The 72,089-nt window shown below is 42.8% G+C and overlaps 1 protein-coding gene and 8 gene segments (V, D, J or C); 8 read left to right on the forward strand and 1 right to left on the reverse strand.

Moving 5' to 3' along the window:
- The first annotated feature begins 2,475 nt into the window (after positions 1–2,475).
- On the forward strand, positions 2,476–5,240 carry LOC133657006 (T cell receptor alpha variable 38-1-like). The segment is given in 4 exon segments: positions 2,476–2,521; positions 2,589–2,703; positions 4,725–4,792; positions 4,891–5,240. Coding segments are annotated over 4 exon segments (579 nt in total).
- Positions 5,241–11,155: 5,915 nt separating this feature from the next.
- Positions 11,156–12,385, forward strand: LOC133657007 (T cell receptor alpha variable 38-1-like). The segment is given in 2 exon segments: positions 11,156–11,297; positions 11,365–12,385. Coding segments are annotated over 2 exon segments (480 nt in total).
- Positions 12,386–20,832: 8,447 nt separating this feature from the next.
- On the forward strand, positions 20,833–21,347 carry LOC133656903 (T cell receptor alpha variable 38-1-like). The segment is given in 2 exon segments: positions 20,833–20,895; positions 20,963–21,347. Coding segments are annotated over 2 exon segments (435 nt in total).
- A 3,163-nt stretch (positions 21,348–24,510) lies between these two features.
- Positions 24,511–25,148, forward strand: LOC133657008 (T cell receptor alpha variable 38-1-like). The segment is given in 2 exon segments: positions 24,511–24,556; positions 24,624–25,148. Coding segments are annotated over 2 exon segments (423 nt in total).
- A 233-nt stretch (positions 25,149–25,381) lies between these two features.
- Positions 25,382–31,646, reverse strand: LOC133657543 (zinc finger MYM-type protein 5-like). Of its 2 annotated transcripts, XM_062059001.1 has the most exons (6): positions 31,364–31,646; positions 31,045–31,128; positions 30,815–30,907; positions 30,564–30,670; positions 29,504–29,575; positions 25,382–25,715 (listed from the first exon to the last, which is right to left on the reverse strand). In XM_062059001.1, the coding sequence occupies exons 1-6, from the start codon at positions 31,446–31,448 to the stop codon at positions 25,650–25,652; spliced, it is 507 nt and encodes a 168-aa protein (XP_061914985.1). In that variant the 5' UTR covers positions 31,449–31,646; the 3' UTR covers positions 25,382–25,649. The 2 variants fall into 2 exon arrangements, with proteins under 2 accessions (XP_061914985.1, XP_061914984.1); XM_062059000.1 differs by lacking the exons at positions 25,382–25,715; positions 29,504–29,575 and having other exon boundaries at positions 30,117–30,670.
- LOC133657822 (T cell receptor alpha variable 38-1-like) lies at positions 27,885–28,434 on the forward strand. The segment is given in 2 exon segments: positions 27,885–27,930; positions 27,997–28,434. Coding segments are annotated over 2 exon segments (396 nt in total).
- Positions 31,647–32,170: 524 nt separating the features above from the next.
- On the forward strand, positions 32,171–32,660 carry LOC133657010 (T cell receptor delta variable 1-like). The segment is given in 2 exon segments: positions 32,171–32,216; positions 32,284–32,660. Coding segments are annotated over 2 exon segments (423 nt in total).
- Positions 32,661–33,605: 945 nt separating this feature from the next.
- LOC133657011 (T cell receptor delta variable 1-like) lies at positions 33,606–35,074 on the forward strand. The segment is given in 3 exon segments: positions 33,606–33,708; positions 34,538–34,657; positions 34,725–35,074. Coding segments are annotated over 3 exon segments (573 nt in total).
- Positions 35,075–63,519: 28,445 nt separating this feature from the next.
- Positions 63,520–65,139, forward strand: LOC133657012 (T cell receptor alpha variable 20-like). The segment is given in 3 exon segments: positions 63,520–63,565; positions 63,632–63,977; positions 64,959–65,139. Coding segments are annotated over 3 exon segments (573 nt in total).
- The last annotated feature ends 6,950 nt before the right edge of the window (positions 65,140–72,089 follow it).

Below are 72,089 nucleotides of genomic sequence, written 5' to 3' on the forward strand. Positions count from 1 at the left end.
TTAGCTGCCTGAAAGCGGGTGATTACACTGTAGAAATAGCCTGGATGTCTTCTAGCACATACACTGCAATGGCTCTATCAATGTTGTCCTGGCTAGCAGTCCCTCCGTTAAAATCCTTAAGTGGAGCTGAAGTGGCATCGGAGTCTGTGTCTCTCTTTGCTAACTTCGTCGAAGCATGTTGCTTATGTAGCTGTTTCAGCAGATTTGAATTCCTGTTTTGGGCAGTATTCCCGGGCGCGGTCACTGCTGCTGCTCACTGCTCCCCTCACCTCCCAGGGGGTGAACAAGGGTGATGGGTCAAATGCAGAGAATAATTTCGCCACACCTAGTGTGTGTGTGACAATCATTGGCACTTTAACTTTAAGTAGATGGGATCTTTGATCCAAGACACAACTTACATTTAACTAAAATGTTATTTTCTTTGTGCTCGACAAAAGAAAAGTATTGAGAATGTCTACATGTCAAAAAACTCGACTTCTGGCTTCGCCATGATGTTTTGTTAGTTGTTATGAGAGTAGCGTATGTGTGTGTATGTGTGTGTGTGTGTGGCCCTTTAAGACATGACAGCATGTGAATTGAGTGACGTCAGTGAGTGAGTGAGCGAGAGAAGTGAGCGAGCGGCAACAGTGAGTGCATGCAGGTGATCTAGCTTGGTTCATGACTGCGTGCAAGACACCAATAAAGTCACACAGTTGCAACAAACCGCCGGCCTCATCATTAACCCTTGAGTCCGGAGCTGTAAAGACCCACTGCTGGGTAAAGTGAAGGTTGTTAGCCCCGAAGTACATAGGCCCTGGAGGAACGTCTCCCCTGCGCTCCTCAACTACGGTATGGGAGCCACCCCCCACCAACACAAAGCACGCCTTTTCTTTTCCTTACGACACCGCAGCGCTGCAATAAAACACACTCAGATCTTCTGTTTCTAGCCGATACTACATAAAAAAATAACGTAAAATAGCGCAATAACGCATCATGCAGTAACGGTAACAGAGTTACTTAATATAAAAAATAACGCATTAGATTACTAGTTACCGCCGAAACTAACGGTGTTACAGTAACTTTGTAACGCGTTAGTCCCAACACTGATCACACGTGGGACGGTTCAATAAGTAAGAATTGTTTCAGTTAAACTGTGAAATTTACAAAAGATAAATGATAAATAAAGAATCTTTTCGAGCAAAAACGCTATGGACGCTTAATCCTGGTTTACGGCATTCAAAACAGGAAGTACATTTTCAACCTGCAATACCTGCAGTGAGCAAACTTGTCCAACAGATGGAACCATAGCACAATTATAATTTCAGCTGACTATTTTCCAGGTGAGAGGCAGGATTTATTATCTACAATAAACTTACAGGGAGCAGTGAAGCCAGCAAACAGCAGACCACTCGATGATGTAAACATAGGGACACAAGGAAGTGATCACAGGGCTGCTATTAATAGTTTGTCTGCTTTAGCACTCATAATAACAATATCACTAATACTTTGTTATTATTCAAGCCACAAATAGTAACTTGAGTATTGTTGACGCTTTTCAAATGGTTGTTTATCCAATTTTATGGGCGGAATAATGGAGCTCCTATTGGCTCCGCTGTAAGCTGACTTTCATTTACATTTATTTTATATTTGGACTGCATTTAAAAAAAAACATCTGTCGTCAGGTCTTTCATAATGATTGTGCACAAAATAAAATAATTTTAAAAAAGCAGTTTCCCTTTAAGACATAATCGCACATAGTATCTAACAATGTCAAACATGTTGATTAATGGTCGAGTTAAATTAGGTGTTGTCTTTGTGTTGTAGTGTAACCATTACTCACACCCACGATACTTTTTTTTAAATAGAGCTCGAGCTGCTTTTTCACTCTTTTTTGGTGGTGACATTTTGCTACCTGGAAGGGAATGACAAAACATTTTAGCTAGTGTTGACGTAACTTAATCCTTTTAATCTTTTTCCACAAAAAAACAAGTGGAGTTTGCAAAATGTCATTGCACATTTGTAAGATGACAATAAAATTATTCTGATTAGGAACACTGTTCGACGAAGTTAGCAATTAAATTATGTACGGGTGACCATGCCAGGATTAAGATGACTAAACTCAAAAGACATGGTTTCTAAATATGAAAATAGACAAACGGCAAGACATTATAAACATGTAATATTCATGGCAATGTTCCCAACAGTTTGTTCCAGACCGTCTGCTTAGTGTCGCCCTCACAACCTGCTCTCTTTTGTTTCTCTCCCCCTGCTGTGTGTCAGTCACATGATGATGTGTTGCGCTTTCAAAACCATGTTCCGCAGTATATTTTTTGGGTTGGACAAATGTGTCTTTCTCCAATAATGAAATATTGAAGGGGCACTTCCCCCCCGGTGCTACGCCTACGTATGTGATGTTGTGAAGTGCCTCCCTCTTTGGGATTAGGCCCCGCCTCCTCAGCCACCAAGTCAATGTGCACAGAGCCCAGGAGTGCAAACATGAAGCGTGCATTCGTGTGTGTGCTGATGGCTGCCTGGAGCCTTGGTAAGGTCATTTGAGGTGAGCATGTCAGGTTATAAGATGTTTGACCACATTTGTTGTCCTCTAACAGGATGTGGCAGCCAGACGGTGCACCAGCCAGCAGAGAATGTGTACGCCATGAAAGGCGACTCAGTGACGCTGGACTGCAGCTATGAAAACTCTGGAGGCAACGACTACATCTTCTGGTACAAACAGGACGGGAAGGCGGCACCAAAGTTCTCATAGTCAAAAGTGCATAAGTTGGATTGTTTTGTCCCTGCAAACAAACGAACGTCCTCCGGAGGACTCACAAAAAGCAATCTCTCTCGAGTCCCGGTCTCCTGCCATTTTTATCTGTCTCTTCGTGCGTCACTCTTGTGGTCTTCGACATGTTTGTTTTTGCAACATCCTTGGATCCCTTAATCATACTTAGACAATCAAAACATTCTGTAGACAGGTTGGCACGACTTAATATTCACTTTTGTCCCACACCCGGTTCATTCAATGGCACAGAATAGAAGAGAAATTAAAAGAGCGTACATTCTTGACAGACATGAAATAGAGGTCAAAGGTCAGAAATTCTACTATACAGGAAAGCAAGGAAACAGCAGACCACTCGATGATGTAAACATAGGGACACAAGGAAGTGATCACAGTGCCGCTATAAATAGTTTGTCTGCTTTAGCACTCATAAAAACAATATCACTAATACTTGGTTAATATTCAAGTCACAAAATGTACCTTGAGTATTGTTGGCGCTTTTTGAATGGTTATTTATCAGATTTTTTAGTCGGAATAATGGAGCTGCCATTGGCTTCGCTGTGAGCTGACTTTTATTTACGTTTATTTTATATTGGGACTGCATTAAAAAAAATCGATCCGTCGTCATGAATTTCATAATGATTGTTAACGATAGGCAAAATCCCCAAAAAATGCACTTCCCCTTTAAGACATAATTGCACATAGTATCTAACAATGTCATACATGTTGATTAATGAGCGAGTAAAGTTAGGTGTTGTCGTTGTGTTGTAGTGTAACCGTTACTCACACTCAGGTTACTCTTTTTTAAATAGAGCTCGTGCTGCTGTTTCACTCTTTTGTGGTGGTGACATTTTGCTACCTGGAAGGGGATGACAAAACATTTTAGCTAGTGTTGACGTAACTAAATCCTTTTCATCTTTTTCCACAAGAAACGAGTGGAGTTTGCAAAATGTCATTGCACATTTGTATGATGACAATGAAAATTATTTTAAATAGGAACACTGTTAGACAAGGTTAGAAGTTAAATTATGTACAAGTGAACATGCAAGGATTAATATGACTAAACTCAAAAGACATGGTTTCTAATTATGAATATAATATTAACAATTGGCAAAACATTATAAATATGCAAAATTCATGGCAATGTTCCCAACAGATCGTTCCAGACCGTCTGCTTAGAGTCGCCCTCACAGCCTGCTCTCTTTCGTTTCTCTCCCCCTGCTGTGATGTAAGGGGCCTGTCAAGTCACTTGACGATGTCTTGCACTTTCAAAACAAAAGCATGTATACCTCCGCGGTATATTTTTTGGGAGGGACAAATGCATCTTTCTCAAACAATGAAATATTGAAGGGGCACATTTCCCCAAGTACTACACCTATGTACACAGAAATATTTTGTAAATGTTTATTTACATACCTTAATTGTTTCCAAACGGTGTCTGTAACACGGCAGTAAACGGCTGATCAAACACAACAGAAGTCATCGTCATGGACCCACCAGCTGTGGAACCTAGGTCTCCATCAGCTAAAAAGACTCAATCCGTTCACAGTGACGTTTTAGTGAATTTATTGAGGAATTTGTGAAACGAGTGACCATGCTAGGATTAAGATGACTAAACTCAAAGGACATGGTTTCTAAATATGAAAATAAACAAACGGCAAGACATTATAAACATGTAATAATCATGGCAATGTTCCAACAGTTCGTTCCAGACCGTCTGCTTAGTGTCGCCCTCACAGCCTGCTCTCTTTTGGTTCTCTCTCACTGCTGTGAGGTAAGGGGCCTGTCAGTCACATGATGATGTGTTGCGCTTTCAAAACAAAATCATGTATACCTCCGTGTTATATTTTTTGGGTGGGACAAATGCGTCTTTCTAAAATAATGAAATATTGAAGAGGCACGTTTCCCCCAGTACTACACCTATGTATGTGATGTGTTTGTGAAGTGCCTCCCTCTTTGGGATTAGGCCCCGCCTCCTCAGCCACCAAGTCAACGTGCACAGAGCCCAGGAGTGCAAACATGAAGCGTGCATTGGTGTGTGTGCTGATGGCTGCCTGGAGCCTTGGTAAGGTCATTTGAGGTGAGCATGTCAGGTTATATGATGTTTGACCACATTTGTTGTCCTCTGACAGGATGTGGCAGCCAGACGGTGCACCAGCCAGCAGAGAATGTGTACGCCATGAAAGGCGACTCAGTTACGCTGGACTGCAGCTATGAAAATTCTGGAGGCAACGACTACATCTTCTGGTACAAACAGGACGGGCAGGCAGCACCAAAGTTCATCCTGAGCCTCTCAATATTTGGTCAGGGCAAGACTGAGAGCAGCTTTGAAAAGAGGTTGAGCTGCAGCATCAATGACACCACCAAGCGAGCTCCTCTGAAGATTCAAGACGTGCAGCTGAGCGACTCTGCTGTCTTCTACTGCGCCATCCAGCCCACAATGACTGACAGCTCTGCTGCACCCGCACAAAAACCTCTGTAGGCTCCTCATCCCACTGTGGCTGTTTGAGATCTGGTTCTGAGGACGTTTTCACAGCTTTTGTCGTTGACAGGACATCACAGGGGTGGCAAACTGGAGATGTTTTTCAATATGTCCCAGCAGCACACAAACGCAACGCAACTGTTAACCAATCAAATGTTTCCCTGCATCGCTCAACATCTTCACTTCCTGGTTTACATCAACAGAGATTCTGTGATGATCTGTCACATTCACTTCTTGTTATGTTTCCTTAGTTTGTGTTTATTTCCTGTCAGCACTCTTATTTTAGTTCCACTTCCTGCATGTCTCCCGCAGCGCTCGTTTCCCTCACCTGTCCCTGATTGGCAGCCTGGCTGTCAGGGTTGACCCTGACAGTTGGGTTGCGTTTGTCTTAGTTTCCTATCAGTGCTTTTATTTTGTCTTCATTTCCTGCTTGTATCCCTGAGTGCTTTTTCCCCTCAGCTGTGGCTGATTGGCACCGGGCCACACCTGGTGTCAATCAGCCAGATGCTATTTGAACCTGCCCTCTCCCACCCACCCCTGTCGTCTGTGGGCCTATCTGGGGACGTCTGGGATCCGTCCCTTGAAGGGGGGGTGGGGGGGGGGCATGAGTAGCTGCGCAGCTGAGGAGACACAGCTACTCCTCACACAGGTGGGTCTGCAACAGACGGCGCCATCATTTCCGGTGGGTCTGCAACAGACGGCGCCATCATCTCCGGTGGGTCTGAAACAGACGGCGCCACCCTCTCCAGTGGGTCTGAAACAGATGGCGCCACCCTCTCCGGTGGGTCTGAAGCAGACGGCGCCACCCTCTCCGGTGGGTCTGAAGCAGACTGCGGCGTCACCATCGTCTCCGGTGGGCCAGCAGAGGGCGCCGCCACCATGCACTCCGGTGGGCCAGCAGAGGGCGCCGCTACCATGCACTCCGGTGGGCCAGCAGAGGGCGCCACCACCATCGTCTCCGGTGGGTCCTCCCACGTTGCCGGTCGAGCCGCCTCGCCAATTGCGGCGGCGTTCAACTCGCCGTCGCCACCTAACTCTTCCCTGCTGGTTGCGGGGACACTTGGCCTGGTGGCCCACCTCCTTGTCCTCCCTCCACCCTCCCGTGACTTTGGACTGTTTTTTTTTGGGGGGGGGGATTTTCTAATACGTCTGGTATCCGTTATGAGAAGGGGGGCTACTGTCAGGGTTGCCCCTGACAATTTGGCTGCGTTTGTCTTAGTTTCCTATCAGTGCTTTTATTTTGTCTTCATTTCCTGCTTGTATCCCTGAGTGCTTTTTCCCCTCAGCTGTGGCTGATTGGCACCGGGCCACACCTGGTGTCAATCAGCCAGATGCTATTTGAACCTGCCTTCCCCTCCAGTCAGGGCTGGATTATTGTCATTCCTACTTGTCGATGTCAGTGTAGCTGTAAGTGGTAGCGGTAAGCTATATATTGTAGATGTTTGTAGCTTGCTGTCTTTTTGTTCCTCGTCTTCCAGTTCCTGTTTCCCTGGCATCCTGTTTCCTGTTTCCAGTTTGTCCTCCTAGTTCCTGGTTTGAGTTTTTTGCTTTATATTGAACATTAAATCATGTTTTCCTGGACAAAGCCTGCCGCCATCTCTGCATCTTGGGGTTCGTCAACAACACATTGTGACACTGGCACACCTTGTTGCAGTTGCCTCGCCCTCAAGTCAGGGCTCGATGATTGTTTCCTATTTCCTGTTTCCTGTGTCAATTTTCCCTGCATGTGCACCTACCAGTTGCACTATTTCCTTTTTGACATTAAAGTCATGTTTTCCTGCGCAACACCTGCCATCTCTGCATCTTGGGGTTCAAGACAAACAGACCCTGACAGAATCATCGGGCCAAATATGAACCCCCAGAGATTTAGTGGGCTGTCTGGAAGCAAAAAACGGCTGCTCGGGAGAAAGCCGTTGAGGAGAAGTGTACCCGCTTGGTTTCTATGATGGATAAGCTCTGCGGCTTGAGTGCTGCACAGACTGGTTCTTTGGCTCCCTCCCACTCGTCCCTGTCTTCTGTTCCAGGGGGGCGGCCAGAATCGTCAGGACCCGAGACCCCCCCCCCCCCCCCCCCATGTTTGCGTTGTTTTCGGCTATACAAACTGTTTAAACCGCAAAAAGGATTAAAGTTTCTTCAGAGTTTCTCGAGAGGTAATTAAAAATAAAAAAAGACTGCAAGATTTTATAAAATGACGATGAAAAAAGTAGCATGCACTCCAGTCCAACGGAGCAAAGTCGAAGTATGCAGGAGTTTGCAGTGACCACTTCATTAAAGGTTTGTTTGATACACTTTTAAAGTTTGTGTTTCCCATTTAAGTATTATCTTGAAATTACTTGTATTTTTTAAAACACATATTGCTACAAGTGTTTCGAAAAGCACACTGAGAATCATCATTTAGGGAGAAGTTGTGATGGACAAGATTCAAGACCTACCAAAAGCTGTGTGCATTCTCTTTGGACTGCATCTCAACTACCCAACGTCCATGAAGTAAAAATGTCCAGTTCATCCAACAGGTACTTTTGGAGCTGGGCCATGGTGAACTGAAACCAAAATGACAATTTTCCGGGCTATCGAGTGCACCAGGATATAAGCAGCACCCACAAAATTTTAGGAGAAAAATATATTTTTTACATATATCGGACTGTGAGCCGCAGATATATACGTTATGAATTGACTTATTTACACAGAAATATTTTGTAAATGTTTATTTACATACCTTAATTGTTTCCAAACAGTATTTGTAACACGGCAGTAAACGGCTGATCAAACACAACAGAAGTCATCGTCATGGACCCTCTAGCTGCGGAACCTAGCTCTCCATCAGCTAAAAAGACTCAATCAGTCCACAGTGACGTTTTAGTGAATTTATTGAGGAATGATAAAACACAACAATGTCATTGCACATTTGTATGATGCCAATGAAAATTATTCTGATTAGGAACACTGTTCGAAGTTAGCAATTAAATTATGGACGCGTGACCATGGCAGGATTAAGATGACTGAACTCAAAGGACATGGTTTCTAAATATGAAAATAGACAAACGGCAAGACATTATAAACATGCAATATTCATGGCAACGTTCCCAACAGTTTGTTCCAGACCGTCTGCTTAGTTTCGCCCTCACAGCCTGCTCTCTTTTGGTTTTCTCCCCCTGCTGTGAGGTAAGGGGCCTGTCAGTCACATGACGATGTGTTGCGCTTTCAAAACAAAATCATGTATACCTCCGCGGTATATTTTTTGGGGACAAATGCATCTTTCTCCAATAATGAAGTATTGAAGAGGCATGTTTCCCCCAGTACTACACCTATGTATGTGATGTGTTTGTGAAGTGCCTAATATAATGACAATAAAGTCCATTCTATTCTATTCTACTCTGTTCTGTTCTGTTAAGGCGGCCGCCTTAACAACAAAACACTGCGGGAAACCCTGCCTATGTATGTGATGTGTTTGTGAAGTGCCTCCCTCTTTGGAATTAGCCTCCGCCTCCTCAGCCACCAAGTCAGAGTGCACGCAGCCCAGGAGTGCAAACATGAAGCATGCATTGGTGTGTGTGCTGATGGCTGCCTGGAGCCTTGGTAAGGTCATTTGAGGTGAGCATGTCAGGTTATATGATGTTTGACCACATTTGTTGTCCTCTGAAAGGATGTGGCAGCCAGACGGTGCACCAACCAGCAGAGAATGTGAACGCCATGAAAGGCGATTCAGTTACGCTGCACTGCAGTTATGAAAATTCTGGAGGCGACGACAACATCTTCTGGTACAAACAGGACGGGCAGGCGGCACCAAAGTTCATCCTGAGCCTCTCCATGAGGAGTCAGGGCAAGACTGAGATCAGCTTTGAAAAGAGGTTCAGCTGCAGCATCAATGACACCGCCAAGCGAGCTCCACTGAAGATCCAAGACGTGCAGCTGAGCGACTCTGCTGTCTTCTACTGCGCCATCCAGCCCACAATGACTGACATCTCTACTGCACCCGCACAAAAACCTCTGTCGGCTCCTTATCCCACTGTGGCTGTTTGAGAGCTGGTTCTGAGGATGTTTTCACAGCTTTTGTCGTTGTCAGGACATCACAGGGGATGTCCTGGAGCTGTTTTTTGCTTCTCACCAGACTCCAAAAGTTTGCTGGGCTTAACCGTTAATTTGTACATCAGTCCCTCAAAGATTTCGCGATGTTGCCAATTCACGCAAATTCAACCAGTATGCGTGCCCTTTAACTTTGTCCAATCCCCCCAGTTTTGCCACACAATTTGGCCAATCATTACATTACGATAGCACATATAAATAAGCATAAAACCACTTCTACAGACATCACACGTGGGACGGTTCAATAAGTAAGAATTGTTTCAGTTAAACTGTGAAATTTACAAAAGATAAATGATAAATAAAGAATCTTTTCGAGCAAAAACGCTATAGACGCTTAATCCTGGTTTACGGCATTCAAAACAGGAAGTACATTTTCAACCTGCAATACCTGCAGTGAGCAAACTTGTCCAACAGATGGAACCATAGCACAATTATAATTTCAGCTGACTATTTTCCAGGTGATAGGCAGGATTTATGATCTACAATAAACTTACAGGGAGCAGGGAAGCCAGCAAACAGCAGACCACTCGATGATGTAAACATAGGGACACAAGGAAGTGATCACAGGGCTGCTATAAATAGTTTGTCTGCTTTAGCACTCATAATAACAATATCACTAATACTTTGTTATTATTCAAGCCACAAATAGTAACTTGAGTATTGTTGACGCTTTTCAAATGGTTATTTATCCAATTTTATGGGCGGAATAATAGAGCTCCTATTGGCTCCGCTGTAAGCTGACTTTCATTTACATTTATTTTATATTTGGACTGCATTTAAAAAAAAACATCTGTCGTCAGGTCTTTCATAATGATTGTGCACAAAATAAAATAATTTTAAAAAAGCAGTTTCCCTTTAAGACATAATCGCACATAGTATCTAACAATGTCAAACATGTTGATTAATGGTCGATTAAATTAGGTGTTGTCTTTGTGTTGTAGTGTAACCGTTACTCACACCCACGATACTTTTTTTTAAATAGAGCTCGAGCTGCTTTTTCACTCTTTTTTGGTGGTGACATTTTGCTACCTGGAAGGGAATGACAAAACATTTTAGCTAGTGTTGACGTAACTTAATCCTTTTAATCTTTTTCCACAAAAAAACAAGTGGAGTTTGAAAAATGTCATTGCACATTTGTAAGATGACAATAAAATTATTCTGATTAGGAACACTGTTCGACAAAGTTACGAGAGCAGATATATACGTTATGAATTGACTTATTTACACAGAAATATTTTGTAAATGTTTATTTAGATACCTTAATTGTTTCCAAACAGTATTTGTAACACGGCAGTAAACGGCTGATCAAACACAACAGAAGTCATCGTCATGGACCCTCTAGCTGCGGAACCTAGCTCTCCATCAGCTAAAAAGACTCAATCAGTCCACAGTGACGTTTTAGTGAATTTATTGAGGAATGATAAAACACAACATGTCATTGCACATTTGTATGATGCCAATGAAAATTATTCTGTTTAGGAACACTGTTCGAAGTTAGCAATTAAATTATGGACGCGTGACCATGCCAGGATTAAGATGACTAAACTCAAAAGACATGGTTTCTAAATATGAAAATAGGCAAACAGCGAAACATTATAAACATGCAATATTCATGGCAATGTTCCCAACAGATCATTCCAGACCGTCTGCTTAGTGTCGCCCTCACATCCTGCTCTCCTTTGTTTCTCTCCCCCTGCTGTGCGGTAAGGAGCCTGTCAGTCACATGATGATGTGTTGCGCTTTCAAAACCATGTTCCGCAGTATATTTTTTGGGTTGGACTTTCTCCAATAATGAAATATTGAAGGGGCACTTCCCCCCCGGTGCTACACCTATGTATGTGATGTGTTGTGAAGTGCCTTCCTCTGGTGGATTAGGCCCCGCCTCCTCAGCCACCAAGTCAGCGGGCACGCAGCCCAGGAGTGCAAACATGAAGCGTGTATTGGTGTGTGTGCTGATGGCTGCCTGGAGCCTTGGTAAGGTCATTTGAGGTGAGCATGTCAGGTTATATGATGTTTGACCACATTTGTTGTCCTCTGACAGGATGTGGCAGCCAGACGGTGCACCAGCCAGCAGAGAATGTGTACGCCATGAAAGGCGACTCAGCGACGCTGGACTGCAGCTATGAAAACTCTGGAGGCAACGACTACATCTTCTGGTACAAACAGGACGGGAAGGCGGCACCAAAGTTCATCCTGAGCCTCTTAATATTCGGTCAGGGCAAGACTGAGAGCAGCATTGAAAAGAGGTTCAGCTGCAGCATCAATGACACCACCAAGCGAGGTCTTCTGAAGATCCAAGACGTGCAGCTGAATGACTCTGCTGTCTTCTACTGCGCCATTCGGCCCACATTGACTGACATCTTTGCTGCACCCGCATAAAAACCTCTGTAGGCTCCTCATCCCACTGTGGCTGTTTGAGAGCTGGTTCTGAGGAGGTTTTCACAGCTTTTGTCGTTGTCAGGACATCACAGGCATGGCAAACTGGAGATGATTTTTATTTACATACCTTAATTGTTTCCAAACCATGTTTGTAGCACGGCAGTAAAGGGCTGATCAAACACAACAAAAGTCCTCATAATGGACTGCGGAAGCTAGTTCTCCATCAGCTAAACAGACTAAATCAGTCCACGAAGACGTTTTAGTGAATTTATTGAGGTATTTGTGAAACTGAAACTGCCCCTGAAAAAGAAACGCTCTGGGTGCCAATGATCTGTACATTAGAGTAAATCACCTTCGCAGGTCTGTCTCTGCTATACCTATCATCAGGCCGGGTACATCTTTCTTAAATCTATTATCTACATCTTTCTGTGGCCATTTGTTTGGTTTTAAATGACATCACATTCTGCTAACGTGCCGCTCATCAAATATGCGTGGTGGTCAAGCCAGCGTTTGTTCTCAATGGGTAATAGGCGACATTTAGCCTTTCTCGAAGACAAATGCCCTATTCTTGCGTTTTTTTCGGCTGTACGAACTATTTAAACCGCAAAAAGGATGAACATTTCTTCAGAATTTCTCGAGAGGTAATATAGATAAACAGAAGAGTGCAAGATTTTACAAAATGACGACGAAAAAAGTAGCACCAGTCCAGCCCAAAGGAGCAGAGTCGAAGAATGCAGGAGTTTGCAGTGACCACTTCATTAAAGGTTTGTTTGATACACTTTTAACGTTTGTGTTTCCCATTTAAGTATTATCTTGATATTACTTGTATTTTTTAAAACACATATTGCTACGAGTGTTTCGAAAAGCACCAACTCTGCGAGTCTAACCTTGACATTGGGATCCTCCTGGTTTAACATGAAGGTGCTGTGCCCTCATCCTCAATGCATCTCAGCCCAGCCACACTGAGATTCATCATTTAGGGAGAAGTTGTGATGGACAACATTCAAGACCTGCCAAAAGCAGTGTGCATTCTCTTTGGACTGCATCTCAACTCCCCAACGCCCATGAAGTTAAAATGTCCAGTTCATCCAACAGGTACTTTTGGAGCTGGGCCATGGTGAACTGAAGCCAAAATTACCATTTTCAGGACAATGGAGCAGGGGTGGATATAAGCCACCCCCGCACCGGATTGTGAGCCCCAGATATATACGTTATGAATTGACTTATTTACACAGAAATATTTTGTAAATGTTTATTTACATACCTTTACTGTTTTCAAACAGTGTTTGTAACACGGCAGTAAACGGCTGATCAAATACAACAGAAGTCATCGTCATGGACCCTGTAGCTGCGGAAATTAGCTCTCCATCAGCTAAACAGACTCAATCAGTCCACGGTGGCGTTTTAGTGAATTTGTTGAGGAATTTGTGAAACTGAAACAATGCAAATAGGATGCCATTGTAAGTTAATAACACTAAAACAAACACCTGTAAATGTGTAGGCATACTACTAATGTTAACAACACTTGCGTCATTACATTACGATAGCACGTATGAATAAGCATGAAAACACTTCTACAGACATCACATGTGGGACGGTTCAATAAGTAAGAATTGTTTCAGTCAATCTGTGAAACTTACAAACGTTGCTTGGAGTGATGAAGAATCTTTTTGAGCAAAAACGCTATGGACGCTTAATCCTGGTTTACGGCATCAAAACAGAAAGTACATTTTCAACCTGCAATACCTTCAGAGAGCAAACTTGTCCAAAAGATGGCGCCATAGGACAATTATCCTTTCAGCTATCTACTTTCCAGGTGAGAGGCAGGATTTATGATCTACAATAAACTTACAGGGAGCAGGAAAGCGAGGAAACAGCAGACCACTCGATGATGTAAACATAGGGACACAAGGAAGTGATCACAGCGCCGCTATAGTTTGTCTGCTTTAGCACTCATAAAAACAATATCACTAATACACTAGAGGTTTTTTATTTACATACCTTAATTGTTTCCAAACCATGTTTGTAGTACGGCAGTAAAGGGCTGATCATCATAATGGACCCACTAGCTGCGGAAGCTAGTTCTCCATCAGCTAAACAGACTCAATCAGTCCACGAAGACGTTTTAGTGAATTTATTGAGGAATTTGTGAAACTGAAACCGCCCCTGAAAAAGAAACGCTCTGCGTGCCGATGATCTGTATGTTAAAGTAAATCACTTACGCAGGTCTGTCTCTGCTATGCCTATCTTCAGGTACATCTTCTTTAAACCTATTATTTACATCTTTCTGTGGCCAATTGTTTGGTTTTTAATGACGTCACGTCCAGCTCACGTACCACTCATCAAATATGCGTGGTGGTCCTGCCAGCGTCTGTTCTCAATGGGTAATAGGTGGCATTTAGCCTTTCTCGAAGAACAATGCCCTATGCTTGCCATGGTGAACTGAAACCAAAATGACAATTTTCTGGACTATGGAGCGCACCAGGAAATAAGCCACCCCCACATTTTTTCATATATTGGCCCACACTGGACTATGAGCCGCAGATATACATATATACGTTATGAATTGACTTATTTACACAAAAATATTTTGTAAAGGTTTATTTACATACCTTAATTGTTTCCAAGCAGTAAACGGCTGATCAAACACAACAGAAGTCATCGTCAAGGACCCACTAACTGCGGAAGCTAGCTCTCCATCAGCTAAAAAGACTCAATCAGTCCACGGTGACGTTTTAGTTCATTTATTGAGGAATTTGTGAAACTGAAACAGTGCAAATAGGATGCCATTGTAAGTTAATAACACTAACACAATCACCTGTAAATGTGTAGGCAGACTAGCTAATGCTAACAACGCTAGCTTCATTACATTACGTATGAATAAGCATGAAAACACTTCTACAGACATCACACGTGGGACGGTTCAAAAAGTAAGAAGTGTTTCAGTTCAACTGTGAAACTTACAAATGTCACTTGGAGTGATAAATGAAGAAACATTTCAAGCAAAAATACAATGCACACTTATTCCTGGTTTACAGCATCAAAACAAGAAGTACAATTTTGACACACAATACCTGCTGTGAGCAATTTTGTCCAAAAGATGGCGCCATAGGACAATTATAATTTCAGCTATCTACTTTCCAGGTGAGAGGCAGGATTTATGATCTACAATAAACTTACAGGGAGAAGGGATGCGAGGAAACAGCAGAACACTCGATGATGTAAACATAGGGACACAAGGAAGTGATCAAAGCGCCGCTATGAAATAGATTGTCTGCGTTAGCACTCATAATAACAATATCACTAACACTTGGTTAATATTCAAGTCCTGAGATGTAATTTGAGTATTGAGAATACTCCCATTGACTTTATTGTAAGCGGACTTGTATTGGGCAAACAAGTGCACCTTCCGGTTCCGGTTCGCCGTGAGTAACTGCTCGCTGACTGCTCGCTGTTGCGAAAAAGCTAAATATCGTTCTATCTGTGTGCTTTTAATTGTTTTGCAGCTTTCTTTACTACTTCCCATACGTATTTAGTAGTCCTATTTAACTTGCAAATCACCTGATCTCTGTCTCAACACCCCTGCCTCAGCTAGCTAGCTGCTAAGCTAACGAAGCTAGCGCGGAGAAAGGCGGCGGCGGTCTGAAGGAATCTACTCCCCGCACACCGTGACCACTTCCCTGAAGACAGCAAGAACTTCACTCGGTGACAGATAATACTGTGAGAATGGCTCCCTGCGCCTCGTGCACCATTTTCATGGATAAGCTCGCTCTGCTAGAGGGCCGTGTCCGCCAGTTATAGCAGAGTAATCTCGTAACTTTAGATGTTGCGGACACATCTGCTAGCGTTAGCTGTAGCGAGCTAACTAGCGCAGCTTATAGCAGTCCTAAGCGGCCTATAAGCAACGGTGAACCGGTTGAGACGCATAATAGATTTAGCCCTTTAGCTAGTCCTACACCCCAGTCTACTGGGCACCACACCTTAGTCATAGGGGACTCCATCACCCGAAACATAAAGCTTAGCAAACCAGCCACAATTAAGTGTATTCCCGGGGCTAGAGCACCTGACATTGAAGCTAATTTTAGGGAGCTAACAGGCCTAGTAAACACGTGCGACAGGCTAATCGCACCACTAGTTATGCGAACATAGTTGTACACGTTGGCTCCAATGACACTAGGATGAGACAGTCAGAAATTACAAAGAGAAACATAGCCAGGACTTGTGATCTCGTTAGAAAGATGTCCAGGCATCGAGTAATTGTTTCTGGCCCCCTGCCTGCGAGAGGCAATGATGAGAGATATAGCAGATTAGTCTCGCTTAACAAGTGGCTTCCTAGCTTCTGTAGTTAACAGGGACTAACGTTTATTGATAATTGGCCCTCTTTCTGTGGCAAACCAGGCTTGCTGATGAGAGACGGCCTAACCAGGAAGGCGCCATCATCCTGCCTAGCAACATAGATTTCTGTTTGAGTCACACTTGACTAACTACACTAGAGCAAGCCCGGTCACAGGCAATTACAGAGTCTGCTAGTCCGGGTGAGGAGTCAGTTAAAGGCCTACTGAAACCCACTACTACCGACCACGCAGTCTGATAGTTTATATATCAATGATGAAATCTTAACATTGCAACACATGCCAATACGGCCGGGTTAACTTATAAAGTGCAATTTTAAATTTCCCGCTAAACTTCCGGTTGGAAAACGCCTTTGGAGGATGACGTATGCGCGTGACGTAGCCAGTGAAACAGAGGTATGGCTCCCCATTGAAGCCAATACGAAATAGCTCTGTTTTCATCTCATTATTGCACAGTATTCTGGACATCTGTGTTGGTGAATCTGTTGGAATTTGTTCATTGCATTATGGAGAAAGAAGCTGAGCAAGCAAAGAAGAAAGTTGTCGCTGCGAAGCGGAGTATTTTGCGAGGGAAGTCAGCAACACAACACAGCCGGTGTTTCATTGTTTACATTCCCGAAAGATGCAGTCAAGATCGAAGAACTCGGACAATAGAGACTCTTACCAGGAGGACTTTGATTTGGATACACAGACGCAGACGCGATACCGTGAGTACGCAGCTGCGCTTCCAAACATTTGATCGCTTGCCCGTACGTGCGTGTCACGTACGTAACTTTGGTTAAATATATAAGCTTTATGAACCTTGGGTTAGGTGAACGGTCCTTTGGGCTGAGTGAGTGTGTGTGTTGTGCAGGTGTTTGAATTGTATTTGCGGGTTATATGGACGGGATACCGTCCATATAACCCACTCGAGCTATAACTAGCTCGAGCTAGTAGCTAGGAGCTAGGAGCTAGCATAACAAACACATAGGTGTTTTTATGCGGGATTAATTTGTGGCATATTAAATATAAGCCTGGTTGTGTTGTGGCTAATAGAGTATATATATATGTCTTGTGTTTATTTACTGTTGTAGTCATTCCCAGCTGAATATCAGGTCCCACCCGCGCGCTTCCAAACATTTGATCCCTTGCCCGTACGTGCGTGTCACGTACGTAACTTGGGTTAAATATATAAGCTTTATTAACCTTGGGTTAGGTGAACGGTCCTTTGGGCTGAGTGAGTGTGTGTGTTGTGCAGGTGTTTGAATTGTATTTGCGCGTTATATGGACGGGATCCCGGTCCGAATCGCTCTCACTTCTGGCGGCCATCATTGTAAACAATAGGGAACTTTGCGGAAATGTTCAATTGACTATGTCACGCTACTTCCGGTAGGGGTAAGCCTTTTTTTTTATCAGATACCAAAAGTTGCGATCTTTATCGTCGTTCTATACTAAATCCTTTCAGCAAAAATATGGCAATATCGCGAAATGATCAAGTATGACACATAGAATAGATCGGCTATCCCCGTTTAAATAAAAAAAATTCATTTCAGTAGGCCTTTAAAATAGAACTAGCCAGCGCCAGGCTGGATAATCCCTGCACACATAGCAATTATCTTAGAATAATACGCAACTCACATAATGTTTTTTCTGTAGTGACTGTGTCAGAGGTGGACATGCATTCTACTGAGGTGGCAAATTATGATGCGTTCAGTGTATCACAGCACCAAGCAAATATCAATTCCTAGATATGGTCGAAATCATTTAAAGCGCACTACGCATAATAAGCGCATCATTATTAATATTGCTACTACGGATAATTTCAACAAAAACTCCTCAAAACAGCCCACTACCTATAATATGGGCTTTTTAAACATAAGATCATTGTCTCCCAAAACGTTATTAGTTAATGAGGTCATTAGAGACAACAATCTTAACGTCATTGGTCTCTGGCTCAAACCAGACGATTTTTTTGCGCTGAATGAGGCATCTCCTCCTAACTATACGAATGTGCATATTGCCCGTCCCCTTAAAAGGGGTGGGGGGGGTCGCACTAATATACAATGAAAACTTTAACCCTACCCCTAACCTAAATAATAAATATAAATCGTTTGAGGTGCTTACTATGAGGTCTGTCACACCGCTGCCTTTCTACCTGGCTGTTATCTACTTCCCCCCAGGGCCCTATTCGGTCTTTATCAGTGAATTCTCAGAGTTCGTTGCTGATCTAGTGACGCACGGCGACAATATAATCATAATGGGGGACTTTAATATCCATATGAATACCCCATCGGACCCTCCGTGCGTGGCGCTCCAGACTATAATTGATAGCTGTGGTCTTACACAAATAATAAATGAACCCACGCATCGCAACGGTAATACGATAGATCTAGTGCTTGTCAGGGGTGTCACCACCTCCAAAATTATGGTACTCCCGTATACTAAAGTAATGTTCGATCATTACCTTATAAAATTCGAAGTTCTGACTCATTGTCAACAAGCTAATAATAATAATAACTGCTATAGCAGCCACAACATTAATGCTGCCACAACGATGACTCTTGCTGGCCTACTGCCTTCAGTAATGGCACCATTCCCAAATTATGTGGGCTCTATTGATAACCTCACTAACAACTTTAACGACGCCCTGCGCGAAACCATTGATAGTATAGCACCGCTAAAGCTAAAAAGGGCCCCTAAAAGGCGTACCCCATGGTTTACAGAAGAAACTAGAGCTAATAAATTATGATGTAGAAAGCTGGAACGTAAATACTGCGCGGCTAAACTTGAGGTTTTCCATCAAGCATGGAGTGATAGTTTAATAACTTATAAACGTATGCTTACCTTAGCTAAAGCTAAATATTACTCAAATCTCATCCGCCTCAACAAAAACTATCCTAAATATTTGTTTAGTACAGTAGCATCGCTAACCCAACAAGGGACTCCTCCCAGTAGCTTCACCCAATCGGCAGATGACTTTATGAATTTCTTTAATAAGAAAATTTAACTCATTAGAAAGGAGATTAAAGACAACGCATCCCAGCTACAACTGGGTTCTATTAACACAGATACGACGGATACTGCCGTCCAAAATGGTCTCTCTCTTTTTGATGAAATAACATTAGAGGAATTGTTACGGCGTGTAAATGGGATAAAACAAACAACATGTTTACTTCACCCACTTCCTGGGAAACTTATCAAGGAGCTTTTTGTATTATTAGGTCCATCAGTGTTAAATATTATAAACTTATCACTTTCCTCCGGCACTGTTGCCCTAGCATTCAAAAAAGCGGTTATTCATCCTCTGCTCAAAAGACCTAACCTCGATCCTGACCTCATGGTAAACTACCGGCCGGTGTCCCACCTTCCGTTTATTTCGAAAATCCTCGAAAAAATAGTTGCACAGCAGCTAAATGAACACTTAGTGTCTAACAATCTCTGCGAACCCTTTCAATCCGGTTTAGGGCAAATCACTCTACGGAGACAGCCCTCGCAAAAATGACTAATAATCTATTGCTAACGATGGATTTTGATGCGTCATCTATGTTGCTGCTTCTTTTTTCTTTTTTTGCAAATATTTTTATTGAATTTTACAGTTAAAATCACATTTAACAGTCATACTTTGGTCACGCAAAACCTACATACAATCACACATCCACTCATACCCACTCACATGCACACTTGAGGAGAGAGGTGCACTTAAACTCCAACAATTCAAGGTTTACAGTATAAACATTATTAGAAAAGATACCCAGATATTGTATACATTTATCCATGTTGCTGCTTCTTGATCTTAGCGCTGCTTTCGATACCGTCGATCATAATATTTTATTAGAGCGTATCAAAACACGTATTGGTATGTCAGACTTAGCCTGGTCTTGGTTTAACTCTTATCTTACTGACAGGATGCAGTGCGTCTCCCATAACAATGTGACATCGGACTATGTTTAGGTAACGTGTGGAGTTCCCCAGGGTTCGGTTCTTGGCCCTGCACTCTTTAGTTTTTACATGCTGCCACTAAGCGACATCATATGCAAATACGGTGTTAGCTTTCACTGTTATGCTGATGACACCCAACTCTACATGCCCCTCAATTTGACCAACACGCCGGATTGTAGTCAGCTGGAGGCGTGTCTTAATGAAATTAAACAATGGATGTCCGATAACTTTTTGCAACTAAACGCCAAGAAAACGGAAATGCTGATTATCGGTCCTGCTAGACACCGAAATCTATTTAATAATACCACCTTAACATTTGACAACCAAACAATTACACAAGGCGACTCGGTAAAGAAAAATGTCATTGCACTATTGTATGATGACAATAAAGATTATTCTGATTAGGAACACTGTTTGACGAAGTTAGCAATTAAAATATGTAAAAGTGACCATACCAGGATTAAGATGACTAAACTCAAAGGACATGGTTTCTAAATATCAATATAAACAATTGGCAAGACATTATAAACATGTAATATATATATATGTAATATTAATGGCAATGTTCCCAACAGATCGTTCCAGACCGTCTGCTTAGTGTCGCCCTCACAACCTGCTCTCTTTCGTTTCTCTCCCCCTGCTGTGAGGTAATGGGCCTGTCAGTCACATGACGATGTGTTGCACTTTCAAAACAAAACCAAGTATACCTCCGCAGTATATTTTTTGGGAGGGACAAATGCATCTTTCTCCAATAATGAAATATTGAAGAGGCACGTCCCCCCCGTTACTACACCTATGTATGTGATGTGTTTGTGAAGTGCCTCACTCTTTGGGATCAGCCACCAAGTCAGCGTGTACAAAGGCTATGACTGCAAACATGAAACGTGCATTGGTGTGTGTGCTGATGGCTGCCTGGAGCCTCGGTAAGGTCATTTGAGGTGAGCATGTCAGGTTATATGATGTTTGACCACATTTGTTGTCCTCTGACAGGATGTGGCAGCCAGACGGTGCACCAGCCAGCAGAGAATGTGTACGCCATGAAAGGCGACTCAGTGACGCTGGACTGTAGCTATGAAAACTCTGGAATCAACAACTACATCTACTGGTACAAACAGGACGGGCAGGCGGCACCAAAGTTCATCCTGAGCCGCTTCAGGATCGGTCAGGGCAAGACTGAGAGCAGCTTTGAAAAGAGGTTCAGCTGCAGCATCAATGACACCGCCAAGCGAGCTCCTCTGAAGATCCAAGACGTGCAGCTGAACGACTCTGCAGTCTTCTACTGCGCCATGCAGCCCACAATGACTGACATCTCTGCTGCACCTGCAAAAAATGCTCTGTGGGCTCCTCATTCCATTGTGGCTGTTTGAGAGCTAGTTCTGTGGAGGTTTTCACAGCTTTTGTCCTTGTCAGGACATCACAAGGGTGGCGAACTGGAGATGTTTTTTATTTATGATGATCGGCAACCCCTAACAACTAAATTAAGGGCGTGCCGTGATGGCACTGCATATATTGTTCTCTATTACATGCACAAACAGCATGCCAGCCCAGCCTCATGTTGTATGAAGCTTTAACTTGCACACTAGTGTTGTGTCGTTCGAGAACGATTCGTTCGAAAGAACGAATCTTTTGAGTGAACGTACTGAACCGAATCACTTAATGAACTGATTCGTTCCTTTCTCAGTTCAGTTGAGCTCCGCCGCGACCATGCCGGTATGAGTGGAACTGGCGCATTCTGTGACTCACTGAACCCTCGACGTCGGCGAACAACGCAGCCAATGAGAGGGCGGGGGGAGGGACTGAGCGAACGATTCGTTCACCGCGGATTAACGACATGAATCACTCAGTGAACGACAACGCTCTCGCTCTCTGCTCTGGTTGCCCCAATGCCGCGAGTGATTCTCCCCCTGTCGCGGGGATATGTTTCATGCCATTGGCATCCGTTCTCCATTCATTCTCCAAGCTAACGGCTAATGTTGACTCAAGCCACATGAAAACAAACACATTATCTCAACACATAAAGTTAAAGAAAATCCGTGCAGGCTGAGCAGCAGCGACGCGAGGGGGAGGGGCGGAGGGTAACGTGTAGGGCAGGCTGTTTTGAGAAGATTTAAAATAAAAATAATAACTAATGTATGTACACATACATAGGCTATTATTTACACAGTTATTGTAACAAAAATAAATTTCTCCTTGGGGATCAATTCTGATTCATATTATTATTATTATTATTATCCATTCTACTGCAACTGTTGTTGTTGTTGTTGTTTAGTAGCTATCATCATCATTATAATAATGCTGATTTGCAATTAAACTGTACTGCTGCTGCAGAAGTGATTCGGTACACGTACTGAACTGCGGCCACAGTGTAGCGTTGTCAGTCACTGATTCTAGTGATTCGTACCGTCAAAAGAACTGCAGAAGTGATTCGGTACACGTACTGAACTGCGGCCACCGTGTGGCGTTGTCAGTCACTGATTCTAGTGATTCGTACTGTCAAAAGAACTGCAGATCCCATGAAAACAAGCCACATGAAAACAAAATGAGAGTAGACTAGTAGAGGAGACAGAAAGAAGGGGCGGGGGGTAAAGTGTAAGCAGGCTGTTTTGAGAAGATTTAAAATAAAAATAATAACTAATGTATGTACACATACATAGGCTATTATTTACACAGTTATTGTAACAAAAATAAATTTCTCCTTGGGGATCAATTCTGATTCATATTATTATTATTATCCCTTCTACTGCAACTGTTGTTGTTGTTAGATTAACGCGAGTCCCTACGCAGTGCTCGAATGTCTGCACTGTACTGTCTGTACTACGCACGCCCCCCCCAATTTTTTTTGGGGGGGGGGGTTATTCGGTGAACGAATTTGTTGAACGAATCAATTTAAGGAACTGATTCTAGTGATTCAGTACAGTCAAAAGAACTGCCGATCCCATCACTATTGCACACGTTTTGTCATTTTGTTTTCATGTGGCTTGTTTTCATGGGATCGGCAGTTCTTTTGACAGTACGAATCACTAGAATCAGTGCCATTGCGCCAAAATTTCGGGTGCCTCCCGGTAAAAGTGGGAGGATCGGCAACTATGATGCTGTTGAACGCTATTCATATAAATCTCGCGGGCCGCCCTAACTTTAAACTGTCATATTAAAGTGCGGGCCGGGGCGCGTGTCTGAGACCCCCTGGTTTAAACATAGCACAAAGCAATAAAAAGCTTTGTATACAGTGTTATTTCATTTTAAATTTCAAAAGAGTTTTGAGGCTCCCATTGTTTTCTTTCATTTGTGAAACTCGTCAAAATGGCTCTTTGAGTGATAAAGGTTGCCGACTCTAGACTCTAGGGTTAAGTTAAGAAGGGGTTAAACAAAACAAGCTGTGAAGGTGCGCACGCAGAAACATTGGTGAGGGAGGGGCAGAGACACAGAGCGAGAGAGCTAGTGAGTGGAGACAGACATGAAAACAAGAAATGCCGAAAAGTAAATGCAACTTCACGGATGATTTGCGGAAAAAGTATTTGTGTTTTGGTCCTGGCCGTGACACATGGGAAGCAGAATGCACTGTGGGCAAAGCAGGAACGTGTATATCTGTGGCAAATAAAGATCTACAAGCCCATATCGACACTACAAAGCACAAAACAGCTGTGCAGGGCGAGAGCTCGTTTATGACAACCTTTTTCCAAAACACAACATAGAATGTGAGATATAACAGGATAATGCATACATTTGTCATTTGTTTTCAAAACGCTTACAAAAAAGTGGTACCCCAAAAATTTACTGTGGGACCCCATTTGTATGATTTGATGGGGTCCCTGGGACCCCATTTTGAAAATTCCTAGCGCCAACACTACTGTCAGCATAGGAGAAAAATGCTTTATTTAAATAAATATATTACTTATGAAGCAAGTTCGAGTATCATTGGCAAATTTTCACCAAGTCCCGGCCTTGGCATGCTGCCCGCCTTGGCACGCATTAATGTGTCCTCTTTTTGGGATTTCAGAATATGGTCAGCCTAGCAAAATGTCATTGCACATTTGTATGATGACAATAAAGATTATTCTGATTAGGAACCCAGTTCGACGAAGTTAACAATTAAATTATGTAAAAGTGACCATGCCAGGATGAAGATGACTAAACTCAAAGGATAAGGTTTTTAAATATGAATATAAACAAACGGCAAGACATTATAAATATGCAATATTCATGGCAATGTTCCCAACAAATCGTGCCAGACCGTCTGCTTAGTGTCGCCCTCACAGCCTGCTCTCTTTCGTTTCTCTCCCCCTGCCGTGAGGTAAGGGGCCTGTCAGTCACATGACGATGTGTTGCGCTTTCAAAACAAAACCAAGTATACCTCCGCGGTATATTTTTTGAGAGGGACAAATGCATCTTTCTCCAATAATGAAATATTGAAGAGGCACGTCCCCCCCCCGTTACTACACCTATGTATGTGATGTGTTTGTGAAGTGCCTCCCTCTTTGGGATTAGGCCCCGCCTCCTCAGCCACCAAGTCAGCGTGCACAAAGGCTATGAGTGCAAACATGAAGCGTGCATTGGTGTGTGTGCTGATGGCTGCCTGGAGCCTTGGTAAGGTCATTTGAGGTGAGCATGTCAGGTTATATGATGTTTGACCACATTTGTTGTCCTCTGACAGGATGTGGCAGCCAGACGGTGCACCAGCCAGCAGAGAATGTGTACGCCATGAAAGGTGACTCAGTTACGCTGGACTGCAGCTATGAAAATTCTGGAGGCAACGACTACATCTTCTGGTACAAACAGGACGGGCAGGCGGCACCAAAGTTCATCCTGAGCCGCTTCAAAATCGGTCAGGGCAAGACTGAGAGCAGCTTTGAAAAGAGGTTCAGCTGCAGCATCAATGACACCGCCAAGCGAGCTCCTCTGAAGATCCAAGACGTGCAGCTGAGCGACTCTGCTGTCTTCTACTGCGCCATTCAGCCCACAATGACTGACATCTCTGCTGCACTTGCACAAAAACCTCTGTTGGCTCCTCATTCCACTGTGGCTGTTTGAGAGCTAGTTCTGTGGAGGTTTTCACAGCTTTTGTCCTTGTCAGGACATCACAGGGGTGGCTAACTGGAGATGGCGCCATAGGACAATTATCATTTCAGCTATCTACTTTCCAGGTGAGAGGCAGGATTTATGATCTACAATAAACATACAGGGAGCAGTCAGGGAGCTGACTTTTATTTAGGTTTATTTTATATTTGGACTGCATTAAAAAAAATCCCCCTCTGTCTTCCTTTTTTTTCTTTCTATCAGCCCCTGCACCGGCCCAGCTGCACCAAATGATAATATAAATAAATTTAATAAAGTCAAACACAAATAAGGCCACAACAGAAGCATTCTACACTTCTCTTTTGTAAAGTAAATCTGAACAGCCGATATGGGCATCTACATCAACTATATGATTTGCCTATGAAGCTGGACAGGACAAAAAATAAATAAATAAATAAATAAAAATAAATAAAAATCCATCCGTCATTATGAATTTCATAATGATTGTGAACGATAGGCAAAATTCCCCCAAAAATGCACTTCCCCTTTAAGACATAATTGCACATAGAATCTAACAATTTTATACATGTTGATTGTTGATTAATGAGCGAGTAAAATTAGGTGTTGTCGTTGTGTTGTAGTGTAACCGTTACTCACACTCAGGTTACTCTTTTTTTAAATAGAGCTCGTGCTGCTGTTTCACTCTTTTGTGGTGGTGACATTTTGCTACCTGGAAGGGGATGACAAAACATTTTAGCTAGTGTTGACGTAACTTAATCCTTTTAATCTTTTTCCACAAGAAACGAGTGGAGTTTGCAAAATGTCATTGCACATTTGTATGATGACAATGAAAATTATTCTGATTAGAAACACTGTTAGACAAGGTTAGCAATTAAATTATGTACAAGTGACCATGCAAGGATTAATATGACTAAACTCAAAAGACATGGTTTCTAAATATGAATATACAAACCCCGTTTCCATATGAGTTGGGAAATTGTGTTAGATGTAAATACCGTATAAACGGAATACAATGATTTGCAAATCCTTTTCAACCCATATTCAATTGAATGCACTACAAAGACAAGATATTTGATGTTCAAACTCATAAACTTTATTATTTTTTTGCAAATAATAATTAACTTAGAATTTCATGGCTGCAACACGTGCCAAAGTAGTTGAGAAAGGGCATGTTCACCACTGTGTTACATCACCTTTTCTTTTAACAACACTCAATAAAAGATTGGGAACTGAGGAAACTAATTGTTGAAGTTTTGAAAGTGGAATTCTTTCCCATTCTTGTTTTATGTAGAGCTTCAGTCGTTCAACAGTCCGGGGTCTCCGCTGTTGTATTTTACACTTCATAATGCGCCACACATTTTCGATGGGAGACAGGTCTGGACTACAGGCGAGCCAGGAAACTACCCGCACTCTTTTTTTACGAAGCCACGCTGTTGTAACACGTGCTGAATGTGGCTTGGCTTTGTCTTGCTGAAATAAGCAGGGGCGTCCATGAAAAAGACGGCGCTTGGATGGCAGCATATGTTGTTCTAAAACCTGTATGTACCTTTCAGCATTAATGGTGCCTTCACAGATGTGTAAGTTACCCATGCCTTGGGCACTAATACACCCCCATACCATCACAGATGCTGGCTTTTCAACTTTGCGTTGATAACAGTCTGGATGGTTCGCTTCCCCTTTGGTCCGGATGACACAATGTCGAATATTTCCAAAAACAATTTGAAATGTGGACTCGTCAGACCACAGAACACTTTTTCACTTTGCATGAGTCCATCTTAGATGATCTCGGGCCCAGAGAAGCCGGCGGCTTTTCTGGATGCTGTTGATAAATGGCTTTCGCTTTGCATAGTAGAGCTTTAACTTGCACTTACAGATGTAGCGACCAACTGTATTTAGTGACAGGGGTTTTCTGAAGTGTTCCTGAGCCCATGTGATGATATCCTTTAGAGATTGATGTCGGTTTTTGATACAGTGCCGTCTGAGGGATCGAAGGTCACGGTCATTCAATGTTGGTTTCCAGCCATGCCGCTTACGTGGAGTGATTTCTTCAGATTCTCTGAACCTTTTGATGATATTATGGACCGTAGATGTTCGAAATCCCTAAATTTCTTGCAATTGCACTTTGAGAAACGTTGTTCTTAAACTGTTTGACTATTTGCTCACGCAGTTGTGGACAAAGGGGTGTACCTCGCCCCATCCTTTCTTGTGAAAGACTGAGCATTTTTTGGGAAGCTGATTTTATACCCAATCATGGCACCCACCTGTTCCCAATTAGCCTGCTCATCTGTGGGATGTTCCAAATAAGAGTTTGATTAGAATTCCTCAACTTTATCAGTATTTATTGCCACCTTTCCCAAATTCTTTGTCACGTGTTGCTGGTATCAAATTTTAAAGTTAATGATTATTTGCAAAAAAAAAAAATGTTTATCAGTTTGAACATCAAATATGTTGTCTTTGTAGCATATTCAACTGAATATGGGTTGAAAATGATTTGCAAATCATTGTATTCCGTTTATATTTACATCTAACACAATTTCCCAACTCATATGAAAACAGGGTTTGTAATATTAACAATTGGCAAGACATTATAAACATGCAAAATTCATGGCAATATTCCCAACAGATCTTTCCAGACCGTCTGCTTAGTGTCGCCCTCACAGCCTGCTCTCTTTTGTTTCTCTCCCCGTGCTGTGAGGTAAGGGGCCTGTCAGTCACTTGACGATGTGTTGCACTTTCAAAACAAAAGCATGTATACTTCCCCCCCCGCCGGTACTACGCCTATGGATGTAATACCGTTGGTGAAGTGCCTCCCTCTTTGGGATTAGGCCCCGCCTTCCCAGCCACCAAGTCAACGTGCACAGAGCCCAGGAGTGCAAACATGAAGCGTGCATTGGTGTGTGTGCTGATGGCTGCCTGGAGCCTCGGTAAGGTCATTTGAAGTGAGCATGTCAGGTTATATGATGTTTGACCAGATTGTTGTCCTCTAACAGGATGTGGCAGCCAGACGGTGCACCAGCCAGCAGAGAATGTGTACGCCATGAAAGGCGACTCAGTTACGCTGGACTGCAGCTATGAAGATTCTGGATTCTACGACTACATCGTCTGGTACAAACAGGACGGGCAGGCGGCACCAAAGTTCATCCTGAGCCTATCCATGAGGAGTCAGGGCAAGACTGAGAGCAGCTTTGAAAAGAGGTTCAGCTGCAGGATCAATGACACCGCCAAGCGAGCTCCTCTAAAGATCCAAGACGTGCAGCTGAGCGACTCTGCAGTCTTCTACTGCGCCATTCAGCCCACAATGACTGACATCTCTGCTGCACCCGCACAAAAACTTATGTAGGCTCCTCATCCCACTGTGGCTGTTTGAGAGCTGGCTCTGAGGAGGTTTTCACAGCTTTTGTCGTTGTCAGGACATCACAGGGGTGGCGAACTGGAGATGTTTTTTATTTACATACCTTAATTGTTTCCAAACCGTGTCTCTAACACGGCAGTAAACAGCTGATCAAATACAACAGAAGTCATCGTCATGGACCCACTAGCTGCAGAAGCTAGCTCTCCATCAGCTAAACAGACTCAATCAGTCCACGGTGATGTTTTAGTGAATTCAGTGAGGAATTTGTGAAACTGAAACAATGCAAATAGGATGCCATTGTAAGTTAATAACACTAACACAAACACCTGTAAATGTGTAGGCATACTAACTAATGCTAGCTTCATTACATTACGTATGAATAAGCATGAAAACACTTCTACAGACGTCACACGTGGGACGGTTCAATAAGTAAGAATTGCTTCAGTTAAACTGTCAAACTTACAAATGTTGCTTGGAGTGATAAATGAAAAATCCTTTCGAGCAAAAATGCTATGGACGCTTATTCCCGGTTTACAGAATCAAAACTGGAAGTACAATTTCAACCCTCAATACCTGCTGTGAGCAAACTTGTCCAAAAGATGGCGCCTTAGGACAATTATAATTTCAGCCATCTACTTTCCAGGTGAGAGGCAGGATTTATGATCTACAATAAACTTACAGGGAGCAGGGAAGCAAGGAAACAGCAGACCACTCGATGATGTAAACATAGGGACACAAGGAAGTGATCACAACGCCACTATAAATAGTTTGTCAAACGTTAGCACTCAAATAACAAGATCACAAATACTTGGTTAATATTCAAGTCCTGAAATGTAACTTGAGTATTGTTGGTGCTTTTCGAATGGTTATTTATCCAATTTTATGGGCGGAATAATGGAGTTCCTATTGGCTTTGCTGTAAGCTGACTTTTATATAGGTTTATTTAATATTTGGACTGCATCAAAAAAAATCCATCTGTCATCATGTCTTTCATAATGATTGTGAACGATAGGCAAAATTCCCCAAAAAGTGCACTTCCCCTTTAAGACATAATTGCACATAGTATCTAACAATGTCATACATTTTGATTAATGTTCGAGTATAATTATGTGTTGTCTTTGTGTTGTAGTGTAACCGTTACTCACACTCAGGTTACTCTTTTTTAAATAGAGCTCGTGCTGCTGTTTCACTCTTTTGTGGTGGTGACATTTTGCTACCTGGAAGGGGATGACAAAACATTTTAGCTAGTGTTGACGTAACTTAATCCTTTTAATCTTTTTCCACAAGAAACGAGTGGAGTTTGCAAAATGTCATTGCACATTTGTATGATGACAATAAAGATTATTCTAAATAGGAACACTGTTCGACGAAGTTAGCAATTAAATTATGTACGAGTGACCATGCAAGGATTAATGTGACTAAACTCAAAAGCAGTGCCGGCCCAAGCCTCCATGGGGCCCTAAGAAAAATTTGATTTTGGGGCCCTCTATTTCTGCCAATAATATTGATTGTTGATCATTCACACACCTACTATAAACTCATTGCGGCTCTGGCAGTGTTGTTTACATTATCCTATTGTCAGCCTGGTCTGTCTTTACAAATGACATGTCATTTATAAAGATATGGGGGTGGCCCGGTTAAGAACATAAATAATACCAATGAATGAACGAATGATGTCCAGAGTGCCACATATGGTTCCTAATCTTAAAATGTAGAAAACATTCAGCTACAAGAGTGGCCTTGGGTTGAACAGTCCAAGTGATAAAGCTTTGTATTTACAGTAAAAGTGTCATCTTGTCTCATCAGTCTTGTACATATTAGTCTTTAATTACTAGTTTATATTTTTAGTTAATTGTTCATATTTAATGTTTACTTTGTACAAAGAGAGCGCAGTCTACTGAAGTTAAATTCCATGTGTGTTAAACATAACTGGACAATAAAGCTGATTCTGATTCACTTTATTATTGCACCTATGTTGACCCAATCCCGCTGTCCCTCGGCTGCCAGTTTTAAGGACTTTTTGGAAAATAATTTGCAGCAAAAGCAATAGACTGCATCTTTACTTCTTGAATAAGTCAGCCATCTACGCTTGACTTTTTCCCCATTGACTAGCTGTCTGTACGTATAATGATAATGAAAACTTCGGCCATCATGCCGTTTGGGGAATGAAAAGTTCTCCTTAATAGACAGTGGTCCTCTGATCACCTGCTCAGTCCTGTCTGAATCTGAGAGGAAAGAAGGCCACTCAGCTGGGTCAACTGGCGGAGCTGATGATGGTCCATGGTGTGAAGGGGACGTTGTGGTGGAAGTTGCTGAGGAAGTGACCAAAGAAAGACAATGACTAAAAAAGAAGGACCTATAAGGTCATTAAATTGCATTGTTGGACATCATTATTAATCTCAGAATGTTCTGCAGTACAATGAGCAATTATAAAGGGTGTTTTGCAGTTAACTTACTAGATAAATCAGCTGTGGTTTTAGACATGGAGGGGACAGTGGGCACAGAGGATGGAGGTGTGTGAGAGAGCACTGTAGAGGATGGAGATGGACCTAAGATGAAATACATACATACATACATATAGGCACACATATTAATGAGATACTTTGACTATATTAATTTCCCTTCAGGTGTAATGTTTATACTAAGAAATTAAATGTATACTGTATGGTGACAGTGTTTTCCTCACCTGATTCATCACTCACAGTTGAGCCTGAGGATGTGGACTGGCTCTGGGCTGATTCTGTGCCTCTAAAGTATTTTAACAATGCTCCTGGGGAAGTTTCACATAACTTATGAGTTGATGTAAAAAATAATGTTTATTTTACTCACATAAATTACCGTGCTCTGCTGCAAACAAATTGTGCAAACAACATATCTCACTAGTAACCTGATGCTAAAAACATATTGCTAGCACCGCGCTAGCTAGCTAACGTCACCTAGCTTAAGCTAATTACAGCTACAAATCTCTTTGATAAACTTTTTATTACCAAGTCATGCAAACATACCTTCATCATGGCATTTTTTCACCTCTTCCACTTTCTTCTTCTTCCTTTTTTCTGCACCTGAAGGATATGTCCTTTTTTGTGACATTGTTTTGCCTCTATCTGCGCTTTTGATGCCCAGTGCGCACTGGCATTGCACGGCAGGCGGAAAACGTCACAGGTGCAGTAGAGGCAGCTTAAAGAGTGGCAGGAAGAATCACTAGGCCTAGATCAGCAGCAGCACTCTGTTGACCTAAAATTGTGTTTTTGTACAATAATATATATTTGATCATTTAGAAAGCATCAGTCAGACTCGTACATGCAAAAAATAAAAATAATAATTTTTTGTTAATTGCTTTTGGGGGCCCCCTGGTGGCCGCGGGGCCTTAAGCAAGTGCTTAGTACGCTTATGCCTTGGGCCGGCTCTGCTCAAAAGACATGGTTTCTTAATATGAATATAAACAATTGGCAAGAAATTATAAACATGCAATATTCATGGAAATGTTCCCAACAAATCATTCCAGACCGTCTGCTTAGTGTCGCCCTCAAAGCCTGCTCTCTTTCGTTTCTCTCCCCCTGCTGTGAGGTAAGTGGCCTGTCAGTCACATGACGATGTGTTGCGCTTTCAAAACAAAACCATGTTTACCTCCGCGGTATATTTTTTGGGTGGGACAAATGCGTCTTTCTCCAATAATTAAATATTGATGGTGCACTTCGCCCCCGGTACTACGCCTATGTATGTGATGTGTTTGTGAAGTGCCTCCCTCTTTGGGATTAGGCCCCGCCTCCTCAGCCACCAAGTCAGAGTGCACGTAACCCAGTAGTGCAAACATGAAGCGTGCATTGGTGTGTGTGCTGATGGCTGCCTGGAGCCTTGGTAAGGTCATTTGAGGTGAGCATGTCAGGTTATATGATGTTTGACCACATTTGTTGTCCTCTGACAGGATGTGGTAGCCAGACGGTGCACCAGCCAGCAGAGAATGTGTACGCCATGAAAGGCGGCTCAGTTACGCTGGACTGCAGCTATGAAAATTCTGGATTCAACGACTACATCTTGTGGTACAAACAGGACAGGCAGGCGGCACCAAAGTTCATCCTGAGAGTCTATATATTTGTTCAGGGCAAGACTGAGAGCAGCTTTAAAAAGAGGTTAAGCTGCAGCATCAATGACACCGCCAAGCGAGCTCCTCTAAAGATCCAAGATGTGCAGCTAAGCGACTCTGCAGTCTTCTACTGCGCCATCCAGCCCACAATGACTGACATCTCTGCTGCACCTGCACAAAAAGCTCTGTGGGCTCCTCATCCCACTGTGGCTGTTTGAGAGCTGGTTCTATGGAGGTTTTCACAGCTTTTGTCCTAGTCAGGACTCACGAGGGTGGCGAACTGGAGATGTTTTTTATTTCCATCCATCCATCCATTTTCTACCGCTTGTCCCTTTTGGGGTCGCGGGGGGTGCTGGAGCCTATCTCAGCTGCATTCGGGCGGAAGGCGGGGTACACCCTGGACAAGTCGCCACCTCATCACATACCTTAATTGTTTCCAAACCGTGTTTGTAACACAGCAGTAAAGTGCTGATCAAACACAACAGAAGTCATCATGATAAACCCACTTGCTACGGAAGATATCTTCATCAGCTAAACAGACTCAATCAGTCCATGAAGATGTTTTAGTGAATTTATTGAGGAATTTGTGAAACTAAAACTGCCCGTGAAAAAGAAACGCTCTGGGTGCCAATGATCTGTACATTGAAGTAAATCACCTTCGCAGGTCTCTCTCAGCAATACCTATCATCAGGCCGGGTACATCTTTCTTAAACCTATTATCTACATCTTTGGCCAATTGTTTGGTTTTAAATGACATCACGTCTTGCTAACGTACCGCTCATCAAATATGCGTGGTGGTCAAGCCAGCGTCTGTTCTCAATGGGTAATAGGTGGCATTTAGCCTTTCTCGAAGAAAAATGCCCTATTCTTGCGTTGTTTTGGGCTGTACGAACTATTTAAACTGCAAAAAGGATAAAAGTTTCGTCAGAAGAATGCAAGATTTTACAAAATGACGACGAAAAAAGTAGCACGCACTCCAGGAGCAGAGTCGAAGTATGCAGGAGTTTGCATACATTAAAGGTTTGTTTGATACACGTTTAATATTTGTGCTTCCCATTTAAGTATTATCTTGATAATACTTGTATTTTTTTAAAGACATTTAAAAATCCTCAATGCGTCTCAGCCCAGCCAAACTGAGAATCATCATTTAGGAAGAAGTTGTGATGGACAACATTCAAGACCTGCCAAAAGCTGTGTGCATTCTCTTTGGACTGCATCTCAACTCCTCAACGCCCATGAAGTTAAAATTTCCAGTTCATCCAACAGGTACTTTTGGAGCTGGGCCATGGTAACCTGAAACCAAAATGACCATTTTCCGGACTATGGAGTGCACCAGGATATAAGCCGCACCCACAACATTTTAGGAGAAAAATATATTTTTCCATATATTGGCTCGCACCGGGCTATGAGCCACAGATATAAACGTTATGAATTGACTTATTTACACAGAAATATTTTGTAAATGTTTATTTTCATACCTTAATTGTTTCCAAACGGTGAATGTAACACGGCAGTAAACGGCTGATCAAACACAACAGAAGTCATCGTCATGGACCCTCTAGCTGCGGAACCTAGCTCTCCATCAGCTAAAAAGACTCAATCAGTCCACAGTGACGTTTTAGTGAATTTATTGAGGAATGATAAAACACAACAATGTCATTGCACATTTGCATGATGCCAATGAAAATGATTCTGATTAGGAACACTGTTCGACGAAGTTAGCAATTAAATTATGTACGAGTGACTAGGCCAGGATTAAGATGACTAAACTCAAACGACATGGTTTCTAAATATGAAAATAAACAAACGGCAAGACATTATAAACATGCAATATTCATGGCAATGTTCCCAACAGTTCGTTCCAGACCGTCTGCTTAGTGTCGCCCTCACAGCCTGCTTTCTTTTGGTTCTCTCCCCCTGCTGTGAGGTAAGGGGCCTGTCAGTCACATGACGATGTGTTGCGCTTTCAAAACAAAACCATGTATACCATTGCGGTATATTTTTTGGGGACAAATGTGTCTTTCTCCAATAATGAAATATTGAAGAGGCATGTTTCCCCCAGTACTACACCTATGTATGTGATGTGTTTGTGAAGTGCCTCCCTCTTTGGGATTAGGCCCCGCCTCCTCAGCCACCAAGTCAGCGTGCACGGAGCCCAGGAGTGCAAACATGAAGCGTGCATTGGTGTGTGTGCTGATGGCTGCCTGGAGCCTTGGTAAGGCCATTTGAGGTGAGCATGTCAGGTTATATGATGTTTGACCACATTTGTTGTCCTCTGACAGGATGTGGCAGCCAGACGGTGCACCAGCCAGCAGAGAATGTGTACGCCATGAAAGGCGACTCAGTTACGCTGGACTGCAGCTATGAAAATTCTGTAGGCAACGACTACATCTTCTGGTACAAACAGGACGGGCAGGCGGCACCAAAGTTCATCCTGAGCCTATCCATGAGGAGTCAGGGCAAGACTGAGAGCAGCTTTGAAAAGAGGTTGAGCTGCAGCATCAATGACACCGCCAAGCGAGCTCCTCTGAAGATCGAAGACTTGCAGCTGAACGACTCTGCAGTCTTCTACTGCGCCATTCAGCCCACAATGACTGACATCTCTGCTGCACCCGCACAAAAACCTCTGTAGGCTCCTCATTCAACTGTGGCTGTTTTCACAGCTTTTGTCCTAGTCAGGAAATCACGAGGGTGGCAAACTGGAGATGTTTTTTATTTACATACCTTAATTGTTTCCAAACCGTGTTTGTAACATGGCACTAAAATGCTGATCAAACACAACAGAAGTCATCATGATAGACCCATTGGCTGCAGAAGATATCTCCATCAGCTAAACAGACTCAATCAGTCCATGAAGACGTTTTAGTGAATTTATTGAGGAATTTGTGAAACTGAAACTGCCCCTGAAAAAGAAACGCTCTGGGTGCCAATGATCTGTACATTGAAGTAAATCACCTTCGCAGGTCTGTCTATGCTATACCTATCATCAGGCCGGGTACATCTTTCTTAAACCTATTATCTACATCTTTGGCCAAATGTTTGGTTTTAAATGACATCACGTCCTGCTAACTTACCGCTCATCAAATATGCGTGGTGGTCAAGCCAGCGTCTGTTCTCAATGGGTAGTAGGCGGCATTTAGACTTTCTCGAAGAAAAATGCCCTATTCTTGCGTTGTTTTCGGCTGTACGAACTTTTTAAACCGCAAAAAGGATAAAAGTTTCTTCAGAGTTCCTCGAGAGGTAACATAGATAAACAGAAGAGTGCAAAATTTTACAAAATGACAACGAAAAAAGTAGCACGCACTCCAGTCCAAAGGAGCAGAGTCGAAGAATTCAGGAGTTTGCAGTGACCACTTCATTAAAGGTTTGTTTGATACACTTTTAACGTTTGTGAAGTATTATCTTCATATTACTTGTATTTTTTAAAACACATATTGCTACGAGTGTTTCGAAAAGCACCAACTCGGCGAGTCTAACTTTGACATTGGGATCCTCCTGGTTGAACATGAAGGTGATGTGCCCTCATCCTCACTGCATCTCAGCCCAGCCACACTGAGAATCATCATTTAGGGAGAAGTTGTGATGGACAACATTCAAGACCTGCCAAAAGCTGTGTGCATTCTCTTTGGACTGCATCTCAACTACCCAACGTCCATGAAGTAAAAATTTCCAGTTCATCTAACAGGTACTTTTGGAGCTGGGCCATGTATAACTGAAACCAAAATGACCATTTTCCGGACTATGGAGCGCACCTGGATATAAGCCACCCCCACAAAATTTTAGAAGAAAAATATATATTTTTTGGACAAGTTTTGCTCACTGAAAGGTATTGTGAGCCGCAGATATATACGTTATGAATTGACTTATTTACACAGAAATATTTTGTAAATGTTTATTTACATACCTTAATTGTTTCCAAACAGTATTTGTAACACAGCAGTAAACGGCTGATCAAATGTAGTAGAATTTCTGACCTTTGACCTATATTTCATGTCTGTCAAGAATGTATGCTCATTTAATTTCTCTTCTATTCTGTGTCCCCGGGTGTGGGACAAAAGTGAATATTAAGTCGTGCCAACCTGTCTACAGAATGTTTTGATTGTTGAAGTATGATTAAGGAATCCAAGGATGTTGCAAAAACAAATGACGCACGAGAAAGAACTGTGACGCACGAACCAACAGATAAAAATGGCAGGAGACCGGGACTCGAGAGAGATTGCTTTTGTGTGTCCTCCGGAGGACGTTGTGTGTCTGCATGGACAGCTCAATCTGACTTGATAATGGGTAAATAAACTTTTGTACTAAATTCAATTTTGTTGCTGTTTAAGCTCTGGACAATCCACCACACAAATTGGCGTCACGTACAGGATGGCCCAGAAACTACAGGTCGACAGCCGCTCCCGCTCTCTCTGTCAGGCAGACAATGTGTTGCACGCGCGCATCACAAGGTAAGCAGTTTGCTTAAAGTGTAAACATTTTCTGCCTGGAGAGAACGGGATCGATAAGACTAATTGCTGAACCTGTTTTTGATAAAAGATAGGTTTAGTCAGGTTCTCCAAAAACAACCTGGAATGGGGTAAATTATGGTTGGATTGAGTTGTTTTATATGTGATTATTTGTCTGTGTGTTTGTTGAAAACTTGTGATTTCTTGTTTTTAGCTATAAGGGGATTGTTAATAGAATTTTGGTGGTTTGGAGTGTTAGCATAGACGATGTGAGACGAATACATTTTTTTTTAACCTCTCCCTCCTCTGTCGTTGTCGGCAGAGGAGGCTTCTCTCTGCAAGTGCATCAGGTTAGCCGGAGTTGGACACAGCGAAATTTAAGGCAAGGTTTGCTAACTCGTGTGACATTTGGCCCACACAAATTTATGACGTCTATGAAGGTGCGACATATCTGTCTATGTGGAAACTGCGTGGCCGGGTAAAAAGCCTGATATTAGGTGATCGTTCAGTGATTCCGGTAAAGGAGATCAACTGAGCCAAGTTGTCACGAATTTGGAAATTTGCTGCAGTATAGACAGGTAGAGATCAGGCTGCATATAGTAGAGCTTTGGTGAAACTGTATGGACTGACCAGACACGATGTACTGTAGGATTGTTGGGCGATTCCCAGTGGTCCTATGGCGCCTTAGAGGCCGGTTATCCGTGTTGGTCAGGGAGTAAACGCAGGTGTTGCTCCGCTGAACGGGTTAATCGCCGTTGTATGAGTAAGAAGGGACCTGCAGGTTGTGTTATGAGATGGCCGGTTCCACAAGCACGCGTGCATTAGTTGTTTATATTTGTCTGGACATGGGGTGGTATTTTACATTTGTAAATGTGTGTGTATAATGATGAATGTTGAGCAGTGTGTGTGTGTGCTTAGTGATTCAGTTTATGTTGGTGCATTTAAATATGTGCGTAATTTAATAACATTTGTGTAGCACCAGCTGCAGGTTTTATCTGTGTTATTTCCCTCTTCTGAAAGGCAAGCATACTCCCTCCCTTCACGCTTTTGTGAGAGTTCCCTCACGCTTTTTTTTGCACCCCCGCTAAATCTGCAAAAGCTGTGAAATTGCCCAAAATGTGTGTGCTTGTGAGAAAATAGACAAAGTTATGTACAGAAAACATATGAGTGAATGATCCATCTATATAATTATCTTCTTCCGCTTATCAAGAGGGTGTATCGCGGAGGCAGCAGCCTAAGCAGGAAAGTCCAGAACTCCCCCCCCTGCTTATCTGATCCATCCAGTTCCTGTGTGGAAGTTGAGATAAACACAACCACGCACACACATCATAGAGTAGGACACATTGTAACGTTGAATTAATAGTTATACAACAAATAAATTAATAATATTGAATTTAAATTTGATAAAGATAAATTGATTATTTAAATACATTGACATTTTAATTGTTTTAAGAATATACACACAATAAAATAACATTTAAATGTATATTCTAAAACATTTTTAACTTTTGTCTGTGCAACTGGTATTAAATATATATTGTCAACCTGTGTGAGTCATGGAGTCTAAATCGCAGGCGAGGGAGAAGTACAGATAATAGTCGCCAACACTCAGCGCCATAGTCAAAACAAAACGTAGAGAAGCGTTAAACAAATTCTAATCAGAAGACAGACAAAGAATGAGAACGTAAGTTATCAGCACAAACAATAATTGAAATAAATAACAAAAGAAAGCAAATTTCAAAGTGATAAATGAAGGTGCATGTAGAATTACATGTAGAGAATAAAACTAAATGGAAATAACTGTCTGCAAGATAAGCATGACGTCATGAATTGTGCTCGGGTTAACAATAGATAGATAGATATACAGATAACACGTTATTGATTCCTTCAGGAGAGTTCCCTCAGGAAGAAGAAGGAAAAAGTAAACAGTAACTAATAGGGGTATAAATGGAAACAAAATAGAAAAATATTACAATGAGAATAAAAATAGAACAGTAAAATAAGAATATAACAAGACAAACTAGGCATTAGCGACCATGTTATGAAAAAGTATTGCACTGTTATTGTTTTGCATTCCCTGTCATCCTAGCCCCCCCAGAGAGGAGTTGTACAGTCAATGACGTGAATTTTTTTATAGTCTAAATCAGTAGTTCTCAAAGGAGGTTATGGTGTTTCCGCCCTGACAAAAAGGGGGGTACTTGAAGGTATGCCAAGAGGTACGTGAGATTTTTAAATATTCTAAAAATAGCAACCATTCAAAAATCCTTTATAAATATATTTATAGAATAATACTTCAACAAAATACATATTTAGAATTAAGTTCACGAATCCAGATGGATCACTATTACAATATCCAAAGAAGGTTGATGATTGATTATATGTATAGAAATCTTTATTATATTTTAATCACTTGTTTAATTTTTAAAACGTTTGTTATTCTTATATTTTTTTGTGTCCAAACAGTTCAAGTAAGACCACAAAAATTGAGCAATATGTTGCACTGTTATACAATTTAATAAATCAGAAATTGATGACATTATGCTGTATTTTATTTCTTTATTTTACTGGGAAAAAGGTTGAAAACCACTGCCCTAAATCATATCTAAAGCTAAAATTCTAAAATGCAGGTTATGAAGGAGGAAAAATTGTTAAGAGATAAATAATGATGCATGACATGAATGGTTTTAGATTGCTGCTGACTGATTATTTTGGATTATTGTGTTTGTATTGTGAGAGAAGGAGAGAGAGTGAGAGAGAGAGGAAGAGAGAGCAGGTGAAGGAAGATTGAGGGTGAAGAGGATGGTTTGAGAAAAAAAGGGAAAAGGATGTTTATAACCTTACGTTACGTGAATGGTTTCTAGGAGAACAGAAAATAGAAACATTGTGTGAAGTGTAAGGAAGAGATGGATACAGGATGTTGTTTGTAAAGGAAAACGGAAGTGAAGAAAAGATGAGAAAGTGACAAATGAAGGTATTCCTAAATGGTATGCCGTTGATTGTGGTTAGCTGCAAGTGTTTTTATTTGTTTGTTTAGTTGTTTGAGTGAAATGGGAAGAAATCAATAGGAATAACTACATGCAAAATGGAATAAAACTGAGTGCGATAGATTATGAATGAATAAATGGAATAGGTTTATTTTGGTCATATAATCAACCATCAACCAATTTGTGTGAGCAGTTTAACAATACAGATTAGACATATTAACAATCATACACATTTACACACAGAAAGAAAAGAAAAGAAAAAGAATGACCGAAAAAGGAATAGGCGGAAGCCAAAGCTTATATTGGCCTATCCTATACATTACTGAACATTAAATTACCTGGAACATCAACGTTAAAAGATGAAAGTAATTGTTACTATATTTTATAATGTTCAAAAAACTTTACTTTTCAAGGGTCTCCTAAACCATAACAAAAAACTACATGTGTTCAGCTCATCACTGAGGATGGTCCATCGATTAACTCCTAAAACTGAAATACATTTGTATTTTTTATTTTTATTTTACTTGACCTATTTCAAAAATCAATATCCCCCGTAAATGATAGTTTTCTCCTCAAAATGTAAATAAGCTGTCATGTCTGTTGATCATGTTTTTGTTTTGGCCATGTGTTGTTTGTTTTTTGGACTCTTTTTAGTTCCTGGTTGCACTTCCTGGTTTGTTTGTTTCCATAGCAACTCATTAGTTTTCACCTGGTTCACATCGTCATATCACGCACCTGTTCACGTTTAGAGTCACGCACCTGTTTTCACTGTTTATGTCACTATATAAGCTTTTCTGTTTCTGTTGTTCATCCTGGCGACATCACATTCACACTCCTGCCACTCTGTTCACGCTCATGATCCATGCTGCTCTTTTTCATGCTTTTTCCTCATGCCAAGTAAGTTTTGTTTAATAGTTTTTGTGCCCTTGTGCAAGTCTTTTGTTTTGTATAGCCAAGTTTTCTACCTCCACTGTGAGCGCCTTTTGTTTATTCCTTTTTTATTGTTAAATAGTGATGGGTTGATGAGGCCTCATGAAGCGTTTCGACACATTGCAAAACTGTATTGATACTGTGTCGATACTGTGTCACTAAATACTGACATCTGCTGGACATTGAAAATCCCTACAGGCAACCTATGGACCGACTCAACTGACACTGATTTTATGACCTAGTATATACAATAATATAAACCAAGTCATTGTATTTCATTTAGGATTATTTAATATCTTCATTTAAATAAAAATATATTTTTATCTTTTTTAGATACAGTCAAATAATGTGAACATGTATCATGACTAGGATGGTAGAAGGTGGGGATTGAACCCCAGTAACCGATTGCTGGCACGGCCACGCTACCAACTTCGCCACGCCGTCATTCCTGTACCTTCTCTAGTAACAGTAGTGATGGGTCCTGCAACACAGATGCATAGGCGCATGCGTCGAGCTCATAGAGCGAAACCCTGTGTCGGTGCGCGTACCGCTTTTAGAAAGTCACGTGACCGATCATGAGCTGCTGTGGTCACGTGACCGATACGCGAACTGTATCGCACTGACGCCTCCTCTGTGCCCTGTGAGCAACATTCCCTCTAAGGTGCGCGCCTGCGCAATTGCGCAGTGCTCAAGCGTCCTACGCGCACACCGTGCGCCGCACAGCCAATATATGCCGCGCACCAAATCAAACCCATCTGAATTCTAAACAAAATAAACACATTTATTCTGTGTAATTTTGAAATGCAACTTTGAGTGACAGTGACAACAAGCGGCCCTAACGGTGTTCGTCAACAACACGCATTGCGCCGCTTCCTAATAAACAGTTTGACGCGCAGGCGTCAGTGCGATACAGTTCATGAGCGGTCACGTGACCAGAACAGCTCATGAGCGGTCACGTGACCAAAACAGCTCGTGTTCGGTCACGTGACTTTCTAAAAGCGATACGCGCACCGACACAGGGTATCGCTCTATGAGCTCGACGCATGCGCCGATGCATCGGTGTTGCCGGACCCATCACTATTGTTAAATAAACATGTATTTAAATTCACGCCTCGCACGCACCAATTTTCCGTTGCCTTCTGGGAGAACCAACCACGCCAGGGACCAAGTCCTGACAGTATGTCGCCCGCAGAAAAATTCTCCCGCACAAAAATTGGACGTTTTTGATGAGGCTTCTTGGGCGCGATGGAGGAAGAAACTCTGCGCTACTCCTCCATGGAGCACAGAGACATGATGTGGGGGCCAGATGGAAGACTGGCGCCATTGTGCTCCATTTGGTCCGAGGACGACGTTGGCACGTCGCCCCAGCCGCGGAAGCGTCGCCCAAGACGGAGGACTTCCGCAAAGAGAGAGGACGCCTCACTCCTGCAAGCTCCTCCCCCTCCGGGCGGAAGCAAGCAGCAGGCAGCCCAGCTTCGCCCTGATGACTTCAGAGACCAGGATTTTTTTTTCAAGACTTTTTCTTTTGATCACTCCCCTCCAGCAAAAGACTCTAAACCCATAAACATGATACAACACTATCAGAACATGCTTTTGGACATTAGAGCAAGTCAATTCAAGCCACCCAAATTCCATGCCCCGTCCCCAGGACTCAAGCCACGCCCAAGTCACAAACATTTTTTTTCTCTCCCAATCAATCCCAGGTGGGGAAGAAAAAAATACTTTTTGGACAATTAAAAGGGGAGGATTCTGCCCCCCTCCCGACCTCTCTCCACCCACCCCAAAAGATGGTTCCGGAGCGCGTCTGGGATCCGCTCCTTGAGGGGGGGGCTAAGGCTGGGAACTGTTCAGGTGGGGCAGTTCTTCGGTCTGCCAGGCCACAGCCTCCAGCACGGCCGCCACCACCAGTCTTTCGGCCTGCTAAGCCGCAACCTCCGGTTCGGCCACCACCAACGGTATTTCCACGCTGCCAAGCTCCAGTTGCTGCACCACGCTGCCAAGCTCCAGTTGCTGCACCACGCTGCCGAGCTCCAGTTGCTGCACCACAGCTGGCACCCGTCGCAGCACCAGCTCCACCACGCCAAGACCCACCACGTTGAGCTCCGGTACCAGCTCCACGACGCCAGGTGCCACCCGTCGCAGCACCACGGCTGGCACCACGGCTGGCACCACGGCTGGCACCCGTCGCAGCACCAGCTCCACCACGCCAAGACCCACCACCCCGAGCTCCGGTACCAGCTCCACGACGGCAAGCTCCGGTACCAGCTCCACGACGGCAAGCTCCGGTACCAGCTCCACGACGGCAAGCTCCAGTACCAGCTCCAGACCAAGACCAAGACCCACACCAAGACCAAGACCCACGCCAAGACCAAGACCCTGACCCATGCCAAGACCAAGACCCCCCACGCCAAGACAAAGACCAAGACCCCCTAAGCCACATATGTCAGAGTCAAGGCCCGCGGGCCATATCCGGCCCGCGAGAAGGTTTTTTACGGCCCTTGGGATGATCTTGATTTATTATTAGAACCGGCCCGCAGACCGCAGATCTTTTACACGCACCAAGCGGATGCCGGTCCAAGGTTCCGAAAGGGGGCGAGCGGCCCGCCGGGACGCGCCTGCCGGCCGAAGGGCTGCAGCCCGGCCGTCAGTCGCGGAGCCCGCCGTGCCACGCGCGCCAAGGGGGCGGGCCGAAACCCGGCCCCGAGGCCCTGAGACTTCTGCTTTGTTTCCCCAAACCGCGCGTCACCGCCGGGCCCGCACCACCGTCGGGCTGCAGCCCGAGCGTCGGTGGCGGAACCCGTCATGTGCCGCGCGCGCCAAGCGGAGCGGGGGGGTCAAGCGGGCCGAAACCCGCAGGCCACCCCCTCACCACGAGGCCCTGAGACTTCTGCGTTTGACCCCTACGCGCGGCCCGTCGGGACGCGCCCGCCGTCAAGCCACGAGGGCCAGCCGTCGGGTCGCGGAGCCCGCCGTGCCACGCGCGCCAAGGGGCGGGCCGAAACCAGCGGGGGGTTTCGGGCACCCAACTCGCCTCCCTCCCACGGAGGGAGGAGGGGGGTTTAATGTGAACATTACTGTGCAATCACATATTTAGAGTTTTTACTCAATTCAAGTTTAAAAGTTAAAGTTTAATATTTGTTTTCACTGCATGTTACTTCTCCTTAAACAAAGTGTTGTTTTTGATTTATAGATTTTTGCACTTTATTTTATTGTATTTCAATTTAATTATATTTTAAAAATATTTCAGTTGAGTGGATGATAGAAAATTGCTATTATTGTTTTTTTTCTTTGAAGTAAATTTAGCCCACTTTTGCTAAAATAGAAAATATAGGCTACTGATGGTGCCTTGAATACCGGTTTCTTTCATTTAATGTTCATGTTATGGGGATTTTTATATAAAGGAAATTTGTCTTTTGTGTCTGTTGAAAATTAAAGATTACTGACAGAGCCATAAGAAAATATTGCTTTATTTATCTGATCATATTGGAATATATTTGTTAGGTTTTCAGTAGGTTCAATTAGGTTCACTAGACTATATGCGTCATTTAAAAATTTTTCAATGAACATTCGAACAGTCCGGCCCTCGGCTTGTAGCTAAATTTTTTATTTGGCCCTCCGTCCATTTGACTTTGACACCCCTGCCCTAAGCCAAGACCAAGACCAAGACCCCCCAAGCCAAGACCAATACCCCCCAAGCCAAGACAAAGACCAAGACCCGCCAAGCCAAGACAAAGACCAAGACCCCCCAAGCCAAGACAAAGACCAAGACCCACCAAGCCAAGACAAAGCCCAAGCACCACCATGCCAAGACAAAGACCCGCCACGCCAAGCTTTTCCGCTCGATGCACCACGCCAAGCTTCGCCGTCTGCTGCACCTGCGTCATCTGCTCCTGCCACGATGACAATGCATCCACCTCCTAGTCAGCCACGGATGTGGCCATTCCATGGGCGTCCGCCACACCAGGTTCGCCGACCTCCTCGTCGGCCACGAATGTGGCCATTCCCAGGTCGTCCACCTCGTCTGGTACAGCGGCGCTCTACGCGTCGCCGGCATCTAACTCTGCCCCGGTGGATTCGGGGACACCTGGTCTGGCGACCCACCGCCATGTCCCCCTCCCCCCCTCCCATGACTCTTGATCCTGCCTTGTTTTATTTGTTTTTGGACATCTGGGATCTGTCCTTAAGGGAGGGGCTCTGCCATGTCTGTTGATCATGTTTTTGTTTTGGCCATGTGTTGTTTGTTTTTTGGACTCTTTTTAGTTCCTGGTTGCACTTCCTGGTTTGTTTGTTTCCATAGCAACTCATTAGTTTTCACCTGGTTCACATCGTCATATCACGCACCTGTTCACGTTTAGAGTCACGCACCTGTTTTCACTGATCATGTCACTATATAAGCTTTTCTGTTTCTGTTGTTCGTCCTGGCGACATCACATTCACACTCCTGCCACTCTGTTCACGCTCATGATCCATGCTGCTCTTTTTCATGCTTTTTCCTCATGCCAAGTAAGTTTTGTTTAATAGTTTTTGTGCCCTTGTGCAAGTCTTTTGTTTTGTATAGCCAAGTTTTCTACCTCCACTGTGAGCGCCTTTTGTTTATTCCTTTTTTATTGTTAAATAAACATGTATTTAAATTCACGCCTCGCACGCGCCAATTTTCCGTTGCCTTCTGGGAGAACCAACCACGCCAGGGACCAAGTCCTGACATAAGCTAAGAATACAAACTGGAAGGCTGTTGTTCTTTACTCGAAACATAATTGCCATTGTTTTAAAAATAGATTATCGGAACATTTAACACATTATGACTTATAAAAAATGGATTGGTATGATCATAATAATAATGCTTTGTGTATTATTGAAATTAGCCTTTTAAGTTTAAGTATTGGGTCTATATTTCTTCTATAAACATTTCCCCAAACGTCAAAACAATATTATATATGGAAAAATAAATGAATAATATAACATGTGCAGAAATTTCTTGTTCAGCATGTGTTTTACTTTATACCGAATAGCAATGGATTTGGATATTTTTCTTTAATATTTTCAATATGCGGCTTCCAACATACTAATGATCAATTATTATTCTCAAGAATGTAGTTCATATACTCCGTCAATTTCCACTTGATTCAACTTAAATTTTTGTTTCACAAATTGACTTTGCACCACTTAACACCACAAATTTACTTTTGTTATCATTCAATGATTACTTATTAATATTAGATAATTTTTTAGGTGAATCAACGCGACCTCAATTTTCCTCAACGCTTTCTTCAAGTCTTCTCCGGAACAATATACATTTGTATTATCTGCAAACGTAATACATTTAATTTATTAGATACTGAACAAATATCACTTAGATTAAGTATAAATAGTTTAGGTCCCATCTGGGGTGCACCCTGGACAGGTCGCCACCTCATCACAGGGCCAACACAGATAGATAGAAGGACAACATTCTACACACTAGGGCCAATTTAGTCTTATTAATTTCCACATATTGAGATCTGTTACTTAAAATAACTACTTAACCACTATTGTGAAACACCTTTCTAATTTGTGGGAGTATTGGGATAGGATTGAGGAAGATGTCTGCTGTGGTGGAGAGGTTTGGAAATGAATTTAATAAAAGTAAGTTTAAGTCGGGTAACTTTAAAGTGTAGTCCGACATTTTTAGGTTGGAGTAATTTATTTTTAATTAGACATTGCATTACACCATACATCTGGGAGGTGGCCTTGTGAGTTGTTTGTGCTGCGCTATCAGGACAGTTGGCACCAAACAATGTGTGTGTGTGCATGTTGTGACTAGTGTGAAAGAGAAGATGGAGAAAACGAGAATAAAAACATTCTTTTGTGTTGTAGAATATCATGCATAATGGGAGGTCAGAGTGCACAAGTGAAGTATTAATTAGATTAAACATTAATTTAAAAGGTGACTGAAATATACATGAAGTAGTACGTATAATCTTTGAATTAGGGTTATTGATTAACATTTAATGGGATACTTAAGACTGTGATTTTAAAACGTGATATGCAAAATTGAACTAACCGAGAGGATATGAAAACAATGGGTGTACATGTTTTGAGTTCCAAATTCTGGAGGGAAGAAACCTCAACAAAACGTAAAACCAGACAGACGGACTTGGGAGGTAGTCGCGGCCCCCTAGGTCAAGCTAGGTTTGAAACTGTTATGCAGCCGGGGGACTGCCATCTTCTCTGAACAAGACAAGCTCCAAAATTGCAGCCAGAACATCATACAGGTGTGACAGAGGACGCCCACAGCAGGACGAACAGCAGGAGATACAAACAGACCCCTGATGGACATAAGTGTCAACGGACAATGTCACGATTGACAATGGTGTCACACAATCTTTGAAGCATTCCTTTGTGGTCAACCTGCACACACCTTGTAATGACCTGCTTTACGAAATGTGCCATGACATTCAATACCGCACAGAAGGAACTTCCTGATGTTGCCTGACAGCACGACATCAGCTGACAACTACTGGGGACGCCTCCCAGGAACGAATGGAGGACGGGGACTGCTCCAACTGTCCTAGCACTGGCTGACTGAGGTGCGTCCGTGCGCCCTGCCACCCAAACCGCCAAAGTGTATGATCACCAATTAGACGACTCATAGTAGGAGCCCTTTGACTCTTATATATGGTGGGACTCAAGGTATGGCCACTCATGTGAACTATCCTTACAACAATTAGCATGGTATAAGATGGACAACTAACGTCCCACATTGTTCTCTTGTCCTCTGTCCTGCCTACGAAACTAAAGATTTAGGTCGAATGATTAAAACAGGGCGTAGCTGCCGCTGATTGGACCGATACGCAAATACCACATTTTCAATTATTTCGGTTGTCTGGTAGAAACATAGCTATGGGCTGCGATTTGGACACTCCTGCTGTAGGCTACAAGGAGCTAGCAGCTACACAACAGCTGAGCTAAAATAACAAATTTAAGCATATCAAATAATTATAGTTGCTTATTACATACACAAAGTCGCAGAGAGACAGAAGTCTGTAGAAAGTATTCAGTAACAAACGTGTCCGCATCATTAAACTTTCAACAACAACAAACATACTGAACAAATACAGCAGGTTACCTTGTCTATCAGAGACATGGTTAAAACCCACAACACCTTTTGTTCTAATTAATGTCCCGGGGTACAAGATTACAGAAAAAACAGATTGAGTGACAAAGGGGGGAGGAATTATGATTTATGAAAGGGAAAACATTAAAAGTAGATCAATTTGAGTATGTTAAAATTAAAATCACATTTTCCTCAGAAATGTATTTCAAGGTAATTGTAGTATACCGACGACCACAGCTAAAGATATTTTTCTCGATTCATTTTCAGACATCCTCAAACAGCATAGTATGAAAGAAGTAACGTCATGGGGGACGTTAATCTGGACTGTTTAAATAAGACGCGTAGAAAGAAACTTAAGGATATTATAAACGGCTTCTACATCAGTGTTTTTCAACCACTGTGCCGTGGCACACTAGTGTGCCGTGAGATACAGTCTGGTGTGCCGTGGGAGATTATCTAATTTCACCTATTTGAGTTAAAAATAGTTTTTGCAAACCAGTAATTATAGTCTGCAAATGATGTGTTGTTGTTGAGTGTCGGTGCTGTTTAGAGCTCGGCAGAGTAACCGTGTAATACTCTTCCATATCAGTAGGTGGCAGCAGGTAGCTAATTGCTTTGTAGATGTGGGAAACACCGGGAGGCAGCGTGCAGGTAAAAAGGTATCTAATGCTTAAATCAAAAATAAACAAAAGGTGAGTGCCTCTAAGAAAAGGCATTGAAGCTTAGGGAAGGCTATGCAGAACGCAACTAAAACTGAACTGGCTACAAAGTAAACAGAAACAGAATGCTGGACGACAGCAAAGACTTACTGTGGAGCAAAGACAGCGTCCACAATGTACATCCGAACATGACATGACAATCAATGTCCCCACAAAGAAGGATAAAAACAACTGAAATATTCTGAATTGCTAAAACAAAGTAGATGCAGGAAATATCGCTTAAAGGAAGACATGAAACTGCTACATGAAAATACAAAAAAAAAAGAGAAAAAGCCACCAAAATAGGAGCGCAAGACAAGAAGTAAAACACTACACACAGGAAAACAGCAATAAACTCAAAATAAGTCAGGGTGTGATGTGACAGGTGGTGACAGTACACCTACTTTGAGACAAGAGCTATAGTGATGTATGCTTGGTTATGCTTTAAAGTCATATCCAATAATTGCGACAACGATTTTTTACTGTCAACTGAGTTTCGTTTTTTAATGATTTCTGTTGGTGGTGTGCCTCCGCATTTTTTCAACGGAGAAAATGTGCTTTGGCTCAAAAAAGGTTGAAAAACACTGTTCTACATGATACAAATGATAAGCAGCCCTAATATAAATGATACTACTACTACTACTAGAATTACAATTGGATGACAAAAATCAAAGAGATCATCTGTAAATACACTAATACAAAACCAGAAAGAAGAGTGCTAAAATAAAAATACCTTGGATTAATAAAACAATTTGGATTCTAATAAGACATCGGGACTCAGCTATTATAAGAGCAATTATAACAGGTCTAAATACAGATCGTATGATTTTAAAAGTTTTGAGGAACAAAGTTACAATGTTTATGCGGAAGTCTAAGGCTGACTTTCACTTAGAATTAATCAAAGTTGCAAAAGGGAACATTAGAACAGTTATGGAAAACCATATACAAACTTACAGGAAGAGAGCAAACAAGAAACAACACTGTAACATTAAATATCAATGGCGCTACTATCGCAGACAGTCTGGACATAAGTAATAATTTTAATGAACATTTTATCCAGTCTGTACAAACCCTGAATAAAAAGTCCCTCAAAATCAGTGCAAATAATTGTCATTTATTCAGGATGAACTAATTTTAGAATTAACAAATGAAACAAAGTTAAACAAAATCTTCCCTGCATTATCAGACTCATGATCTAGAGATATATATACGGGTTGGACACTATCTTCCTAAAAACGTATAAGGATAGTCTTATTGCTCCTATAACAACAATTGATAAATAAATCAATAACGGAAAACACTTTCCCTACCACGTCGAGAAACTGCTACTATAATTAAATCCATAAAGCAGGAAATAAAGAAGACATGAACAAGTACAGACCAATTAGCCTTCTCCCCGTTATAACAAAAGGAATAGAAAATGTGAAGTTAAAAAGTGGCTTTGGAGCAATCAAAGCTGCTCACACGGTCGCTAAGAGGGGCATTATGTTGACACATCAACTTAATGTGTAGTATATTTATCCATGAGAGCATTTTTGTTGTAAATTGTGAGGTATGGCTGTTAAAATCTTAGCTGTTTTTACAAATGATGACAGATGTGAACAAGAGCATGTATTGTCTTTGTGTGATGATGTAAATAAGGTGTGGTTGTATTGTATGGTAAGTATGTGTCGATGAAGGGGCATTTGGTGACTTTTCTTAAAATTGATTACATGCTATAGTATGATTATTTGTTGATTAATAATTATTATGAATGTATATATATTATTAATTATGGTAAATTAGTGTCATAAATTTATTGCTTGATTTTTGGATCCCTTTAAAATTAGGTAGCCAGGGACTGCAGATGGAAAGTAGCTATTTAGATATAATCTGGTACAGAACATATCTGTTTCTGAACTTAATGTTTCTATGCATTGTCCTATCATAGATAGACTAAATTGAATACAACTACATAGTGAATTATTGAGGCCACAATAATTCACTAGGTGTTGTAAATATATCAAATTACTATTGAAAAAGCAAACAGTGACCTCAAACATGACCTGTCCTCCGCCTCTGTTCTTGCTGCACTTGACTACCAGCTGCCTTTTCTTTTTCTTGGATGTTTCTGAAACTACTACTACTACTACCACTACTACTACTACTATTACTATTACTACGACTAACACTGTCCCTGTTTCAGGGACAGAGGGGGGAGGTGAGTTCGGATTGGGTCAAGTTTGAGCGTGTTGAGGTTTTATTTAATCGATATGATCAATCCGGTACAAGAATAAAGGAACGTAATGATTAGGTTGACAATTGCAGTGGTTGGCGGAAGCAACTCCAACCTCAGAGGAGGATGCCAATTCAGTAATTAAATGTTTTTTGAATGATCTAATATCCCGACATGGTTTCCCCAAAAAGATTAGGTCAAACAATGGCACCCATTTTAAGAAAACAGGTTATCATCTTCAGTCACAAGGTAAGGTTGAAAGGAGGAACCAAAAAATCAAAACAAATTGGCTAACATCTGCGCACAGACCAAATTGAATTTAATGGACATGATTGCCATTAGCGTTAATGATCATTCTAATGTCCCTGAGTAAAACTGTTTTTACGGCCTTTGAATTTTTCACCCAATGAACTGCATACAGATCAGCCCTTCCCAGGACCAGCAGCTTCCTAGGAAGGCGGAAAGACCATGAGACCAAAATGGTATGTTTGCAAAATGTAGAATTTGTGTGCCAGTTCCTCTGTGCAGATGCAAGGATGATAGCCGCCACTCCAGATTCCCTTGCACTCGCTGAGAGGGGCACGGTCAAAGCCAATCCAGGACCAACACCCGATACCTGACTGGAAGGAACTGAGAGGAGAGACAACACCTTGCCAGCAATGACTTGAACGACTAAGGTCGCCAGCCAATGTGTCCGTCGGGACCCCAGCAGCTGTGGAAGGAGGTGTCGGGAGTGCCGAAGCAACGAGGAGGCCTTGAAGCAAGCCGAGGGCCTGGACCAAAGCCCCACGCCCCATACTCTGCCCCAGCCTTCCCCAAAGCCCCCAAAGCCCCAAACTCTATCTCAGCTTTCCCCAAATTTCGGCCAGCACGCACATGCCACTGCACAGTCTGCCAAATGGACTGAGCCACACCCCAAAGAGAGACGGACTGGTTGAGTGGATCTCCTTCTCCACCAAGGCAGGCCACCAACTTGAGGCACCACCTGTTAGTCTACACGAGAACTAATCGAGCATGGACTCGTAGTTTTAATACCCGAATGAAACTATTTTTGGCATAATTTTTTCTCACTGGCGCATTGTTTGAGAGCTCTTCTTTGTTGGTTATCCTGCAATTTGATTGGATGAATGCTGTGGGACGAAAATATTGTGGATGTAATTTGAATGGATGTTGTACTGACAAGCAGCGAATACACTGACAGACACACACGCTGACAGACAGACACGTAAACAATGAAAGATTCGGAGCGCTCCTGAATAACTTTTTAATCTTTGGGTTTTGGGGAAAGTAGCAATCATGTCAAGTCAAAAGGCTCAAGTCCAAGTGAAGTCACAAGTCATTGATGTTAAAGTCTAAGTCGAGTTGCAAGTCTTTTTACATTTTGTCAAGTCGAGTCTAAAGTCATCAAATTCATTACTCGAGTGAGACTCGAGTCTAAGTCATGTGACTCGAGTCCACACCTCTGGAAAACACTTCTACAGACATCACACGTGGGACTGTTCAATAAGTAGGAATTGTTTCAGTTAAACTGTGAAACTTACAAATGTTGCTTGGAGTGATAAATGAAGAATCATTTCGAGCAAAAATGTTATGGACACTTATTCCTGGTTTACAGCATCAAAACAGGAAGTACAATTTCAACACGCAATACCTGCTGTGAGCAATTTTGTCCAAAAGATGGCACCACAGCACAATTATAATTTCAGCCATCTACTTTCCAGGTGAGAGGCAGGATTTATGATCTACAATAAACTTACAGGGAGCAAGGAAGCAAGGAAACAGCAGACCACTCGATGATGTAAACATAGGGACACAAGGAAGTGATCACAGCGCCGCTATAAATAGTTTGTATGGGTTAGCACTCATAAAAACATTATCATTAACACTTGGTTAATATTCAAGTCCTGAATTGTAACTTGAGTATTGTTGACACTTTTCGAATGGTTATTTATCCAATTTTATGTGCGGAATAATGGAGTTCCGATTGGCTTTGTTGTAAGCGGACTTTTATTTAGGTTGTTGTTATTTAGGTTATTTAGGACTGCATTAAAAAAAATCCATCAGTCGTCATGTCTTTCATAATGATTGTGAACGGGCAAAATTCCCCAAAAAGTGCACTTCCCCTTTAAGACATAATTGCACATAGTATCTAACAATGTCATACATGTTGATTAATGGTTTTGTAAACGATCTTTGTGTTGTAGTGTAACCGTTACTCACATTCAGGTTACTATTTTTTTTAAATAGAGCTTGTGCTGCTGTTTCACTCTTGTGGTGGTGACATTTTGGTACCTGGAAGGGGATGACAAAACATTTTAGCTAGTGTTGACGTAACTTAATCCTGTTAAAGGCCTACTGAAACCCACTACTACTGACCACGCAGTCTGATAGTTTATATATCAATGATGAAATCTTAACATTGCAACACATGCCAATACGGCCGGGTTAACTTATAAAGAGCAATTTTAAATTTCCCGCGAAACTTCCGGTTGAAAACGTCTATGTATGTTGACGTTTGCGCGTGACGTCAATGGTTGAAACGGAAGTATTTGGACACATTGTATCTCAATACAAACAGCTCTGTTTTCATCGCAAAATTCCACAGTATTCTGGACATCTGTGTTGGTGAATCTTTTGCAATTTGTTTAATGTACAATGGAGACTGCAAAGAAAAAAGCTGTAGGTGGGATCGGTGTATTAGCGGCTGGCTGCAGCAACACAACCAGGAGGACTTTGAGGATAGCAGACGCGCTATCCGACGCTAGCCGCCGACCGCATTGATGATCGGGTGAAGTCCTTCCTCGCGCCGTCGATCGCTGGAACGCAGGTGAGCACGGGTGTTGATGAGCAGATGAGGCTGGCGTAGGTGGAGCGCTAATGTTTTTATCATAGCTCTGACGAGGTCCGATAGCTAAGTTAGCTTCAATGGCGTCGTTAGCAACAGCATTGCTAGGCTTCGACAGGCGGCACAGCATTAACCGTGTAGTTACAGGTCCAGTGTTTGGTTCGGTGTCTCCTGATAGTAGTATTGTTGATCTTCTGTCTATCCTTCCAGTCAGGGGCTTATTTCTTTTGTTTCTATCTGCATTTAAGCACGATGCTATCACGGGGACGGCGTGGCGCAGTTGGGAGAGTGGCTGTGCCAGCAACCTGAGGGTTCCTGGTTCAATCCCCACCTTCTACCATGCTAGTCGCGTCCATTGTGTCCTTGAGCAAGACACTTCACCCTTGCTCCTGATGGGTACTGGTTAGCGCCTTGCATGGCAACTCCCGCCATCAGTGTGGGAATGTGTGTGTGAATGGGTGAATATGGAAATAGTGTCAAAGCGCTTTGAGTTCCTTAAAAAAAAAGGTAGAAAAGCGCTATACAAGTATAACCCATTTACCATTACGTTAGCTCCGTAGCTAAAGTGCTTCAACGATGTATTGTCGTGGAGATAAAAGTCACTGTGAATGTCCATTTCGCATTCTCGACTAGAAAAAGGAGAAAGGGTGGAATCCAACGAGCATTTGTACCTAAGTTACGGTCAGAGCGAAAAAAGATACGTCTTGCACTGCACTCTAGTCCTTCACTCTCACGTTCCTCATCCACGAATCTTTCATTCTTGCTCAAATTAATGGGGTAATCGTCGCTTTCTCGGTCCGAATCGCTCTCGCTGCTGGTGTAAACAATGGGGAAATGTGAGGAGCCTTTCAACCTGCGACGTCACGCTACTTCCGGTACAGGCAAGGCTTTTTTTTTATCAGCAACCAAAAGTTGCGAACTTTATCGTCAATGTTCTCTACTAAATCCTTTCAGCAAAAATATGGCAATATCGCGAAATGATCAAGTATGACACATAGAATGGATCTGCTATCCCCGTTAAATAAAAAAAATTCATTTCAGTAGACCTTTAATAATTTTCCACAAGAAACGAGTGGAGTTTGCAAAATGTCATTGCACATTTGTATGATGACAATTAAGATTATTCTGATTAGGAACACTGTTCGACGAAGTTAGCAAGTCAATTATGTACAAGTGACCATGCCAGGATTTAGATGACTAAACTCAAAGGACATGGTTTCTAAATATGAATATAAACAATTGGCAAGATATTATAAACATGTAATATTCATGGCAATGTTCCCAACAAATCGTATCAGACCGTCTGCTTAGTGTCTCCCTCACAGCCTGCTCTCTTTCGGTTCTCTCCCACTGCTGTGAGGTAAGGGGCCTGTCAGTCACATGACGATGTGTTGCACTTTCAAAACAAAACCATGTATACCTCCGCGGTATATGTTTTGGGAGGGACAAATGCATCTTTCTCCAATAATGAAATATTGAAGAGGCACGTCCCCCTGTTACTACACCAATGTATGTGATGTGCTTGTGAAGTGCCTCCCTCTTTGGGATTAGGCCCCGCCTCCTAAGCCACCAAGTCAACGTGCACAAAGGCTATGAGTAAAAACATGAAGCGTGCATTGGTGTGTGTGCTGATGGCTGCCTGGAGCCTCGGTAAGGTCATTTGAGGTGAGCATGTCAGGTTATATGATGTTTGACCACATTGTTGTCCTCTGACAGGATGTGGCAGCCAGACGGTGCACCAGCCAGCAGAGAATGTGTACGCCATGAAAGGCGACTCAGTTACGCTGGACTGCAGCTATGAAGACTCTGGAATCAACAATTACATCTTCTGGTACAAACAGGACAGGCAGGCGGCACCAAAGTTCATCCTGAGCCGCTTCAGGATCGGTCAGGGCAAGACTGAGAGCAGCTTTGAAAAGAGGTTCAGCTGCAGCATCAATGACACCGCCAAGCGAGCTCCTCTGAAGATCCAAGACGTGCAGCTGAGCGACTCTGCTGTCTTCTACTGCGCCATTCGGCCCACAATGACTGACATCTCTGCTGCACCTGCACAAAAAGCTCTGTGGGCTCCTCATCCCACTGTGGCTGTTTGAGAGCTAGTTCTGTGGAGGTTTTCACAGCTGTTGTCATTGTCAGGACATCACAAGGGTGGCGAACTGGAGATGTTTTTTATTTACATACCTCAATTGTTTCCAAACCGTGTTTACAACACGGCAGTGAAGGGCTGATTAAACACAACAGAAGTCATCATGATAGACCCACTGGCTGTGGAAAATATCTCCATTCGCTAAACAGACTCAATTAGTCTGTACATTGAAGTAAATCACCTTCGCAGGTCTGTCTCTGCTTTACCTATCATCAGGCCGGGTACATCTTTCTTAAACCTATTATCTACATCTTTCTGTGGCTATTTGTTTGGTTTTAAATGACACCACGTCCTGCTAACGTACCGCTCATCAAATATGCGTGGTGGTCAAGCCAGCGCCTGTTCTCAATGGGTGATAGGCGGCATTTAGCCTTTCTCGAAGAAAAATGCCCTATTTTTGCGTTGTTTTCGGCTGTACGAACTATTTAAACCGCAAAAAGGATAAAAGGTTCTTCAGAATTTCTCGAGAGGTAATGTAGATGAACAGAAGACTGCAAGATTTTACAAAATGGCGACGAAAAAAGTAGCACGCACTCCAGTCCAAAGGAGCAGAGTCGAAAAATGCAAGAGTTTGCAGTGACCACTTCATTAAAGGTTTGTTTGATAAACTTTTAACATTTGTGTTTCCCATTTAAGTATTATCTTGATAACATTTGTATTTTTTAAAACACATATTGCTACGAGTGTTTCGTAAAACACCAACTCGGCGAGTATAAACTTGACATTGGGATCCTCCTGGTTTAACATGAAGGTGCTGTGCCCTCATCCTCACTGCATCTCAGCCCAGCCACACTGAGAATCATCATTTAGGGAGGAGTTGTGATGGACAACATTCAAGACCTGCCAAAAGCTGTGTGCATTCTCTTTGCACTGCATCTCAACTCCCCAATGCCCATGAAGTTAAAATTTCCAGTTCATCCAATATGTACTTTTGGAGCTGGGCCATAGTGAACTGAAACCAAAATGACCATTTTCCGGACTGTGGAATGCACCAGGATATAAGCCGCACCCACACAATTTTAGGAGAAAAATATATTTTTCCATATATTGGCTCGCACCGGACTATGAGCCGGAGATATATACATTTGTACGTTATGAATTGACTTATTTACACAGAAATATTTTGTAAATGTTTATTTACATACCTTAATTGTTTCCAAATGGTGTCTGTAACACGGCAGTAAACGGCTGATCAAACACAACAGAAGTCATCGTCATGGACCCACCAACTGTGGAAACTAGCTCTCCATCAGCTAAAAAGACTCAATCAATCCACAGTGACGTTTTAGTGGATTTATTGAGGAATTTGTGAAACGAGTGACCATGCCAGGATTAAGATGACTAAACTCAAAGGACATGCTTTCTAAATATGAAAATAAACAAACGGCAAGACATTATAAACATGTAATATTCATGGCAATGTTCCCAACAGTTCGTTCCAGACCGTCTGCTTAATGTCGCCCTCACAGCCTGCTCTCTTTTGGTTCTCTCTCACTACAGTGAGGTAAGGGGCCTGTCAGTCACATGATGATGTGTTGCACTTTCAAAACAAAATCATGTATACCTCCACGGTATATTTTTTGGGGACAAATGCGTCTTTCTCCAATAATGAAATATTGAAGAGGCATGTTTCCCCCAGTACTACACCTATGTATGTGATGTTGTGAAGTGCCGCCCTCTTTGGGATTAGGCCCCGCCTCCTCAGCCACCAAGTCAGCGTGCACAAAGGCTATGACTGCAAACATGAAGCGTGCATTGGTGTGTGTGCTGATGGCTGCCTGGAGCCTCGGTAAGGTCATTTGAGGTGAGCATGTCAGGTTATATGATGTTTGACCACATTTGTTGTCCTCTGACAGGATGTGGCAGCCAGACGGTGCACCAGCCAGCAGAGAATGTGTACGCCATGAAAGGCGACTCAGTTACGCTGGACTGCAGCTATGAAAATTCTGGAGGCAATGACCACATCTTCTGGTACAAACAAGATAGGCAGGCGGCACCAAAGTTAATCCTGAGCCTCTCCATGAGGAGTCAGGGCAAGACTATGAGCAGCTTTGAAAAGAGGTTCAGCTGCAGCATCAATGACACCGCCAAGCGAGCTCCTCTAAAGATCCAAGACGTGCATCTGAGCGACTCTGCTGTCTTCTACTGCGCCATCCAGCCCACAATGACTGACATCTCTGCTGCACCCGCACAAAAACCTCTGTAGGTTCCTCATCCAACTGTGGCTGTTTTAGAGCTGGTTCTGAGGAGGTATTCACACCTTTTGTCCTTATCAGGACATCACGAGGGTGGCGAACTGGAGATGTTTTTTATTTACATACCTTATGTTTCCAAACCGTGTTTGTTACACGGCAGTAAACAGCTGATCAAACACAACAGAAGTCATCGTCATGGACCCACTAGCTAGCATCAGCTAAACAGACTCAATCAGTCCACAGAGGCGTTTTAGTGAATTTATTGAGGAATTTATGAAACTGAAACAATGCAAATAGGATACCATTGTAAGTTAATAACACTAACACAAACACCTGTAAATGTGTAGGCATACTAACTAATGCTAACAACGCTCATACTTGCCAACCCTCCCGTTTTTAGCGGGAGAATCCCGGTATTCAGCGCCTCTCCCGACAACCTCCCGGCAGAGATTTTCTCCCGACAAACTCCCGGTATTCAGCCGGAGCTGGAGGCCACGCCCCCTCCAGCTCAATGCGGACCTGAGACTGAGTGGGGACAGCCTGTTCTCACGTCCGCTTTCCCACAATATAAACAGCTTGCCTGCCCAATGACGTCATAACATCTAGGGCTTTTAGAACAGACTTAGAACAGGACTTTGTAGAACAGACTTCTCCATTGAACACGGTGGCCGAAATGATATACTCATCATGAACGGAGAAGTTAAACAGGACAATATTGCCATCTAATGGATAGCAACCGTAACACTGAAATTCAAGTATTTTTTTTTTTTCCTATGTAAATAAAATTATATATATATATATATATATATATATATATATATATATATAGATAGAATTCACTGAAAGTCAAGTATTTCATACATACATACATACATACATATATATATATATATATATATATATATATATATATATATATATATATATATATATAATGAAATATATATTAAATACTCGAGTTGGTGAATTCTAGCTGTAAATAACCACGCCCCCAACCACGCCCCCCGCCCCCAACCACCCCCCACCCCGACCAAGCCCCCCACCCCCCACCTCCCGATATTGGAGGTCTCAAGGTTGGCAAGTATGACAACGCTTGCTTCATTACATTACAATAGCACATATGAATAAGCATGAAAACACTTCTACAGACATCACACGTGGGACGATTCAATAAATAAGAATTGTTTGAGTCAAACTGTGAAACTTACAAATGTTGCTTGGAGTAATAAATGAAGAATCTTTCCGAGCAAAAACGCTACGGACGCTTAATCCTTGTCCAAAAGATGGCGTCATAGGACAATTATCATTTCAGCTATCTACTTTCCAGGTGAGAGGCAGGATTTATGATCTACAGTAAACTTACAGGGAGCAGGGAAGCGAGGAAACAGCAGACCACTCGATGATGTAAACATAGGGACACAAGGAAGTGATCACAGCGCCGCTATAAATAGTTTGTCTGCTTTAGCACTCAAAAAAACAATGTCACTAATACTTGGTTAATATTCAAGTCACAAAATGTACCTTGAGTATTGTTGGCGCTTTTCGAATGGTTATTTATCGGATTTTATAGTCGGAATAATGGAGCTGCCATTGGCTTAGCTGTGAGCTGACTTTTATTTACGTTTATTTTATATTTGGACTGGATTTTAAAAAATCCATCCGTCGTCATGAATTTCACAATGATTGTGAACGATAGGCAAAATTCCCCCAAAAATGCACTTGCCCTTTAAGACATAATTGCACAAAGTATCTAACAATGTTATACATGTTGTTTAATGAGCGAGTAAAATTAGGTGTTGTCTTTGTGTTGTAGTGTAACCGTTACTCACACTCAGGTTACTCTTTTTTAAATAGAGCTTGTGCTGCTGTTTCACTCTTTTGGGGTGGTGACATTTTGCTACCTGGAAGGGGATGACAAAAAATTTTAGCTAGTGTTGACGTAACTTAATCCTTTTAATCTTTTTCCACAAGAAACGATTGGAGTTTGCAAAATGTCATTGCACATTTGTATGATGACAATGAAAATGATTCTGATTAGCAACACTGTTAGACAAGGTTATCAATTAAATTATGTACGAGTGACCATGCAAGGATTAATATGACTAAACTCAAAGGACATGGTTTCTAAATATTAATATAATATTAACAAATGGCAAGACATTAATTATATTAATGGCAATGTTCCCAACAGATCTTTCCAGACCGTCTGCTTAGTGTCGCCCTCACAGCCTGCTCTCTTTTGGTTCTCCCCCCTGCAGGGGCCTGTCAGTCACTTGACGATGTGTTGCACTTTCAAAACAAAAGCATGTATACCTCCGCGGTATATTTTTTGGGAGGGACAAATGCATCTTTCTCCAATAATGAAATATTGAAGGGGCACTCCCCCCCGGTACTACACCTATGTATGTGATGTGTTGTGAAGTGCCTCCCTCTTTGGGATTAGGCCCCGCCTCCTCAGCCACCAAGTCAGCGTGCACGGAGCCCAGGAGTGCAAACATGAAGCGTGCATTGGTGTGTGTGCTGATGGCTGCCTGGAGCCTTGGTAAGGTCATTTGAGGTGAGCATGTCAGGTTATATGATGTTTGACCACATTTGTTGTCCTCTGACAGGATGTGGCAGCCAGACGGTGCACCAGCCAGCAGAGAATGTGTACGCCATGAAAGGCGACTCAGTTACGCTGGACTGCAGCTATGAAAATTCTGGAGGTAACGACATCTTCTGGTACAAACAGGACGGGCAGGCGGCACCAAAGTTCATCCTGAGCCTCTCCATGAGGAGTCAGGGCAAGACTGAGAGCAGCTTTGAAAAGAGGTTCAGCTGCAGCATCAATGACACCGCCAAGCGAGCTCCTCTGAAGATCCAAGGCGTGCAGCTGAGCGACTCTGCAGTCTTCTACTGCGCCATCCAGCCCACAATGACTGACAGCTCTGCTGCACCCGCACAAAAACCTCTGCAGGCTCCTCATCCCACTGTGGCTGTTTGAGAGCTGGTTCTGAGGATGTTTTCACAGCTTTTGTCGTTGTCAGGACATCACAGGCGTAGCAAACTGGAGCTGTTTTTTGCTTCTCACCAGAATCCAAAAGTTTTCTGGGCTTAACCGTTAAATTGGACATCAGTCCCTCAAAGATTTTGCGATGTTGCCAATTCACGCAAAATCAACCAGTATGCGTGCCCTTTAACTTTGTCCAATCTCCCCAGTTTTGCCGCACCATTTGGCCAATCATTACATTACGATAGCACATATAAATAAGCATGAAAACACTTCTACAGACATCACACCTGGGACGGTTCAATAAGTAAGAATTGTTTCAGTTAAACTGTGAAACTTACAAACGTTGCTTGGAGTGATAAATGAAGAATCTTTTCGAGCAAAAACGCTATGGACGCTTATTCCTGGTTCACGCATTCAAGACAGGAAGTACATTTTCAGCCTGCAATACTTGCACTGAGCAAACTTGTCCAACAGATGGAACCATAGCACAATTATCATTTCAGCTGTCTCTTTTCCAGGTGAGAGGCAGGATTTATGATCTACAATAAACTTACAGGGAGCAGGGAAGCGAGGAAACAGCAGAACACTCGATGATGTAAACATAGGGACACAAGGAAGTGATCACAGCGCCGCTATAAATAGTTTGTCTGCTTTAGCACTCATAAAAACAATATCACTAATACTTGGTTAATATTCTGTGACGGACTCAAGCCGCCTTGTGGGTTCCATGGACCATCAAATAGCGACATCTCTGAGCAGTTTGACGTTTGTTTTATTTTTTCAAACAAAACCTCAGTCCCGGTCGCTTTTCAGCTCCTCTCCTCCGCTCGCTCGCTCGCTCGTCGTCTCGGGCACTCCTCCTCTCTCGCCCCGCGTCAGCTTCACTTTGGCTCCTTCCAGTCTCTCTCCTTTTCTTCAGCGAGAGGAGATTGGATGATCGTGCCCAGGTGTGCGGATCGCGCACCTGGGCACGATTGAGGCGTCGCTCCCGGCGCGCCCCGTCTCGCCGCTCGCTCGCCGTTCACGCCTCCTCGCCGCCATCTTGGGCTCCCGGCGTGCCCTGCCCCGCTGCTCGCTCGCCGGCCCCGCCTCTCCACAATTCAAATTACAAATAGTAACTTGAGTATTGTTGGCGCTTTTCAAATGGTTATTTATCCAATTTTATGGGGGGAATATTGGAGCTCCTATTGGCTCCGCTGTAAGCTGACTTTTATCTACATTTATTTTATATTTGGACTGCATTTAAAAAAAACACATCTGTCAGGTCTTTCAATAATGATTGTGCACAAAATAAAATAATTTTAAAAAAGAAGTTTCCCTTTAAGAGCTAATCGCACATAGTATCTAACAATGTCAAACATGTTGATTAATTGTTGAGTTAAATTAGGTGTTGTCTTTGTGTTGTAGTGTAACCATTACTCACACCCACTCTTTTTTAAATAGAGCTCGAGTTACTTTTTCACTCTTTTTTGGTGGTGACATTTTGCTACCTGGAAGGAAATGACAAAACATTTTAGCTAGTGTTGACGTAACTTAATCCTTTTAATCTTTTTCCACAAAAAAACAAGTGGAGTTTGCAAAATTTCATTGCACATTTGTATGATGACAATAAAATGTTCGACGAAATTAGCAATTAAATTATGTACGCGTGACCATGCCAGAATTAAGATGACTAAACTCAAAAAACTTGGTTTCTAAATATGAAAATGGACAAACAGCAAGACATTATAAACATTCAATAGCGTGGCGAAGTTGGTAGAGTGGCTGTGCCAGCAATCGGACGGTTGCTGGTTACTGGGGTTCAATCCCCACCTTCTACCATCCTAGTCACGTCCGTTGTGTCCTTGGGCAAGACACTTCACCCTTTGCCTCTGATGGCTGCTGGTTAGCGCCTTGCATGGCAGCTCCATTTTACAAAATGACGACGAAAAAAGTAGCACACACTCCAGTCCAAAGGAGCAGAGTCGATGAATGCAGGAGTTTGCAGTGACCACTTCATTAAAGGTTTGTTTGATACACTTTTAACGTTTGTGTTTCCCATTTAAGTATTATCTTGATATTACTTGTATTTTTTAAAACACATATTGCTACAAGTGTTTCGAAAATCACCAACTCGGCGAGTCCAACCTTGACATTGGGATCCTCCTGGTTTAACATGAAGGTGCTGTGCCCTCATCCTCACTGCATCTCAGCCCAGCCACACTGAGAATCATCATTTAGGTAGAAGTTGTGATGGACAACATTCACAACCTGCCAAAAGCTGTGTGCATTCTCTTTGGACTGCATCTCAACTACCCAACGCCCATGAAGAAAACTGTCAGTCACTTGACGATGTGTTGCACTTTCAAAACAAAAGCATGTATACCTCCGCGGTATATTTTTTGGGAGGGACAAATGCATCTTTCTCCAAAAATGAAATATTGAAGGGGCATCCCCCCCCCCAAATTTGTGTTTGTGGGTTGCCTCCTTCTTTGGGATTAGGCCCCGCCTCCTCAGCCACCAAGTCAACGTGCACAGAGCCCAGGAGTGCAAACATGAAGCGTGCATTGGTGTGTGTGCTGATGGCTGCCTGGAGCCTTGGTAAGGCCATTTGAGGTGAGCATGTCAGGTTATATGATGTTTGACCACATTGTTGTCCTCTGACAGGATGTGGCAGCCAGACGGTGAACCAGCCAGCAGAGAATGTGTACGCCATGAAAGGCGACTCAGTTACGCTGGACTGCAGCTATGAAAATTCTGGAGGCATCGATTACATCTTCTGGTACAAACAGGATGGGCAGACGACACCAAAGTTCATCCTGAGCCTCTCAATATTCGGTGAGGGCAAGACTGAGAGCAGCTTTGAAAAGAGGTTCAGCTGCAGCATCAATGACACCGCCAAGCGAGCTCCTCTGAAGATCCAAGACGTGCCGCTGAGCGATTCTGCTGTCTTCTACTGCGCCATCCAGCCCACAATGACTGACATCTCTGCTGCACCTGCACAAAAACCTCTGTAGGCTCCTCATCCCACTGTGGCTGTTTGTTAAAGTTAAAGATAAAGTACCAATGATTGTCACACACATACTAGGTGTGGTGAAATTTCTCCTCTGCATTTGACCCATCCCCTTGTTCACTCCCTGGGAGGTGAGGGGAGCAGTGAGCAGCAGCAGTGCCGCGCCCGGTAATTATTTTTGGTGATTTAACCCCCAATTCCAACCCTTGATGCTGAGTGCCAAGCAGGGAGGTAATGGGTCCCATTTTTTATAGACTTGTATAGTATGACTCGGCCGGGGTTTGAACTCACAACCTACCGATCTCAGGGCGGACACGAGAGCTGGTTCTGAGGACGTTTTCACAACTTTTGTCGTTGACAGGACATCACAGGGGTGGCAAACTGGAGATATTTTTTTTGCTTCTCACCAGACTCCAAAAGTTTGCTCGACTTAACCGTTAATTTGTACATTCCTTAATCAGTCCCTCCAGGATTTCACGATGTTACCAATTTACGCAAGTTCAACCATTATGCGCGCCCCTTAAGTTTGTCCTATCCTCCCAGTTTGCCCGCACAATTTGGCAAATCATTGACATTTTTGCCTATTGAATATGTCCCAGCAGCACACAAACGCTTCTTCTTTGGCAGCTTAGTCACAGATGACCATGCTAATTTACGCTCGTGTCAGACACTTATTTCGATTTGATTTTGATTTTTTATTTAATTTATTTTTAAAAAAATTAAATTTTGTAATGGTACTTTAATTATTATTAATAGTTTTTTGTTTTTTTTATTTAAATAGTTTTGTCATCCTATTTTAGTCAATTATTAGTAATATCTTTTCAGTTTGAATGAGTGTTGTAATTATACAATGCACATATTTAATTATAATTTTCACATTTTAACTTGATGTTTTGTTGATACGGTACATTCATGTTTGTTGACAACGCCTAGCATGGCTGTACAAGCCAATTCTTGAGTGACAGTCCCTGTTGCACTTAGTGCAAACATGTGTAGAGACTTCATCCCGCTCCTGCTGTGCGATGGTATTTGCAGTACGTTTCCTCCTGTCTCTCTTCTCCTCTGCGAGCTGGCCTCTCCTCAAATCAGCCTCTGCGATACCCCGTCTAACCGCTTGACGCCAGACATTTCGGTTCTCCGCCTGTATCTCCCAGCTGTCTAAGGGAATATTACACGCCTTCAGATCTCTCTTGCATGCGTCCTTGAACCGGAGGGAGGGACGACCAACATGTCTGGAACCAGCAGCCAGTTGTCCATACATAATGTCCTTGGGAAGCCGTTCGTCCTCCATCCGCCGAACATGTCCCAGCCATCGAAGACGGCGCTGGCTAAGAAGAGAGTTCATGCTATGGATATTAGTCCGCTGAAGAATGACACTGTGTGGAATATAGTCCTGCCAACTAATACCAAGGATACGATTGATGCACCGCATGTGGAAAGCGTTAAGTCGACGCTCTTGTCCCATGTAAGTAGTCCAGGTCTCGCTTCCGTAGAGTAAAGTGCTGAGAATGCAGGCCTGATAAACTCGGATCTTTGTATGTTGAGTAAGAGCGTTGTTTTCCCATACTCGCTTTGCTAGTTTGGCCATGATGGTATTTGCCTTTCCAAGCCTCCTGTCAAGTTCAACATCAAGCGATTGCTGATTGTCGAGCCTAAGTATATAAAATTATCTACTACTTCTAAAGTGACACCATTCATCTTGATAGCAGGATTTGCAGCACCTTGAACACTGACATTGGTTTTCTGCAGGCTAACTGTAAGTCCAAACTGTTCACAAGCATTCACAAAACAGTCACTTAGATGTTGTAAGGCTTCTTTGGTGTTGGTAACAAGAGCAGCATCGTCTGCAAAAAGCATCTCTCGGATTAACACTGACTTCCTTTTGGTTTTCGCACGTAATCTTGCCAGATTGAACAATTTGCCGTCAGACCGTGTGTGTAGATAAACACCCTCAATGGATGTGTCAAAAGCGTAGGACAGGAGTATAGAGAAGAATATTCCAAAAAGAGTTGGTGCTAACACGCAGCCCTGCTTAACACCACTGTTGATAGAGAAGGAGTCCGAACAAGATCCATCATACAAGACTGTTCCCTTCATGTTGGAATGGAAAGAGATCAACATGCTGAGTAGTTTTGGAGGACATCCAATCTTTTGTAGTAGCTTGAATAGGCCCTTCCTGCTGACAAGATCGAAAGCCTTAGTTAGATCTATGAACATCATGTAAAGAGGTTGACCTTCTTCTCTACTCTTCTCTTGAATCTGCCTGACTGAAAATATCATGTCGGTCGTCGATCTTCCAGCCCTGAAACCACATTGGGATTCAGGATAGATACGATCTGCAAGTATCTGTAGCCTGTTTAGGATTATGCGTGCATAAACCTTTCCAACGATGTTCAAGAGAGAAATTCCTCTATAGCTATTGCAGTCACTGCGGTCCCCTTTATTCTTATAAAGTGACACAATAGTGGCATCACGCATGTCCTGAGGTACTCCTTCTTCCTCCCAGCAAAGACAGTAATTCGTACAGCGGTTTAAGCAGGGCAGGCTTCCCTTGCTTGATAGCTTCAGGTGGAATGTTATCGTTACCTGGTGCTTTGTCAGATGGAAGTGAATCAATAGCTTTTTCAAGCTCTACCATTGTAGGCACTTCGTCGAGTTCATTCATGATTGGTAGCTCCTTCGTATAATTTAGAGCAGCATCAGAGACAGTTGTTTCACGGCTGTATAGTTCTGAGTAGTGCTCCATCCATCTGGCCATCTGTTCTTCTCGATTGGTAATCTTCTCCCCTATCCGAGATTTAATTGGAGTAGTCCGTTTTACAGCAGGTCCTACTGCTTTCTTTATACCGTTGTACATGCCACGGATGTTACCAGATTCAGCACTCATCTGGATATCTTCGCAGAGCTGCTGCCAATAGTTGTTTGCACACTGTCTGGCAATGCGCTGTGTGGAACAACGAGTACTCTTGAGTGTTGCAAGTGATTGAGCATTTGGACATCTCTTGTATGCCAAAAATGCTTTGCGTTTGGCCTCAATTGCTGGTTCCATGATTGGTAGATAGGCATTAAACCAGTCGTGACTAGTTATTTCCCTCTTCCCAAAAGTAGAAATAGCTGTATTGTAAATTGCTTCTTTCATGGCGTTCCATTTTGCTGTAGCATTATGCTCCGGCAGGTTTTGAAGAGCTTGGTCCAGGGTTGATACATAATCATCCACCTTGCATGAAATTGACATCTTTGATGTGTCAATGCAGGCACGACTCTTTGCTTTGGAGCGATGAATTTTACGGGGCTGAAGGCGCGCTTTGGCGCTCACAAGGGCATGGTCCGTATTGCAATCTGCACTATGATAGCTTCTAGTAATAAGAATATTATTTAGTGACGACCGCCTAGTGATTATCAGATCAAGCTGATGCCATCGATGAGACCTGGGATGTTTCCATGATACTTTGTGCGATGGTTTGCTCTTAAAAAAGGTGTTTGTAATACAGAGGTTGTGATAGGTGCATAGCTCCAGCAGCCTCTGGCCATTTATGTTCATCTTTCCGATGCCATGGTGTCCCAAGCAAGATGGCCATGACGCATGGTCTGCGCCTACTTAAAATCGCCAAGGACGATTAAGCACTCATCTTTAGGAAAACCCTTGATCTGCTCATCAAGTTGCTCATAGAATCTATCTTTAATCTCCTCAGTTGAAGAAAGAGTAGGAGCATAGACACTGAGAATGTTCACTGGACCTGTAGCAGTGCTGAGACGGATAGACAGCAATCGCTCAGTACCTCCTGATGGAGGTTACACTGATGCCAAAAGTGTGTTTCTGACTGCAAAACCAACTCCTTGCTGACGTGGCTCCTCAGGTTCTCTACCTTTCCAAAAGAATGTATAGTTAGCCTCTCTGAGAGACCCACTGGAGGCTAGCCTAGTTTCTTCAAGAGCGGCTATGCTGACATCAAGCCTGGCAAGCTCCTTATCTATGATGGCCATCTTTCTGGCGTCGTCCACTTCACGAAGGTCATCAGAGATTCCCGTACACATTGTTCGCACATTCCAGCTTGCTAATCGAAGAGCTGGAGTCTCCTTTCTTTTCTTATTTTGTTTGTCTGGTACATAAAATTAACCGTCTGCTTTTCATGCCTTTGCAGTACACTAAGCTCCAGGCACCCACTGAAGCAGGCAAACGTTGGCGGGACGACACTTTTTTGACCAGGGGCTGCCTGGCTTAAGGCGGACGGTAGTCGACCGATGAGACACGATGATCCCTTCCACCGTCGAAACTGACCCGTGGCGCCCCTTTCCTACGCCAATTGGATGGAGGCTTATAATCCGTAACTGTCAGAATCCGTGTTGTTTCCACACTTGGTTAAAGTGAAGCTGGAGTGTCCTCTCCAGAGCGTAAGCCTGGGCATTACATACGGAGATCCTGGGTTGCCCAGTCGTCAGGATCCCCCTCTCGGCCTTGCTGATAAAATCCAAAGGAATGCTGAGCATGACGTTTGGCATCAGGTTGGCTGCAGGAGCTGCCGAAACAGTGTTTGCAAGGCACCAATCCGCCTCCTGACTCCTGATTTTGGAAGGTTTACTCCTTTACACATGGTCGTTGAGTCTATATATATGTATAGACCGCCTCCGCCCTGGCCATTTGCTGGTTTGTTCAGCTCATCCGTCCAACGATGCAGTGTAAACACCAAGTCTACGGGTATTACATACCCAGGTTTGTAGTCAGAGTTGTCCTTCTCCTAGGAAGAAGTCCGGCGAGTGCCCTATGGCCTTTGGCGAATCTTGTTTTTGCTTCCACCAGGGTGTCTAGCCACCCACCTCAACAGCCCCAGTTGGGCACTGATGGGAGTGCCAGTTGAGTCGCCGGCAGCCCGACCCTGAAACAGGTTGTACTGGATTACAGGTTACCAGTAGCAGATCCAACCGACCTGACCTGACCACAAACGCTACGCAACTGTTAACCAATCAAATGTCTCCCTGCATCGCTCAACATCTTCACTTCCTGGTTTACGTCAACAGAGATTCTGTGAAGACCTGTCACATTCACGTCTTGTTATGTTTCCTTAGTTTGTGTTTATTTCCTCTCAGCACTCTTATTTTAGTTCCACTTCCTGCATGTCTCCCGCAGCGCTCGTTTCCCTCACCTGTCCATGATTGGCAGCCTGGCACACCTGGTTGCAGTTGCACTACAGTTGCCTCGCCCTCCAGTCAGGGCTCGATGATTGTTTCCAATTTCCTGTTTCCTGTGTCAATGTTCCCTACACTATTTCCTTTTTGACATTAAAGTCCTGTTGTCCTGCACAATGCCTGCCATCTCTGCATCTTGGGGTTCAAGATCAACAGACCCTGACAGAATCATCCAGCCAAATACGAACCCCCAAAGATTTGGTGGGCTGTCTGTAGGCAACAAATGGCTGTTCGGTAGAAAGCCGCCGAGGAGAAGTGTACCCGCTTGGTCTCAATGATGGATAAGCTCTGGGGCTTGTGTGCTGCAAAGACTGGTTCTCTGCCTCCCTCCCACCCGCCCCTGTCTTCTGTTCCAGGGGGGCGGCTAAAGTCGGCAGGACCCGAGACCCCCGCTCCCATGCTTGCGTTGTTTTCGGCTATACGAACTGTTTAAACCGCAAAAAGGATGAAAGTTTCTTCAGAGTTTCTCGAGAGGTACCGTAATTTCCGGACTATAAGCCGCTACTTTTTCCCCTCGTTTTGGTCCCTGCGGCTTTTACGACGGTGCGGCTTTTTTACGGCTTTGTTTTACGGCTTACGGTAACCAGGGGCGCGCAATATCGAGAGCAAAATAAAGAGTAGGAGAGCGTCAGCGACAGTTTGCGCGAAGGAAGTGTTCATGCAAACACCCTCAATATGGAAAACAAACGGAGAAGTGCATATGATGCTGCTTTTAAGTTAAAGGCAATCGATCTGGCTGTCAAAGAAGGAAATAGAGCTGCTGCACGTACCCTTGACTTGGCTGACGACGCCATTTTGGACCTGTTCTTCTCCGACAGACGAAGAGGATTTCGGTGGTTTTAGTACGCAGGAGGAAGACGATGACACAATGATTAAAGACTGACTACCGGTAATACCGTTGTATTATTTGTACTCGAATGCTGTTCGCCATGTCAAAGATGTGAAAGTTTGATTGAATGATTGAAAGATTTATTGTTAATAAATGGGACGCTTTGCGTTCCCAAACAGTCATCTCTGTCCCGACAATCCCCTCCGTGGTAGCAGGAACCCCTATATACTACGATAATTACACATCAAAACACCTGCGGCTTATAGTCGGGTGCGGCATATATATGGAGCAATCTGTATTTTCCCCTAAATTTAGCTGGTGCGGCTTATAGGCAGGTGCGGCTTATAGTGCGGAAATTAAGGTAATTAAAAATTTAAAAAGACTGCAAGATTTTACTAAATGACGATGATAAAAGTAGCACGCACTCCAGGCCAAGGGAGCATAGTCGAAGTATGCAGGAGTTTGCAGTGACCACTTCATTAAAGGTTTGTTTGATACACTTTTAACGTTTGTGTGTCCTATTTAAGTAAAATCTTGATAATACTTGTATTTTTTTAAAGACATTTTGCTATGAGTTTTTCAAAAGGCACCAACTCGGCGAGTCTAACCTTGACATTGGGATCCTACTGGTTTAACATGAAGGTGCTGTGCCCTCATCCTCACTGCATCTCAGTCCAGCCACATCTTTTAGGGAGAAGTTGTGATGGACAACATTCAAGACCTACCAAAAGCTGTGTGCATTCTTTTTGGACTGCATCTCAACTACCCAACGTCCATGAAGAAAACATTTCCAGTTCATCCAACAGGTACTTTTCGAGCTGGGCCATGGTGAACTGAAACCAAAATGACAATTTTCCGGGCTATCGAGCATACCAGGATATAAGGCGTACAAAGTTTTAGGAGAAAAATATATTTTTCCATATATTGGCTCGCACCGGACTATGAGCCGCAGATATATACGTTATGAATTGACTTATTTACACAGAAATATTTTGTAAACGTTTATATACATACCTTAATTGTTTCCAAACGGTGTCTGTAACACGGCAGTAAACGGCTGATCAAACACAACAGAAGTCATCGTCATGGACCCACCAGCTGTGGAACCTACCTCTCCATCAGCTAAAAAGACTCAATCAGTCCACAGTGACGTTTTAGTGAATTTATTGAGGAATTTGTGAAACGAGTGACCATGCCAGGATTAAGATGACTAAACTCAAATGACATGGTTTCTAAATATGAAAATAAACAAACGGCAAGACATTATAAACATGCAATATTCATGGCAATGTTCCCAACAGTTCGTTCCAGACCGTCTGCTTAGTGTCGCCCTCACAGCCTCCTTTTTTTGGTTCTCTCCCCCTGCTGTGAGGTAAGGGGCCTGTCAGTCACATGACGGTGTGTTGCGCTTTCAAAACAAAACCATGTATACCTCTGCGGTATATTTTTGGGGGACAAATGTGTCTTTCTCCAATAATGAAATATTGAAGAGGCATGTTTCCCCCAGTACTACACCTATGTATGTGATGTGATATATATATATATATATATATATATATATATATATATATATATATATATATATATATATATATATATATATATATATATATATATATATATATATATATATATATATATATATATATATATATATCGATGGACCCCTATGGCCATTACAATCTTCACTTCCCGGTTTACGTCAACAGAGATTCTGTGATGATCTGTCACATTCACTTCTTGTTATGTTTCCTTAGTTTGTGTTTATTTCCTGTCAGCACTCTTATTTTATTTCCACTTCCTGCATGTCTCCCGCAGCGCTCGTTTCCCTCACCTGTCCCTGATGGGCAGCCTGGCACACCTTGTTGCAGTTGCCTCGCCCTCAAGTCAGGGCTCGATGATTGTTTCCTATTTCCTGTTTCCTGTGTCAATTTTCCCTGCACGTGCACCTACCAGTTGCACAATTTCCTTTTTGACATTTAAGTCATGTTTTCCTGTGCAACGCCTGCCGTCTCTGCATCTTGGGGTTCAAGACCAACAGACCCTGACAAAATCATCGGGCCAAATATGAACCCCCAGAGATTTGGTGGGCTGTCTGG

This window comes from Entelurus aequoreus, linkage group LG09, assembly GCF_033978785.1.
Source record: "Entelurus aequoreus isolate RoL-2023_Sb linkage group LG09, RoL_Eaeq_v1.1, whole genome shotgun sequence".
NCBI lineage: Eukaryota > Metazoa > Chordata > Actinopteri > Syngnathiformes > Syngnathidae > Entelurus > Entelurus aequoreus.

What these genes read in the sequence shown, in the direction of transcription:
- LOC133657543 (XM_062059000.1), bottom strand. Translation starts at nt 31,448, where the DNA reads ATGTCACAAAAAAGGACATATCCTTCAGGTGCAGAAAAAAGGAAGAAG. An exon ending in AACTGTGAGTGATGAATCAG is followed by an intron (nt 30,908 to 31,044) that starts GTGAGGAAAACA and finishes ATTTCATCTTAG; the next exon opens with GTCCATCTCCATCCTCTACA. An exon ending in AACCACAGCTGATTTATCTA is followed by an intron (nt 30,671 to 30,814) that starts GTAAGTTAACTG and finishes TCACTTCCTCAG; the next exon opens with CAACTTCCACCACAACGTCC.